The sequence below is a fragment of the Lactuca saligna genome, chromosome 3 (genome assembly GCF_052625555.1).
Source record: "Lactuca saligna cultivar CGN05327 chromosome 3, ASM5262555v1, whole genome shotgun sequence".
NCBI lineage: Eukaryota > Viridiplantae > Streptophyta > Magnoliopsida > Asterales > Asteraceae > Lactuca > Lactuca saligna.
In genome coordinates this window covers 52,024,127-52,096,215 of record NC_136419.1, presented here as the reverse complement: position 1 = coordinate 52,096,215, position 72,089 = coordinate 52,024,127, and the positions used below count along the sequence as shown (strand labels likewise).

Genomic DNA, 72,089 nt, shown 5'->3' with positions numbered 1-72,089 from the left:
TATAAGGGATAGAACTTATGAAAAGGTCCGATTGGGATTCAAATCACCTTTCAAGATTCGTACTTGCGAAAGTGTGTCATGGATCAGGAGGCGGTAGTATCGTTGGATGGCATTCAAGTCGGTGAGCACCTGGATTTTGTTGAGAGGCCAGTATCCATTCTGGAGAGAAGGGCGAAGGTTCTGCGGGGCAAGGAGGTATCTTTGGTGAGGGTAAAATAGGAGTACATAGAGGGTCCAAGTAGGCGTGGGATCCGTAGGCAGAGTGCGGAAGCATGATCCAAGGATGTTTACCGCAACAGACATCGAGGACGAAGTCTAGTTCAAGTGGGGGGAGAATTGTAATGCCCGATTCTCGAATACCAATTTATGGTCAATTCTCATGAATTCAAGATCTACTCGACGAGTTGGTTGCCTAACTTGTCAAGTAGCAGCGGGTTTAGGCCACGTGTTTAAGTGACCAACTCGCCGAGTTGGAAGAGTGACTCGACGAGTTGGAGCTGGAGGGTGAAACCCTAATTTATGGGGTTTGGTACCCTATTTAAGGGATCATTAGCCTCCCTTAGTCCCTTTGCAGCCTCTTGGGAGTCCAGAAACCCTAATTCGCGTGAGTGTGCTCCATTTGTATGTTTTAAAGCTTTTGAAGGTGTATCCTTGTAAGAAGAACTTGAAGAGCAAGTGACTAGGAGCAAAGGACATGTGGGGATCTGATATCTACCTCAGATGGCATCTCTTGGAAGGTATCAACTCGTTACCTTGACCTCATTTCATTCTAGATCTAATTGGTTAAAGTTTTAGGCTTTTATAGCACATTGTGAAGCTATTGTGGGTATGAGCTCAAATCTGAAGTTATAACTTCAGATCCGAACTCTCCTTAGTCTCTAAATCCATAAAGCTATTAGTTTAGGCAAGTATGAACCCCTCCTTAAGTGTAAAACCCCATTTTAAGCTTAGTTTTGGCATTTTTAGTCATTAGAGCCTTGCATGCACGTAAAGTTTTCAACTTTAGGTGATAAGCATACCTTAGGAAGTTGGAACTATAGTATAGAGCCTTAGGATGGCTTAAAAAGCATTTGTATGGATGAAGGACTGAAGGGACTCGGTGAGTCGCATGGTAGACTCAGCGAGTCACATGAAGATGGTCATGAACTCGACGAGTTGGATGAACAACTCGGCGAGTCTGATGAAGATTGCCTTAGGCTCGGCGAGTGGCATGGTGACTCGGCAAGTTGGCAAGTTATGCAAGGAACTCGGCGACTAGCTGAGGGTACTCGACGAGTTGAGGTCAACATGGACTGTTAACCTTGATAGTTGACTTTGACTTTGACCAAGGGTTGACCGTTTTGATTTTTGAGGATAATTAGTAAGTGGGTATTTAGGAATTGGATATTTGATGGTTATAGGTGTTGGAGTTTGGGGCAGTGTTTCGGGAGCATGATTTCGTGGTTCAGTCTTGCATTGCAACGTGAGTTATCCTCATTATATCAATAGGGTTTAAGGCACCAAGGCCGACCCTTTCTCAGATTGTATACTTATATTTGTTTGATATACTTATTGATCTGTTAGATCGACATCCTGGTAAATTAGGATGGTATTATGTTAGTGACCTGGTTTAGGTCGATATCGTGGTTAGGATTGTTGCTATGCTTTGTGATCTATTAGATCGGTTTGACTATTATATATATGTCTGCTAGTGTTATATGATATCTATGTGTACATGATTGTCCTGGTTATAGGATGATGCTATGTTAGTGACTGGTTAGGTCTGTATCTCGGTTATTGGGATGTTGCAATGATTAGTGATTTGTTAGACTGGTTTGACTATTACATGATATAAGTTAGAGTATGATACTCATGTGCACGTGTTTGCTTGATTTGGGGTTGGGTTGATGCGGTCTTGCTTTGTGCTGTAGGCCAACATACCCGATGAGCGGTCCGGATAGGCTGTAGGCCCTACGATGCGTTCCAGTCACGCCGAAGGCTCGGGAGTGATCAAGATAGGTTGTAGTCCCTGCGAGGCGGTCTAATCAGGCTGAAGGCTCATTATGCATGTTGTTCTGTATTTGTTGATATGGTATGATTATGATTATGGTTATATGAGGTTGGTATTTTGGGGGTAACTCACTAAGCTTTCGGGCTTACAATTTCAGTTTATTGTTTCAGGTTCAGCAGATGGCTGCGGGTAGGCGAAGGCATGACCGTACACTTCCTCGATTGACGATTATGATTTCTGGGAACTTTGATGTATAAACTATTTTGAAAACAAATTGTAATAATTGAATGGTTTCAAATGATTTAAGAAGTTTTACATTGGCTGGAATTTTATGGGTGTTACACTATGTTCTTGTTTCTCCCCACCACAATTTCATCTTATTCCAGTAGTTTGAAATGGGACAAACACCTCTTCTAATTTCTCTATTCTTTTATCTGGTGGTTTTAAGTGATTATCGGAGTGCAGATCGGTTGTGGTGGTTTTGATGGGTTTTTATGGTGAATCTCACTTTTTAACGGTATAGGTAGTGAAGGAGTCAGTTTCCATCACTGAAGGTTCATAGATGATAACAACACCTGATCCATGCATATGGATAGGGGTGAGCGTGTATCGATTGATGGATTCGACTGTTGTGTGTGTCCAGGTGTTCTAGGTTATACAAAATCCATCGATTCCTTCTAGATCGCTATTTTACATATTAGTCGCCATGTGGATGCATCCATATGCACTGAAAATTAGTGTCTCAAACGTCTACTGATTCAAATACCATCAGGGAAGATTCAGGGACAATTTAGGGTTTGTAATTTTTGTTTCAAACAATGGGAGCAAGGTGGCTTAGACACCTCATTTAAACATGGTATCAAGGTCACCATCATGGATTTCAATACTTCACCTTCCAAATCATTCTTGAATCAGTCCTCGTCAATATTTAGTGATGGAATCAAATTTAAACGATGAATTCATTGTTGATAACTCATTTTTTGATGATCTACAATTAGATGATGTTGGCATCGATTCCAGGTTATACAAACTCTATGGTGAAAAGGGGTTGGCGACCCCTTGGGGGAAGATGGTTATGGTAAAAAAAGGTCAATGAAAATGGTCACAAATATAAGAATTGGAGTCAAACGGAGAGAAAGGAATCAAATGGTGTCCAAAAATGAAATTTAAATATTTTAATAATTAAAAATAATCAGAAACTTGAAAAATATATTAAAAAAAAGGCAATCTAGTCATTTTACACTGTTAGGGACTAAGCGGACACCTTCTTAAGATTTAAGAGACGATTCGAATTAGTTTTAGAAAATATGGACTAACCGCACAATTTGACACCTGAGCGGGGAATTGTGTAACTTACTAAAAAAATAAAAATAAAGAATAGTTGGCTAGTCCGTGATTTCCCACAAGAGGATGAACAAGACTCTTTTGGGATGATATCCGGTGTAACGAAGTAAATGTCTATAAACATGATATCGTGATTGAACAATTTGGTCTCCTATTATGGTAAATTGTAAAAGGTCATGCAAGTAGACTTGGTCCTACTTTGACCATGATTCAGTATGTAACTGTGGGCCAAAGTAAATGATAATAAAATGTGGGATGACCTGTCAGGTGATGCAGTAAATAGTCAATATTTTATTTAAAAGTTTATTAAAGTAAAGATTTTTTTTATCAAATGTTTGATAATGTTTTGTTTCTAAATTCATGTAACTCACTAGACAATTTTGTCTTACATATGTTTATTTAAATTTTTAGGTTAAAGTACAAAGACTTTAAAGATTATGACCTTTAGCATCGAACTTTTGAAGAATAGAAGTTGGATATACTTTTTGTCATTTATATATTTAATGTTTTAATACGGTTTTGTTGTTATCAGTTGTAATACCCATCTCGTTATCTTTTAGAAACAAAGATAAATCGTTTTGTTTTTTTTATGGGACCATGTTTTGATAAATTGTTACTATATATATCATAAACACTTTAAAAACAATAGCATTTAACAGTTTTAAAAAATAAGGTGTTTTAGTAAAATATCAACCCACACATTGAATAAGAATGTATACACACCGTTTTTGCGCAACTAACCATATGTTACTGCATAAATTTGGAATATGATACACAATTTAAACATACATATCCCTTGTTTGTCACTTGTGTTAGATATTAAGTAAAAAATCAATGAAAATAAACAAATAAGATACAAATCGGAAATAATATTTTTTGTTAGTTAAAATCAAATCAGTAAAAAGGACTTGAAATTGTAGACTACAAAGCAAATTACAGATATTGAAGCTTGCTCTAAGCGTATCATAAGACATAAATTTCCTTGGCACATGTCCGTATACTCGATAGAACAATATATATTTAAGATAAATTTGAATCTTACAAATCAAATATATTTTTCCATGGAGAACAGGAAAAAAACGAGGAACAAAAACCATATTTTTGTGTCGTATACAAGCCTAAAATTTGTCAAAGCAATGATATTATGGGCTATTTCTGATAGTTAAAACTCGTGAAAATCGAATTTTTAACTGTCAACAATTAATTTCGATTTTCTAAAATTAGTTAATTAAAGATTTAATTTTCTAACTAGATTAAAATTATTATTTAATCAAGAAAACCCCAAACGTCATTTCATAAGGTTAATTTCAATTTTCACATTTAGTTATATAAAGTTTAACTATGTGATTAAATTAAAAATCAAGAAAAGCCCACCAAGAGCCCATATCTTTACCCTTAAAATATTCTCTTAATCATCGCATTAAACACTAGCCCAACACCATAAGTACTAGCCCAACACCACAAATCCAATCCAAATACTGATTACTTATTGAGGTATTAGTTTGTTCATCATCCTATGTAGGACAATTAACAATGCCCCTTCATGTATCTTACTAAATATCAATTATCAAGTTTCAACAACTTGTATAAGATAGTTGTTTCCAAGATTTATAATATCGATGTTTCCTTTATGTGGCAGTCTTTAAAAATACTATTGTACATTGAACTAAACAAGTGGAAATTTTTTATCTTATAAGTTAAATTAGTTTCTATCATTTGAATAAAATGGTGGATACTAAGAATATGTTTTTAGTAATTTAATTTCTATCATACGAACAAAATGATAGATACTAAGATTACATTTTTATATATCTTTTGTAAAACGTTTTATATACCCACTTAGAAATTAGAAATTAGAACACAAGGTTCTTAAAACATTCGAACTAGTCTCAAAACCGATTATAATAGCTCTTTAGATTTTATAACCATTCTTGGTACTCATAAGACTAGGTCCCAATAGCAATTACATGTTCTTAGAATTTTGAACTAATTTTAATCTAATTAAAAAAAAACAGTCCTTTAAATGCTTAGAGGGTTATTTAGAAGTTATAAAGAATATGTCATGAGTTTGTCCTTTAAATGCCTAGAGCAAACATCCCTACATTATGGGAGTTGTGGAAACAAGAAGGCTTATAAAGTAACATTAACATCATTTTAGTGTTTTCTATCCAAAAAGAACAAATAAGATAAATAAAGCACACTCATTGAAAATCAAAAACGTCAAAATACAACTAGTAGTACCTGATAGGTATTAGTTCCAAAATACAATGAGTTCCGTAAAACTTGATATCCAGGTTTTAACAATACATTTTTTTTGAATACTAGAATAAAGTACCAAAGGTAACAAAACCAAATTTCATGGGACCAATAATGGTTCTTTGATATTCTGAAATTCACAACCTATTGTGGAACTGCTAGGAATTGATTTGAGTAGAAGTTGGTCTATTTTTAAAGTTCGGTTACAATTTTATTTTTAGATTTGAAAACAAACTTCAAGATTTTTTTTAGTTTGTCTAAATATTCTCTTGATTCATAGGAAACAACTCTTGAGTTTTTTTGTTTTTTTTTTTTTTTTTTGTTTTTTTTTTTTTTTTTTTTTTGTTGATGAGATGTGCTTTAAATTTGGATTTTAAACATCATATATTTAGGAGAAAAGCGAGGCCTACTTAAATAAGTAATGAGCTTTCAACAACGTTAACAACACTACGAAAAAGTAAACTATGATTGCCCACTGATCTGAAGGGAAGTGGCAAGGGATTTCAAAGAAGAAGAAAGAAGAGAAAGTTAGTACACAGAGTCTTCTTCTGCCTAATTGATCTAAAGTCGGGTGGTGGCAAACAAAGATAGGGGAAGGAAAGGCGGCAAACAAAGATAGGGGAAGGAAAAGCACTCAATTGCTCTATTCATGCTTTTTTATATTTTGGAGTACACTTGAGGTCACTCCCCTATTTCCAAAGGAGAAGAAGGATGGGAATGAATGGCAAGACTGGAGTAGTCTCTTCATTAATCGGAAGAAGGTTAGTTTGCCGGTTAAAAAAAACATCATACATTTGATGGAAGTTGGTAATGAAGAAACACAACTTTTAGCCTTTTATCTAAGACCAAAGAAGTTGGTTGAATAAAATATTTGTTATCGAAAATCTAGAACTTTATAATTTAGTTAGAGGGAGCCCGATAGTATGGATGAATAGAAACTAAACCGAAATCCAAAAAAACCGAAATAACCGCATAAATGAAACCGAATAACGGAAACCAAAACAAAAACCGATGGTGTGGTTTATAATTTTGAAAAACCGAAAAATTGCGGTGCGGTTCGGTTTTATGTTGAATAATCACACCAAATTAACCGAAATAATCGCATAATTTAATATATTATTTAAATGTTTATAATAATTATATTTAATTAATAAAAATAAATTAGCTGAGAAATTGAAGTAAGGCACAACTTTCATTTGATGAAGCGGGACCCCAAAAAAATTGAATCGACTCTCACTCATTCGTCTTTTCATTTGATTGTTTTTGACTTAGTTGTATCTTTCATTTGCGTTTCAACATGGCTACTAATGAAGGTGTAATTGATGTCGATGATCAATAAGATGGTGGAGTTGAAGTTCATGACTTTGAAGAAGAAAATAATGAAAACTCTAGGTTACAATCCATTATTTGGAGACATTTTCCATATGTAAAAGGAGCTAAAAAAACACAATGCATATATTGTAAAAGGGTTTTAGCTTGTGGCAATAGAAATAATGGTATTTCTTCGTTACTCGGTCATCTACTTAATTCTTATAAGACAAGCCTCTTTTATGAATGTAAAAAAGTTGATTTAAAGCAACAAACTTTAAATATTAAGCGTTAGACATATTGTTAACTAGGTGTGAAACTCGTATATTATACGGGTTGATTAAAACAAAATGTTAAATAGAAACGATTAAATGAGAATTTATTTGAATTTGAAATTTGAAATAAATAAAAATTATGAGAAAAAAAACATACAAAAAATAAATAAATTAAAATTATTGCTTAGTTATCAGACCCGTATACTAAATATGTTAATTATAACAAAATGTTAAACACAAATGTTTAAACTGTGAATTTATTTGAAATTGAAATTAAAATTTGAAATTAATATCATTATGGTAGGTTGAATTTATGGAAACTAATTAATAATATATTAGAAATGAAAAATGAAATAAATGACAAGTGGAAAATAAATATATCTCTAAATTATAACAAAATGACATGTGGCAAATTGAATGAGAGAAGGACATGTGGCAAATTTGAATGAAATGAATTAAATATAACATAATAAAATGCAATTTGAAAAATAAAAATGAACCAAAATTATGATTTATTTACTATGAAAATCTAGAAATAAATGAAAGTCGACTAAAATTTTTGTTTTGAACATGAAAAACAACACCTTTTTAATCGAAAAACTGACAACCTCATTTTGTGGTTAAAAACCGAAACCGCACCAAAATAACTGCAAACCGTAAAACTGAACCGAATCAAAACCACAATTTTCGGTTTTTAAGTTTAAAAAACCGCAATTCGCGGTTGCGATGACAGTTTTATACAAAAACCGTACCAAACGGCACAATGCTCACCCCTACCCGATATGTATAACTTTCAATAATTATACTTTTATAAGTCTCATGATTGAGAGTTATACATCTAACGACTCGACTCAACTTAAATCCCATTAAACTGTTTTAAATGTAAATGTCTATTTACATGATTGGGTCCATTTTTATAACATTTTTTTTTCTTTTAGAAATCACAACAACCTTGCTTATTTTCAACAACACATATATCTATCAATATTTCTACCACATAATTCTGTTCTGGCACAACGTACGATAGTACATCAATAACAAAAGTGATATGATACATTAACCAATTTGATATTTCTAGCATCATTAATGAGAACAATTATGTATACGTGTGGGTATGTGTATGATGTTTAATTGATGTCATGATGGTGTCGACTTTGGACCAGCAATAATTGAAAATCGAGTGCAGTATCAGTGATGTAGTAGATAGTATCATATATACTAACAAAAGTAGGACATATAGAACCAATAGAGTGGTAGTACTACTATGATCATTGATTGGGGAAATAGACGTAACCATTTTGTTTATTGAGCTCAAACAGAGGACCATTTATATTTTTACTCAACATTCACCTTTGTGGTCCTAACTTTGTTAAATTGAACTGTTTTTTACCACCAATAAGACTTTTAAATACAACCTATAGCTACTGTCAGTTTGATATATGTGATTTGGTAGACCATAAATGGCTATTAGTTATCTAGAATTCTTTCCATTTCAATAAAATATATAGAATGATTTTGTAATATCCCGATATCTATTTTCCAAAAACCAAAAGAAATATCAATATCCCCAATATTATGTCACATTTTCAATAGATTATGTGAGTGTATTCTATACAAGAGGGGTTGGTGTGGTAGACTAATAATTGTGGCTTTTATGTTGTTTAGACATCGTTAGGCAAAATTAGTTGTATGATTTTGAAAAACTATTTTAAACTAAGCTCGTATTTCAAAATAAAGTTTTTTAATTTATAATTTGAGTTTTTAAAAAAATAAAAATATTTTTTTTTTAAAAAAACTTGATGCCAACCATCCCATTAGACAGTTAGACACTTATGTGCTGTTTGTTTTTTGAAAAAAAAATCTCTTCAGATCTTTTATTGCTGCGCGGCGCAGCACATACGCAACACTTTTCATCCTGTAATTGTTTGTTTTTCATAAGTCGTGGGATTAAAAAACATTTGCGCGTGTTTTTCTTGGTGCAATATTTGTTTTTGCTTTTTCCTATCTCTTCCAACCTCTTCTTCTTCTTTTTTATTGCTAAAATATTAATTATATATTGCTGAAATCTTAGTTCGCATTTTTTTTGTTTATTCTTGTTGATTTTTTTTCTTTTTTTTATTGAATAATAATAATTTGTTAATGAAATATTATTATTTTATGCTAAAATATCATTATTTTTTTGTTAAAATATAATTATTTTTTGCTGAAATATAAAAAAATCTTGCCGAAATGTCATACATTATTATATTTTCGGTATTAAAAAACTATTTTTGGATTATAAAATCATTTTATTTTAATTTTTTAATATATTCAGCAGCATGCAGATGTTAATAAAACAAACACGTTTTTTATTACAGTCTATAGCCGTTTGTTCTACCTCTTCTACTGCAAAGAGTTACTGAGGTGGTTTGCATACTTTATAGATTTTTACTTAAAAAAAAAGCTTAGACATTATGGTTTCAGTCTTTAGAAGTTGAACACTATGTTTAAAACAAATTAAAGCTGTATAACATAGATATGCATTTGTATTTTGGCTTTTAGGTTTTGTGGGTTATTCTTATAGTTCGTTAATTATGAAATCTGTTTTGAATTAACCCAACATGTCAACAAGTTTTTACTTTTTATGTAACTTTTTTTTTAAACAAACCGTATATTAAAAACAAGACTCTAAGGAATTAGAGCAAAAACCAATTACACGTTATTTAAGGGATGTTGAAGACAACTAAGTAGTTGTTTGATTATATTTATTAAGTCAAATTTGATTGAGTATGCATCTAATTAAAACTTATTGTTTGATTTTGTTTTTGATTGACTATGCTGAATAATAAAAACAATCATATTACATTTTTATTCTATCTTGTGTTGGATAAAATGTATATGTATGATAAAATATCTAAATGAAATTACTGAATAAAAAAAAATACAAATATTCTCAAATTCAAACATAAATGAATTACAATCCATATACAAACATACTCAAATTCAAATTTAACATAATTCAATTAAAAACCAAATACAAACATTCTTAAATTCAAACATAAATCAATTGTTTGAAAGTAGTTGATTAGCAATCTGGTCATGCAAAGTACACATATATTGAATGCTTTTGAATCACATTCTATGCCTCGTGTGTTTTGTGCCTCACTCTCTCCATCTTGCACGTAAGGAATAACCACATTGTTCTCTAATAAGTCATCTTTAATATTGTATTTTCTTATAAAATCATGTACTGCAAAACAAACAATGACAATGTCTATTTGCACAATAGAAAGGATAATGAGCAGTTTGTTTTAAGATTGAGAATCTCACATTCAATACACCATAAGCACGCTTAATAACATTTTTAAGTTATGCATGAACATGATTGAATCTTTATTCATTAGTTAACGCTCGTCATTGAAAATCGGCTAAGCATTACCTAGTATTGCGGTAGGGAGTCATAAATCCATAATAACGTCACAAAATAGTAATATTTTTTTTTCATTTAAAAGACATTCAAATATTCATTAATTGTTCGGAGCCCATACAAATCATAATATTAAATCATCAGAGTACAAAAATATTTCAAATGTAGAAACCATGAGGGGTGGATGATGTGTCATCAAGCCGGGCCATTTCCTTTGGAAATGGATGTACCTGAAACCATAAACATAAATTGTAAGCATAACGCTTAGTGTGTTCCCCAAGTACCAAATACCACACATGAAACAAGATAAATGCTATGGGCCAAATCATAGTCTTTACGTTCAGTGCCAAGGGCCAAATCTTGGTCTTGCATACAAATGACAGGGGTCAGATCCTGGTCTTTCATACAAATGTCAGGGGCCATATCATGGTCGTCCATATAATCATCACAATGCATCCAAAATTCTAGACAACAAACAATGGGCCGAATTTAGTGCCTTCGACCCATGAATATAATGAGGAAGCTCACCTTAACTACCGAAAAACCTAGATAAACGCTTGGACTGCTGGATTGGAGAGATACCTCGTGCTAACTAAACAATAGATTCCAAATTTGTAATTGAGACATAACCCAAAACTAAAAACCTACAATACCTGCCTAATCTCCAATGTAAAAAAGGGCCAAGTTAGTATTTTAAGCCCAATGATTAAGGCCCAAAAATCACCCCAAGCTGGACTGGGCCGTATGCTCAGCGTACCAACTGGTATGCATAACGTAATCGGCCGAAGTGGGAGGATCGCGATTGGGATGTAGTATGTGCGGTGTACAAGGAGTTATGCCCGACGTACACACCCATCATGCAAACTCCTGCAAAATGTATTAATTCCTTAAGAACCTACGACCAAACTTAGATCAGAACCCATTAAGACCCTGGTGCGTGCAAATAGCTACAACTAATTTTACCTACTATCCTACTAGCTATTTGACCCAGGGCAGTGTACCCTTTCACATATAGTATAGCACAAAAGTCAGGTATCGATCTCAGGGAACAAAATTAATTATTTAACCTACTTACTATTAAGTTAACCTAAAATTCTAACAAAAGTAAAAGAGTTTTTATCTAATTTTGCAAGTTAGACAAACTTAAATTCTCAAATACAATTCAATCAAATATTAAATCCACTTCTTTTAGTTTGAATCCACTTTCCCTCAATGGTTAGGTATTGATTATGGATAATTCTTGTTGGTTACCAATTAAAATATTATTAGCAATTTAAGTCCAAATTTACTAATGTAGAATTAATTCATGTAGAGCTATACATGGTCATACATAATTTAACACAAAATCAATTATTAAATAGGATTGGAGTTATGTAAGATTGAATTAACAAACACACTTGTGGTCATAATATATGTTCTCCAGCACAACCAAATTTAATACTTTAATTACTTACCTAAGATTGGTTCGATCTTAGCTCTAATAATCTAATGGTCACTAAATTACTAGGTAATCAAATTCATGCAGATTAATGGTCACTTAACTACACAGAATACAAATTAAATCAATCTAGTATCAAGTTAAGCATGCTAGGTATACACAATCAAACACAAGCCAATAACCAACTAGAAGAATCCATACTAATTTAACCAAACCATGAGTTCCATCTTCATATAGCTAACAGAAGCAGCTAGATTTAGCTACTCATAACAATAATCAAGTAAGTAGACTTCATAATTGAAAGCATAGTAATATACCAAATTAAAACTAAATATGATCTTCTTCTTCTTCCTTAGTGTTATTACCAAGTTTCTAGCTTCTATTCCTCTGAAAAAACAACTTCTAGACTCTTAATTCTCTCCATCCAACCTCTCAAAATTGTGAGAATCAAGGATATATATATATATATATATATATATATATATATATATATATATATATATATTCCGAATTGACACTCCTCACGTCGTGACCTCGATAGTAATCTATATCCAACACGGATTCTTGCTTCCGGATGTTTATCTTCTTAAATCACCATGCTCATGTCGTGAGAACGTTTTTTTAGCTGAAATCTTTATCTTTTAAGCTTTTAACCTCTAAAGTTTCAATCCTTGTCGCTTTCAGTCCTTATCCTTCAAGATGACTTCTTTTGGCTGCAAAATATAATTTAATCTTACAAACCATTTATCTATGCAAATAACCAAAATATTAATCAAAATGTATTCAAATATTGCCTAAAAATATGTATAAATATGGCAATATCAAATAACCCACACTTATCTTTTGAGTGCCCTCAAGAAAAACTAATTATTTTTAAATTCAAACCTTCATCACTAGCATCACATAAGACAATTCATTTTGAACTCAGTCATTATATCAAGACCGCAATGCGCATATTTGTGTCTAAATATCCTAATAACTTCCCAATCCTAAATACTCACAATCCTTATGAACCTGCACCCCTTAGCTTATATGATACTCATTTTTGCAACCCTCCGAATCAATCCTCAGAAATCTTTCTTAACCTCAAGGTATTTTTGGTTAAGCTACCTAAGCATACATAATCTAGAAATTACAACTTTAGATACCACAATGGAGCTATTGGAATTCTTCACTTCTTTAAATATTTGGTCTTTGATTTCTTTGAATTCACCACCTTTTTGTTTGATTTTTGGTTTCTTCAACTTTTGATTCTTCGGAATTGTGATCTTTTGATCTTTATACTTTGGTAGCTCCAAAATTCTTCAACTTTTTAGTAACTTCTCTCTCTCTCTCTCTCTCTCTCTCTAATTTCTCACTTTTTCACTCAAATCTTACATGCTTAAGCAAGAGAGCTTAATTTCAACCCTTATTGGTTAAAGGTATTAGTCTAAGTCCAATAAACTATCAGATCACCTTTCATAAGCTATCCTTGATAGATTTCAGGTTTAGGCTGCAAAACGTATTATGCCATATAAACTATCAGATCACCTTTCATAACTCATGACTTTTCACTAGGAATGGGAAGTCACAAATATAGTAAAACATGTATCGGCTCAATTAAACATTTGAGCTCTCATTGGATCATCCCACACAACACTAGCAACATAAGTTCAAATTGTTACTAGATTCAAAAATTTTAGATTATTATTTCAAATTATTTCTAAATTTTCTAAATTTTAAATTTTAAATTTTAAATTTTTTCTAGCAATTTACTTTTTCGACCCCCAACCCCACAATTATTACATACAATGCCCTCATTATATGCATGAAATAATATTAAAACAATAAAAAAGGATAAAAAGGAACAGACTCCCTTAGGGTAGTAGTGGCGAGATCAAATTATGAACAACGCGGATAACTCAAACTTCTTGAAGTTGGACTTCTTCAAATATGGAAATTGGTTCTTCAATAAATGAGATATGTAAATGTGCCGAGAAAAAATTTGAATCCGAGAATTGACTCTTCAATAAACGTGGTGTAGAAAAATCTTTAAAGTATAATAGGGCAATGTGGGAAAGCATACACCACACTGCATGGTCGAGAAAATGAGTCATTAACAACTTCATGATATTTCCAATATGGGCAATAGTGAACCATGAAAGAAATATGCAAAAAAAGGTCTTCTATATCATTGAAAATATGGACTCACGACGTGAGGTTTAGTGATAACCACGTGGAGTCACATGAAATCAAACTCTGAAAATCGTTGATAACGGGCTCACGATGTGAGAGATAAATGCTCACATCGTGAGAACTGGGTGCACATAATGTAGTTTTGCCAATTCATCTTTAAATAAGTGCAATGCAAACTTGTGTCTTAATAGATTAAGACCCTTCTTAACTCTATATTACGTGAATCTTCTCTAACTCGCTTCTCTCTTGATTAACCCCACACATATCTAAGATTGTGGGTTTTGACTCTTGACTCTAAATATTCGGCTAAACGTGTATACGCACTCATATCTCTAATGCTCCTTAGTCGCGTTTTTCTCTCACAAATTTCTGAAAATAAACAACCAAGGGAAGTGGAAAAGAAACATAACAATCTTAAAGTTTTAGTACATAATCCGACAAACCAAAATAAAACAAACACATCAAAATAAATAAACAAGACACAAACTCAAATAAAACTAAAAAGGATAAAAACTAATCATCATTCTCCTCTTCATTTGCCTCACTCAATCCTGCTCCATCTCCACCATGGCTCCGATAGTCACTCCATGTAGGACATATTGGATAATGATTTCCCAAATGAGGTGGTTGCTCAATATTTAAGTGTCGGACCATGTTTTCCATTGGGCCTCCAATCCAATTGACACTAAAATATAATAGGTCAAAATAACTAGCCATAACATCTCCTCCAAAAGTAGCACCTCCCATGGGTGCATTATGATGCACTGGTTGTCCTCTCTCGTCACGCACCCTAACATTCCTCATCCCTCGCATTCGTGGCTGCTGTTCGGGTTAAGCATGTGACTCCATATGATCATCAATAAGAATACTCCAGTGTGAACCCATGTTGATTACAACATGCATTGACTCCAAATACCCCATAGAAAGGCCGTCTCCCGGGTTACGTGTTAAAGTCCTAATCAGTTGGGGTGTAATAAGACCATAAGATCTCACCAAGCGAGTAATAAAGTGCCCGCCATTGATTGGGCTACTAGCTTGGGAAATAGCCGCCTTGCTACCCAAATAACTAGCTAAATGATATTGGATGTTGCAAAAGACTCCCGGTGTAATAATACTCCACAAGAAAAATAAGTTCAAACTTGTAACCTTATCTCCATGTCTCTTGTGGTTGATGGAAAAAGTAATCAACCGATGAAAAATTCGATGAATCAGGGATCGAATATGACTCTCCTGCAAAACACTTGAATGAAACACTCTGTTAGCAATTGAGGCCCAAAAATCATACCCAGATACACCCGGAAAATATTCTGGAACAATGGATCTCACGAAAACTTTGAAGGTTGGTGACCGTGTCTTATGTTCCTCATATATCCCCATTCGCCATGCAAAGTCAGTGAGGCTATACTCCCACCATTCGCCACCAAGGCGAAAAACCACAGCACACGTGTAAGAAGGAGCAACCGTGACATCTTCAAACGGAATTGAGGCAAAAAACTCCACACAAAGTTCTTGGAAAACCGGCTCAATAATTGCAAATAATTTCTCCCACCTGTTATTGTTGGAATAGTGTCTAAGGCTGCAACTATATTAGACAAGTACTTGACCCGGTTGTGCATGGTCCTTTTGGGTTGCCTTCACCAAAGCAACTTGACTGGAGAAATAAATAGAGAAAGAGGTTATTATGATTTATTAATATATTATAAGAATAATATATTAAAGGAGAAATCATATTTGTTTAATTAATATTGGTCAATAATTAATTAGGAATTAATTTTGTGATCAAGTGTAATTAGTTAAACTAGAGGGGCTGAGTTGTAATTATGTGATAGTTGCAAAATAGGGCAATGGTTATCCTTGTTAAAGGATGGACGAATTCAAGGATAAGGATATCCTTAAAATCGTCCAAGGTCCAAGAGATAAGGGTTTTCAAGGCTTATCTTATGGTTGCTTGGTGGGCAAGTAACTGGATAAGGATAAGGACTGAAACCCTAATCTCAACCCTATATAAAGACCCCTAAGGCCTTAGAATTTCATGCACTTGATCCCTAGAGCATCTAAGGATGATTTCTACCTCCTCCCTTCTCTCTCTATAGCCTCTCCAATTGCTTGTGGTGTTTGTGAGCCATTAGAGGCACTACACTTGTGGTGCTTGCTTTCAAGACTAAGGGTTTGAAGATTTAAGTTGTTATTGCAATATAACAACAAGAGGGATGTGATCTAACCTTATATATGAATTTCGAAAATAGCATGCTACATTAGGGTTTTATCCATGTGATCATAATGTTGTGTATCTAATAGTGAAAACATAGATCCAAATTAGGGTTGCATGCACACATAGGATTGTTTATATAAGACCCATCAGTGGTATCGGAGCCTTTGGTTAACTTGTTTTCAATTACTATTATTCAATTGTATGGACTCGACAAATTAGGGTTTATAGCCATTGAACCCTAGGAGGCCATAAATTTCGAGATTAGGGTTTGCTAACCCTAACTTGCGAAAATCTTGAAAGGGTTTTTGGAATCCTTTCCTTTTAATCCAAGATTTCGAAATCTAGGGTTTACAAACCCTTAGATTTCGAGATTTGCCTCCTTCCCAAGATAAGATCTTAAATTTTAGAGATTTGGATAATCCCATATCTTGTAATTATCTTTTAATGGTTAAATATAGTAATTAAAGATTTTGAATTATCCCATCCCATTATTTTCGAAATTTAGAGGGATAAAAGGGATTAGGATAAGTTAATTGTTTAAATGGTAATTATCCTCATGATTTAGATAATCCCTTATGATTTAATAATTTAAATTAATAGTTTAATTTGTGATAATTATTAAATCAAGAGTTTTAATATTTAAAATTTTAATTTAAATGGTATTAAATTTCGAAAATTTTAAATTAGAGATTAAAAACCTAGTATTTTTGAAATGTTTAAAATACACCCTATACTATTATATTATTACAAGTTTAATAAATATATGTATAATTAATATGCTAGTCTTACCGTTAGTAGGCATCATTCACGAAGCCGATCCATAAGGTGGGTATAAGGTTGTTGCCTATAAAATGGCGCTTAATGGGTGTACACTCACACCCACCGCTTGCTTGATCGGTGGAGGGTCGTTAGCCGAACGGGTAGGATAGGGCAACCTCATCCTCTCATTAAAAGTATAATATGAAATACAAAGTAACTACATGTTTTTCAAAAATTTCCCAATCCTAGTTACTTTAGGAAAAGTGAATTGATGCAATCCCATGAAATTACACTTTTCACCTTGCTAAGAAGTTAGTGGAGCGTGTGTGGTTTACCGGCACACTAATTGGTTCTAAGCAAAGGTGACAAAGGGTGATTAATTGTTTATCATAGTTCGATGGAGCGTGTGTGGTTTACCGGCACATCGAATAGGTGATTGTTACAATGAAGGCACCATGTGAATTTGCATGGTAATTCACACCCACTTTGTGATCCTCGGTATGCCAGTCACAAACGAGAGGGGCCTATCGAGATTTAAACATGCCATTGAAAGGTTTCAAGGAATCTTATCCAAACCTTGGAATTCTCAATGCATTTAGAACTTAAAGTTATGTTTTCATGATGGAGAATTAGTGAATCGTCATTCACTTACCTTCAAATTGTTTGCATGTTGGATTACGGCATCCCTTTTCTAATGTGTAAATATTGTTGTTGGATCCTAGCCCTAATTTTTCTTATTGGGTGATAATTAGGGATTCATATTCTAATCTATCTTTGTCCTTTCTAATTGTAGATGTTGAACGCGAACAACGCTGCTGCTAGTTCATTCACATTGATGAGCCTTTGTCAAAAGGTGACTTTCGATGGGACGAAATTTAGCGAATGGATAAGATACATTCGCACAATTGCTCGCTACGAGGACAAGGAGTATGTCCTCGATGAGAAGCTCGAGAAAATCAACCCTGAAATCGCTACTCTGGCTGAAATGACCGCTTTTGAAACTCACGAGCATGATGCAACGAAGGTACATTACATCATGATTGCCATTATGAACTCCGAATTCCAAAAGTCCTATGAGGACATGTACAAGATGCACCAAGACTTGTTGGAGAGATACCACCAAAACGCGAGACAAGAGCGTTATGAGATTTTCACTAACATGATTTCCACTAAGATGGTTCATGGAGAGTCTCTTACCGTGCACCTGCAAAAGATGCAAAGGTATGTCGACCGTCTTCGCAAGTTGAATGTTGACTTTGGGGAAGACTTGGCAATCGACATGGTGCTTCACTCTTTGCCTCCAAGTTACAATGAATTTAGGATGACCTACCACATGAACAAAGAAGAGGTCACCCTAAGCAAGCTCCAAGGTCTCTTGAGGGTCGCTGAAAGCAACTTCAAGGACAAGTCTGTTGCACCAACTCCCAATCCACCCGCTGCTCCTGTTTTGGCTATTGGACAAGGAAAAGGAAAGAAGAGGAAGGCTTCGTCTAAGAACCATCGCAAGGTTAAGCCCCGAGATGGTGCCTCTTCTAGTGGGAACAAAGTTGATCCTGCTAAACTCTGCCCTAACCCAAAGGAGGCAGAGTGCCACCACTGCCACAAGATAGGACACTGGAAGAGAAGCTGCCCAGAGTACCTGCAAGCCATCAAGGAAGGAAAGATCAAGCCGTCTTTCGCAGGTATATACACAACTAAATCTAACGATTCGTCTCATGATATTTCTTGGGTTCTTGATACCGGTTGTGGTTACCACATTTGTTCTAATGTGTAGGGACTAAGAAGAAATAGAGACGTGGAGTATGGAAGAATAAATATAATCATGGGGAACAGAAGATCGTCGCATGTGACCAAGATTGGAGTGTATTCTTTAGTGCTTTGGAATGGTTTATCTTTAGATTTGAACAATTGTTGCTATTCACCAGAAATGGCTAGAAACATCATTTCATTTCATGGTTTGTTTAGACAAGGTTTTAGATTTTCTTTTAATAATGAGAATGGTTCTATTTTGGCTTATCTAAATGGTTTCTTTTATTTTGAAGCGATACCGTGTAATGGAATTTATGAAACTGTTATGATTATAGATAACTTAAGAAATGATGTTTTATGCATGGATTCTTCCAATAGTATGGATAAAGCATCCTTGTGGCATTGTCATGTTGGACATGTCAATAAGAAACGCATAGGCCAACTCCAAGAGGATGGAGTGTTGGAGTCATTCGACCTTAGGGAAGATGACACATTCGAGTCTTGCTTACTTGGAAAGATGACCAAGTCACCCTTCGCTGATACTTGCGAAAGGGGTGGGGGTCTATTGGACCTCATACATACCGATGTATGTGGACCGTTTAGATCAACCACGAAGGATGGAAACCGCTTCTACGTGACTTTTACCGATGACTATAGTAGATATGGGTATATCTATTTAATCAAGCAAAAGTCAGAAACATTTGAAAAGTTCAAAGAGTTCAAGAATGAAGTGGAGAATCAATTGGGCAGGAAAATCAAGATGCTTCGATCCGATCGAGGAGGAGAGTACTCAAGTCTTGAATTCCATGATTATCTCAAGGAGTGTGGAATAGTTTCAAAATTGACGCCACCTAGGACACCACAGCTGAATGGTGTGGCAGAAAGGCGTAATCGAACCTTGTTAGACATGGTTCACTCTATGATGAGTCGTGCTTCATTATCTATCTCTTTTTGGGGGTATGCCTTAGAGACTGCCACCCATATCCTTAACCGAGTCCCTACTAAGAAGGTTGCCAAAACACCTCACAAGATGTGGACAGGGAAAGCTCCCTCGTTAGCACATATCAAGGTTTGGGGTTGTGAGGCTTTCGTAAGACGAGATACTCACGACAAACTCGAACCTCGTAGTGAGCGATGTATTTTCATCGTCTACCCGCAGAAATCCTTTGGATATCTCTTCTATAGACCGAAGGACAATGTTGTCTTTGTTGCAAGGAGAGGAGTTTTCCGAGAGCGAGAAGTCATAGGCCAAGGAGACAGTGGGAGGCAAATCGAGCTTGAAGAGATTCAAGAGTCGATAGATGAAGGAACCTCTACCGCTGGCACTCAACCCGAGGAGGAAACTCCGGTTGAACCGATTGACGTATCATTACCTCTTAGACGTTCCGAAAGAGTTAGAGTTCAACCCCAGTTGTATGGTTTTCATATTACTACCGATGGGGACACGTATATTAGTGATAGTACACTAATAAACCTTGATGAACCTAATATCTATAAGGAATCCATGGCAGGCTCGGAGTCTGCAAAATGGAAAGAGGCAATGGATAGCGAGATCCAATCCATGTATGATAACCAAGTTTGGAATTTGGTTGATAATGTGCCCGGACGTAAGACCGTTGGGTGCAAATGGATCTACAAGAAGAAGACCGACGTGGATGGGAAAGTACACACGTATAAGGCGCGATTGGTTGCAAAGGGCTTTACTCAAACTCCCGGAGTTGACTATGATGAGACCTTCTCACCAGTTGCGAAGATAAAGTCTATTAGAGTGATGCTAGCTATTGCCGCATTTCATGATTATGAGATTTGGCAAATGGATGTCAAGACCGCTTTCCTAAACGGGAAGTTGGCTGAGGATGTTGACATGGCTCAGCCGGAGGGGTTTGTGGATCCGAAGCATCCGAATATAGTGTGTAAGCTTGAGAAGTCCATTTATGGACTTAAGCAAGCATCTCGCAGATGGAATCTATGCTTCGATGAGAAAGTCAAAGAGTTTGGATTTGTACGAAGCGAAGATGAATCGTGTGTATATGTCAAAGCCAGTGGGAGTATAGTAAGCTTCCTCGTTCTATATGTCGATGACATATTACTCATAGGAAACGACGTCCCGAATCTGCAGGAAGTTAAATCCTGGCTCGGGAAGTGCTTCGCTATGAAGGACCTCGGAGAGGCTTCCTATATTTTGGGAATAAGGATAGTAAGAGAAAGAAGTAAGAGACTAATAGGACTTAGTCAGAACACTTACTTAGAGAAGGTACTAAAACGTTTTAGTATGGAAAACTCAAAGAAGGGAGAATTATCGATACAAAGTAATGCCAAGTTGAGTAAGAATCAAAGTCCGAGTACCGAAGCTGAGATAGCTGAAATGAGCCGAGTTCCATACGCTTCCGCAGTTGGCTCAATCATGTATGCTATGACTTGTACTCGCCCTGATGTAGCCTTTGCTTTGAGCATGGTTAGTAGATATCAAGGGAACCCTGGCAGAGCCCATTGGATTACGGTGAAAAATATCCTTAAGTGCCTTCGGAGGACAAAGGAATGGTTTTTAGTCCTCGGAGGGAGTGATGACTTGAAGGTGCGAGGGTATAGTGACGCCAACTTTCAAACCGATAGGGACAACTACCGTTCGCAGTCAGGCTGGGTCTTTACCCTGAATGGAGGAGCAGTAACTTGGAAGAGTTCCAAGCAGGAAACCGTAGCTGATTCAACGTGCGAATCAGAGTACATTGCAGCGAGCGAAGCGTCGAAGGAGCCAATATGGTTGAAGAACTTCATCGGTGACATTGGAGTTGTACCTGCCATAAAGGAGCCCATGGAGATTTTCTATGATAATGAATTAGCGGTTGCCTTGACCATGGAACTGAGGGATCATGGTAGATCTCGACATATCGACAGAAAATATCACTTCATCAGACATCGTGTAGAAGAAGAACAACTCGTAGTGAAGAGGATATCATCAGAAGATAACCCAGCAGATCCGCTTACGAAGGGACTGAGTAGGGTTAAGCACTTGCAGCGTGCTAGGAGTATTGAGCTGAAGGATGATATTAGCATAGATGAGATATTAGTAGAAACGTGTAATAGATAAATGTAATTAACATTTGATGATTAAATAAAGGAGTTTTATTTATGAGTAATGTTACTGTCTTATGTTAATTGTTTAACTATTGTTTCACTTTGCATGTTTTGACTTCCAGAATAATTGAGTTTATTAAGAATAATCGAATTATTCAAATTGTTCACAATCGTTCATATGTCGGAAGTAGATATGAATGAAGATTGTCATGAATTTGTGTGTAGATTGTCTAAATGGTATTAGACATAGCAAAAGATTGCTGCAACGTTCATGAGTGCTTATGAACTTGTTTTGAGCATTGGAACAAACCCACGCTTGCTGGAATCACCTTATGGAATATAATATAAAAGGTGATCGCAAGATGATAATATCATATAGTCTTAAAACCTAGATATATGGTTTGTTATTTGTTAATTGATTGTACATTGATAATGCGAAAACGCATCAGTAACTCGGTGTTATAAAACGCATTGTTGTGTATAGTTGATTAATGAATAAGTAAATGCATATAAGTCAAAGTTTATCTGTTACTTTTATCCTAAGAAGGAAAAAGCGATATCTCGGCCGCTCGATGATTTGATTTGACTTATGTGCCGGGCCCGGTCAGAACTGAATTGATGTGTTCGATTAAGTTCTATGTCAAATAAATCGGAGATTGAGAAACCAAATGCTAGACTAATTATTCCATAAAATTGTCAGCATGATATCTAACAGAGGACTGTACGATCCCTTATCTAAAGGACAAGATTGATTAGATCAGAGTTTAGCAACGTCTTTGAGAGCTACAATTGCAAACCGGATTGTACTTGTACATATAGTTACTAGACTTATCCAAGTGGGTAACTGTTGGAATAGTGTCTAAGGCTGCAACTATATTAGGCAAGTACTTGACCTGGTTGTGCATGATCCTTTTGGGTTGCCTTCACCAAAGCAACTTGACTGGAGAAATAAATAGAGAAAGAGGTTATTATGATTTATTAATATGTTATAAGAATAATATATTAAAGGAGAACTCATATTTGTTTAATTAATATTGGTCAATAATTATTAGGAATTAATTTTGTGATCAAGTGTAATTAATTAAACTAGAGGGGCTGAGTTGTAATTATGTGATAGTTGCAAAATAGGGCAATGGTTATCCTTGTTAAAGGATGGACGAATTCAAGGATAAGGATATCCTTAAAATCATCCAAGGTCCAAGAGATAAGGGTTTTCAAGGCTTATGTTGTGGTTGCTTGGTGGGCAAGTAACTGGATAAGGATAAGGAGTGAAACCCTAATCCCAACCCTATATAAAGACCCCTAAGGCCTTAGAATTTTGTGCACTTGATCCCTAGAGCATCTAAGGACGATTTCTACATCCTCCCTTCTCTCTCTATAGCCTCTCCAATTGCTTGTGGTGTTTGTGAGCCATTAGAGGCACTACACTTGTGGTGCTTGCTTTCAAGACTAAGGGTTTGAAGATTTAAGTTGTTATTGCAATATAACCACAAGAGGTATGTGATCTAACCTTATATATGAATTTCGAAAATAGCATGCTACATTAGGGTTTTATCCATGCGATCATAATGTTGTGTATCTAATAGTGAAAACATAGATCCAAATTAGGGTTGCATGCACACATAGGATTGTTTGTATAAAACCCATCAGTTATAGGTGAAAGCAAAACCATCCACGGATAAAGTCTTCGTAAAAACCAAAGACATCCTTTCCATTAACCCAACTTCCCCCAACCGCACCCAATCAATCCTTGGGGATATGGCAAATTCTCTATTGTGAATCCATCCCAACTTGTTGGTGAAATTAGTGACCGCATTTGTAGGCATATCAATGAGAATTCGATACAATGGTTGGCGGGTAGATACATGTCCTTGAAATTGCTCATTGGACCTTCTTGAAGCCATTTTCTATAAAAACAAATAAACAAGAAACAACCAACAATATATAAAAAATGGTAGATCAGCAAAACCAAAAGGTAGAAAACCCAGGACTCACGTCGTGAGCCTAAAGCTCATGTTGTGAGTTCGTAATCGACAGTTCAATCGGACATATAAGGAAGTTGTAGCACCCGCAGATTCGGGTTAGTCAATTTAGAGACAATAAGCGTCATTTTTTTTTGATATAAGATCATTTAGAATAAATAATCTTGACCAAGTTATAGTACATGTCACATGGGTTCCGTACATATAAAGAGCGCTGAAAATCCGAGTTGTAACAAAGAATTTTTGACCCGTCGAAGTTTTATAGCAAACCAGCACGACATTGGGAATCGTAAAAAGTGAAATTAAGATAAAATTCTTTCTAGCCTTAGCAATCTAAACAAAAGTCGTAGTATATGTTAAACCAAGAGTGTGCGTAAAAAGAACGTCCAAATCTGACTTCGTATGAGGAAGTTATAATTTTTCTAAGATTTAGCATAGAAGTGCACAACCCGAAATTCAAATTTTAGATCGGTCGATTTTTAACCAAAACAATCTAAACGAGAATTTAAGATCTCGTTAATAGGAGATCAACGATAAAAAGACAACCAAAAATGGAGCTCATATGCGAAAGATATGGACGAAACTTAGTCCCTACTCTTCAAGCGCGTCAAATTCGATACAAATTTGTAAATTCGAGATAAAATGAGAATTAGCAGATGGACTCTAAATGAAAGTTGTAATACTCATAAATACTAACACATGGATATAAAGAACGTACATAATAGAGCTTGCATGTTAAAGGTATGGACGAAACTTGGTCCCTACTCTTCGAGCACGATAAATTCGATACAATTTTGTAATTATGAGATAGAATGAGGAGTAGCTGACGGCATCTAAATGAAAGTTGTAGTACTCGTAAATACCAATGTGTGGATATAAATATTGTCAAAAATGGAGTTCGTATGAACGGGTTATAATTTTTAATAGCACATTTACGTATTAAAATAAAGCATAAATCATATATATGTCTACACACACACACACACACATATATATATATATATATATCATTAGAAAGGTATCGATGGTGCTTTCATTATAAGACTAATGTTGATTGCTTTCGACATTAGTTTAGTACAAATATCATTAAATCTATTTAAAATAGTATTATAAAGGGGTGTTTAGTCATTTAAGTAAATATAGAGGGTGATTTTAAAAAATTCAATTACTATAAATAAGAGCCTCTAGGCTCTCATATTTCTTGCACCATTCTCTTGATTCAAGAGTCTTTCTCTTATTATCTAGCGAGCATTTCGGTCCCTCGTGATTCGACTTCTTTTTGTGTAGTTTTTAGTATCGTAAGGTAAGCGCTGAAGCGTTGCAATAATCTTTCTTAGAAAGATTCAGCAACAAAGTTTTGCCCCTGTAGAGCCCGACTCCTAGCTAAGTAAGTTATGTTACCCTACTTTAATTATAGCTTATAATATCGTTATTATGAACCAATAAATAAAATTTATCAGTGATTCAAAGTCGTTATACTGATTGAACTACTTACAGGAGAGGTGTTTATAATGGTCACATTGGGTTTGGTTGTTGGATTTCAGAAAAGCTATATGCCGAAATGGTCCTGCCTCCCAACTGTCCTACCTAGCTAATCCTTACTTGATAGATCATGAAGTTGACTTTGAGTTAATGACAAATCTAGACTAATAATTAGTTGCAATAAATATCAAACTAAAATCTAGTGGTAATAATACTAGGTTTCGTCGAAAGAAATAATATTGTTAAGAAGCGAAGCACTGCTCGAATTTCGAGTCATCACTGCTCGAATTGGGTTAATTGTTTGATGATTAAACATAATAATTATATTATTGTGGGTTGAAAACCCTATGTACTCACCAGGTTTTCCAATCTGACCCACTCAGTTTATTTGTATCACAGGTGTCGATATGAAATTACATTACACTGAGAGATTAAGGAGTTATAAATCACTAGTGATAATGAATGTAAGTTCTTTTTATGCTTATGTTTCTGTATTGACGATGACATCCCAATGTTTTAAGATGAATAAAACACATTTCTTTGGAGATGCTTTGATAACGTATTTATCATGTTTTTCTAGGAACAAATTCTGCAACTCTTTTCTTTAAAAGGTTACTCCACATTTAAAATTAGCATAAATGAAATTTTTAAAATGAACGTAAATTTGGGGATATCACAAAAGTGAAATCAGACTCTAATCATTGTTGGGGTTTACTAACAAGTCGATTCTAAACATATATAGGTAACACGCATTAGAGAAATCACATATTTAGGGCATAAATTTCGTCATTCAAACACAGTATAAACCCTAACCCCTAAATCACATGAATCGGTCAAACTAAGGCACTAAAAGTAGGAATTGTTAACCTTAAAATGCATATTACGTAAGCAAGAAAGTAGATTGGTGGAAGATATGGCTGAAATCGAGTGTGGGGGACCAGAGAATTTGAGTTTCGTTCGTGGGTAAAGAATAAGAAATAATCAAATGTTCTTTTGTATTTTAAATCTGTGATCCCAAATTTGAAATGCTCACGTTGTGAGCTTTAGGCCTTACATCGTGAATATGGTCTGGGCTGAAAATTATGGGACTTTTCAAAGTACCATGAAGTGGGCTTTTGGGCCACGAGGTGTTGTCGAGATTTTACATATAAAAGGTCCATTTTACAATAAAATTTTTAATTTGTTTTATCACTTAATTTTTAAGGACCTTAGACTTGATTTTCACCATTTTCTAAAGTACTTAAGATGATTAGATGATTAATTATCCTTAAAATCAACTAAAATGCAAAAACTAGACTAAATGCAAAAACAAAAAGAAATTGCAAACCAATCCCGGGTTGCCTCCCGAGAAGCGCTTCTTTTTGTTGGAGTCATGAGTCAGACTTTGTGCCACCTCACGTTAAATTTGTCGCAGTATCCATCACCAATTGCATATTTTGCTCCTTCTACTGTCTTTTGTAAGCTTGAACTCGTCTAATATAGGCCTTCTTAGAATTTTCTTTTTTAACCCTTACATCAATCTCTTCAAGATTTCTCTTAATCCCCTTATTTTCCACAAGTTTATCTTTTTCTTTATTTTTTAGCTCCACAAGCACCATCTTCTTATCCACAATTGAACTCCTCAAGTTAGTAGTAACCTCTTCCTCATCACTGGATACCAATTCTTCACTTTCCTCGCTTACCCAAGATGTTGGAGTTTTATAAGCAATTACTTGAAAAACAAGTGGAACGGATGCTCTTGGTTTGGTGTGTTTAACTTGTTGATTTGACTTAAGTTCTTCTTCCATTAACTTCTCCAACTCTTCAGGCTCATCTTCTTCATCAATGTTGAAGACTTCACCTTGAACATCATTGCCTTGAAAACCATCTTCTACTCCAAAAGTAGCTTCATCATCTCCAACTCTCAAAGTAAGTTTGGACTTGCGAATGTCAACCAAGGATCTAGTAGTATTTTGTAAAGGGCAACCAAGAATAATCGGGATATTGACATCTTCCTTCATATCTAAAACGACAAAGTCAATTGGAAAAACAAATTTCCCATTTTTTTACCAAAATATATTCTACAATGACCCTTGGATGTGTCACTGAACGATTGGCCATGTGAAGTGTCATTCTTGTAGCCTTTAGATCTGGAAGATTTAGCTTTTGATAGAACGAGTAAGGCATTAGATTTATGCTAGCTCCAGATTCAGCTAAAGTATAAGTCTTCAAATTATTCCCAAACTTACATGGAAGAGTGAGGCGTCCATGATCTCCTATCTTCTTTGGTAACTCTCCTGTAATCACCTTAGAACTCTTATCACTAAGAATTACCTTGGAATTCCTTTCTAATTGCTGGCGAGTGTTGATTAAATCTTGTAAAAACTTGGCATATTCCGGAGCTTTAGATAATGAATCAATGAAAGGAGTATTTATTGGAATACCCTTCACTTGTTGCATAAACTTCAAATTCTCTTGCTCCAATGGGTGGATATTAGCTCGTGATGGAAATGATAAAGGAGGATGATAAGTAGGAACAATATCCAAATCTTTCTGATCAGACCGAGCGAATGTTGTGAGCCTTGAAGGCTTACATTGTGAGTTCGATGTTTCAACAACTTTATTTTCTTTGAGTTTGGACTTCTTTGGATTTGGCCCGGTATGATGTGGATCGACTTCAAGTGCTTCAAGGAAGTCAGAGAAGGTATCCTCTTTGGTTTCTATTACCATTACATGCGATTGAAGATTTTTCTCAGGAATTTTTTGGAGATAAGTTTTCTTGTACAAAAGTAGTTAGTTGACCTAGTTGGACTTCTACATTTTGGATTGATGCTTGGTGATTTCTTAGAAAGGCTTGTTGTTCCTTCATGATATTTTGATGTTCCCTTATCACTGCATCTATCTTATCATGTCTTTTCTCGGAAGCCTCCATAAATCTATGTAACATAGACTCAAGATCAACCTTCTTTTCAGGAGGTGATTGTTCTTTTTGGTAGAAGCCTCGGCCAGTCTACCTATATTTATCTTCTTTCAGCTTCTTATATTCATCATATGGTAACCAATCCCTTTTTGGTTTCCTCCAATTTTCATCATACTTATCTCCACTTGAGTAGCAAACTTGTACCTTTTTATTTCCATTTTCATCAAAGTGGGAATCTTTTGTTAAGTGCGAGGCATTACATCTTTCACATCCAACTCTAATAGCATGAATTGATTGATCCATCTTGGTCATTCTTCTGTCCATGGTGTCAAGGATAGCTAGTACAACAACCATGTCTTTAGAATTTCCTTCGCACGTTCCTTTAACTCCACAATGTCTTGGATTATGGTACTCACAAGAATGCTTTGTCAACTCTTCAATTAACTCCTTAACTTCAGTCATTTTTTTCTTCGTAAGTGGTCATTGAGAATCAAGGAGTTGCCTTGGCATGACATTCACCTCATCATAAAAGATAGACACTTCTTGTTGTATGTTAAGGTCATTTTGAGGGCAGTTTCTTAGTAACCCATTATAACGCTCCTATGCCTCATAAAACAACTCATTCGCATGTTGCTAAAAGTTGGCTATTGCCTTCTTGAGTTTAGATATCTTTGATGGTGGGCAAAATTATTCTAGGAACTACTCACGCATCTGTGCCCAAGTAGTATTTGCACCGGGTGGAAGTTCTTTCAACCAATCATTGACAACTCCCTTAAAAGTAACGGGAAGCATCCTTAACAAAACTGTCTCTCTAGGAACATTTGGGACATTGAAATAATCTGCAATGTCATTGACCTCATCTAAATGCTTATAAGCATCCTCATGATCCTTCCCAAAAAATGGTACATCCTTAAGTGCAGTAAGAAGGTGTCTTTTCAACTCGAATGTTGCAGCAGCGGGAATTGCGGGTTGCACTAAACCAGGACCAACATCATCTCATATTCGCTTCTTGTATGCTCCCATGGACATATCAGCAATGTCTGCCATCTCGTTCTTTGGCTCATCCTCAAAATCGCTTTCTTCAAACTCGAGTTCAGTCTCGTATCCGCTATCTTTTGGATTTGGATTTTGTTCAAAGCTTTATATTTTGCTCTCTTCCTTCTTTTGACTATTAGAATCATCCACATTCTTTCCTTTCTTCTTTCCAAAAACCGATTTAAGGTCCTTGAAAGGTGAGTTCTTTGGCGGGTTATCTTCTTCTACGTTTTTATCCGTCTTTTTGTGAAGGGCTACTCTAGATCTTCAAGCGGTGGTACCAAAGGTGTGTTGGAATCTCTAGTCATGTACTACTACAATAAAAACAAAAATAACAACGTAAATCTGAACAAAAGCTAAATAAAAATCACCAACTGACTGGACTCACATCGTGAGCTTAAGGCCCACATCGTGAGTTCACCATTGAAACAAAAACTAATGCAAAAACTTAACTTTTTGCAACTTTTACCCCACAAAAAGGATCGGTTAACCTAAAGAAGATAAATCAACAATCAAATAAGTTGTTCCCCAACAATGGTGCCAAAAACTTGATGCTTGCAAATAGCTACACCAAATTTTACCCACTATCCTACTAGCTATTTAACCCAGGGCAGTGTACCATTTTGCAAATAGTATAGCACAAAAGTTGGGTATCGATCTTAGGGAACGAAATTAATTATTTAACCTACTTACTATTAAGTTAACCTAAAATTTTAACAAAATTAAAAGGGTTTTTATCTAAATTTTCAAGTTTAGACAAACTTAAATTCTCAAACACAATTCAATCAAATATTAAAAACACTTCTATTAGTTTAAATCCACTTTCCCTTAATGGTTAGGTATTGATTATAGATTATTCTTGTTGGTTACCAATTAAAATATTATTAGCAATTTAAGTCAAAATTTTCTAATGTAGAATTAATTCATGTAGAGCTATGCATGGTTATACATAATTTAACACATAATCAATTAATAATTAGGATTGGAGCTATGTAAGATTGAATTAACAAACACACTTGTGGTTAATATATATGTTCTCCAGCACAGCCAAATTCAATACTTTAATTACTTATCTAAGATTCGTTCGATCTTAGCTCTAATAATCTAATGGTCACTAAATTACTAGGTAATCAAATTAATGCAGATTAATGGTCACTAAACTACACATAATATGAATTAAAGCAATCTAGTATCAAGTTAAGCATGCTAGGTATACACAATCCAACACAAGTCAATAACCAACTAGAAGAATCCATACTAATATAACCAAACCATGAGTTCCAACTTAATTTAGCTAATAGAAGCTGCTAGATTTAGCTACTCATAACAACAATCAATCAAGTAGACTTCATAATTGAAAGCATAGTAATGTACCAAATTAAAGCTAAATGTGATCTTCTTCTTCTTCTTCCTTAGTGTTATTATCAAGTTTCTGGATTCTATTCCTCTGAAAAAACGACTTTCATACTCTTAATTCTCTCCAGCCAACCTCTCAAAATCGTGAGGAACAAGGATATATATTTTTCCTAATTGACTCTCCTCACGTCGTGAGCAAGGTATCTCACATCGTGTGCTTGATAGTAATTCGTATCCAACACGGATTCTTGATTCCAAATGTTTATCTTCTTGAATCACCATGCTCATATTGCGAGCCTTCACACCTCATGTCGTGAGAACGTTTTTTTAACTGGAGTCTTTATCTTTTAAGCCTCTAACCTCCAAAGTTCCAATCCTTGTCGCTTTTAGTCCTTATTCCTCAAGAATACTTCTTCTGGCTGCACAACATAATTTAATCTTATAAGTACCATTTACCTATGCAAATAACCAAAATATTAATCCAAATGTATTCAAATATTGCATAAAATATGTATAAATATGGCAATATCAGACCCCTAAGTCCATAAAGTTGCAAACTTGATGCCTTTGCATGGCTATAAGAAGCCCTACACTAAAAACTAGCTTACTTAACCCTTTTCTACACCCTAACTCTTGGATGGGGATAAATTAAGGTCCAAGGTTGCATCTTTATGAATTGAAATACCTTAGAATGTCTGAAAGGATACCTTGAACGTGTAGGAGTACCTCATCCTCACTAAGCCCTAGGATTTGGGACAAAAAGGAAGAAAATCAAGGCTTAACTTAGATCTAAAGAAACATAAGCGAAGTTTGGAGCTTTATACCTCAAAATGGCGCACAAATAAGAGGAGATGTTGGATCCATAGTCTTGAGAGTAAAGCTTACTCCTTGAAGGTCCTTCTTCACAACCAAGGAAGCACACAATCACTCCAAAAATCTCAAAATGCTAAAAATAAACTAGGGTTTGCAAAGAGGGTTGATCTTGGGATGGAGGCTGATAAAGGGAAAGGTCTTTGGGCTATAATGGTGTTTAAATAGTGCACAAACCCTAATTATTAGGGTTTTTGTCTGAACGACATACACACGACGTGCCAGGGTATGTACAACATACTGGCACAAGACATAGTACGTTCAGCGTACTAAGTTGTACGCCCTGCGTACTCGAGAAACACCAAAAAGTAATGGTTTTGACATTGGGGACCCTTCTTGCAACAAATCAAAACTTAAGGGCCAATAGCAAACTTGAAAAAATAGATGTTACAACTCTCCCCCACTTGAACTAGACTATTCCCTCTAAGTTTGCAATCACGAACAAATCAGGGTAGTGCTCTCGCATCTCCGCCTCAGGTTCTTAGGTCTATTCAGAACCCTTCTGATTTTTCCACTTGACCTTGACCAATGACACTTCCTTGTTATGCAAAACCTTGATCTTTGGGTCTAATATCTACACCAGCCTCTCCACATAATTCAAGCGATCATCGACCTGAATATCATTAAGAGGAAAAATTGTGGACTCATCGGCTTCACACTTCCAAAGCTGCAACACATGGAAGGTGTTTTGAATCTAAATGAGCTCATAAGGAAAATCCAGTCGGTATGCTACCTTGCCTACTTAGGCTGAAATCCTGAAAGGTCCGATAAATGTAGGGTCCAGCTTGCGCCACTTCTGAAAGTAGATAACACCTTTCAAAGGTGACACCTTCAGGAGCACCAAGTCTCCTACCTGAAACTCAAAGTCTGGACGCCATCGATTGTCATTACTCTTCTGCCAGATTTGCGCGACTTGTAATCTGTCGTGTACCTGTTGAGTCAACTTTGTAGTCTTGATTACAACTTCTGTACTCGCCATGACTCGGTGCCCAACCTCCCCCAGCAAACCTGGGTCCTGCACCTTCTTCAATACAACATCTCAAATGGTGGTCGGTTAATACTAGCATGATAACTATTGTTATAACATAACTTTTCCAGTGGAAGGTAAGTGTCCTAATTTCCTCCAAAATCCAACACACAATCCCGGAGCATATCCTCGAGCGTCTAAATCGTTGGCTTGCTCTGGCCATCAGTCTGAGGATGGTATTTTGTACTAAAATGCAACTGACTAACCAAATCCTCATGGAACTTCCTCTAAAACCTGGAGGTGAAAAGAACATCCCGGTCTGAGACCACCAAAAACTAGCACCCCGTGCTGAACTACCACCTCCCAAACATAAATATCATTAGCTAACTTATCTGTGGATATGCTCTCAGCAATCGGTATGAAATGCACACTCTTGGTTAATATGTCCATAACGACCCATATAGAATCAACACCACGTGCCGTCCTTGGCAATTTTGTGTTAAAATCCATGGTGATCTCCTTCCACTTCCACATACGAATGGGTAAGGGCTGCATCTTGTCATGGGATCTTAGATGCTCGGCCTTGACTTTCTTGGAAGTCAAGAATCACTCAATAAACCAAGCTATCTTCCTCTTTATACAGGCCACCAATAACTCAACCCCAAATCCGTGTACATCTTTGTGGCCCCTGGATGGATAGAAAAATTTGGCTTATGAACCTCTAGAATCGTCTGCCTTATCCCACCTGATGCCGGGACCCAAACTCTACCACACTGAGTTAACAATCCTTGGATGTCCCTGACAAACAAGGTAATTTGTCCCCTGATCTGCTCAGCATTCCAATTCTCCTTTTTCAAACCCTCAACTTGAGCTTCCTTGATCAAATCCCACAAAGGCGAGGTGACAACCATCCTCAATCAAACATATATGATAGAATAAATCATCGCCTTACAGCTCAAAGCTTCAACCACCACCTTTACCTTCCCAGGATGGTACGTGATCTCGTAATTGTAATCCTTTACCACATCCAACCATCTCCATTGCCACATATTTAGATTTGGTTGGTCCATCAAATACCTCAAACTCTTGTGGTCGGTGTATATAGAACACTAGACCCCACACAGATAGTGCCCCCAAATCTCAAGGGAAAAACCACGACCCTCAAATTCCATATCATGTGTGGGGTAGTTCGCCTCATGAGGCTTCAACTGACTCGAAGCGTAAGCAATCATGCGACCCCTCTTCATAAGAACATGTCCCAAACCCGAAATAGAGGTGTTGTAGTAAACCACAAAATCATCAATACCATCAGGGAGCACGATAACCGGTTCCTCACACAATCTCCGCCTCAGAGTCTTAAAGCCAACTACTAATCAGGTCCCCATCAAAAGGTCACATTCTTCTTTGTCAAACGGGTCAAAAGCACAACAATCTTTGAGAAATCGTAGACAACTCTTCGATAATACCCTGCAAGACCTAAGAAACTCCGAATCTTAGATGCAGTCCTAGGAACCCCCCAACACATCACATCCCTGATCTTGGCCGGGTCAACCACGATTCCCTTCTAGTTGCTGATGTTCCTTAGAAACTGCACCTCGCACAACTAAAACTCGCATTTGGTGAATTTGGCATAAAGCCTCAGCCTCCTTAGGGTCTCCAACACCTCTCACAAATGTTGCTCATGCTACTCCTCGGTCTTGGAGTAGACCAGGATATCATCAATGAATATAATCACAGTCTGATCCAATATCGGCCTGCAGACCCGGTTCATGAGGTCTAGGAACATTGATCGTGCATTTGTGAGCCCAAATGGCATCACCATGAACTCGTAATGACCATAACGAGTCCTGAAGGTTGTTTTCTGCACATCCTCATCTATGACCCTTATCTGATGGTACCATGATCGTAAATTGATCTTAGAATACTAAGAGAAACCCTGAAGCTGATTAAACAAGTTGTTAATCCTCGGATGTGGGTAACGGTTCTTCACCATTAACTTATTCAAATCCCAATAGTCAGTTCACATCCTGTGTGAACCGTCTTTCTGATGGGTTTTGAGCACTATAACATCCCTAAGGTGTACATACAACCCTAATGCTTTGGATCTAAGTTTTCTCTAATTATACATGAAATTTTCATTTTCCAAATCATGAAGCCTAACTAGCATACAACATTGATATTTGAAACATAAAACGAGTTAGATGATTACCTATTTGTTGTAGCTTGTAGAACTTGGCCTTACAAGAGCTTCACTATTTATTTTGTTTTTTTGGCCTGGACATAGCATGACATTGGAAGTGCCACAATGTGGCACTCGATTGATGAAAAACACGCATCCATGATTGGCCACGACATGACTTTATGTTTACCATGGTATGGAAGCCATTTTGGGCCTAAAACCCTAATTTCGGGATTGGTGTCATATTTAAGGGCATTAACTCTTAGGGTTGCCTTATTTAGTAGCCTTCACTCTCTAAGATCAAATCCCATCAAAACCCTAACCTCCATTTGTGTTTTAAGTACTTGAACACCATCCTTGTAAATGTTGAAGGAATAAAGAGTTGTTTGTGTTTCTTAAGAGTGTGTTTTCAACTTAGATCCATCATCTTCATCTCATTTTTGACTTATTCGAGGTATAAAGTCTCTACCTTGCTCATTATTTATCTAGATCTAGTTCTAGGTCATTATATGAGCTTTTGGTCCCAAATCTCTTATTGTTGGAGTTTGATTGAACTCCAGAACCCTTGAGTGCATTTGTTAGCTTCTGGACCTTGGGGTTGGTTGGAAAGTTAGTTTCCATGGCTTATTGAGTGAGTCCATGCCTAGGTGTTGTCATTAAATACTTAGAATTTGAGATCTTGTCTTAATATGATATATTACTGGATAAAGTTAGAAACTTTACCCATCAGGACCTTGAGGGGAACCAGATCAGAGCTATAGAGCTGCTGGGATTAAGTATAACAGCTTAATCCATGAAGCTATTGGTGCCTAGAGCCCACGACGTGGTGATCAGTTGCTACGATGTGGCGACTGGTGCTTTTGCTACCACTTCGTTTGGACGTTTCCACGATGTGACCAATGGTGGCCACGCCATGGAAATTGATAGATTGCCGACTGTTTTGTATTGGAGCGCCCACGACGTAGCATATGGGTGGCCACGACGTGGATACTGAAAGATCTTGTATGCCCAAGAGTCATTATAGAATGATATTGCTAATAATATATGATCCTATAGGGTCACGACTTATAGCAAGTTCCCGTGAATTGATTATTTATTTGTATAATTTGATTATTAATAAATATATTAACATTTGTATTTAATTGGAAAATTATTATTTCATGGAAATAATATTTTACTACTTGGAAATATATTATTTACGAAATAATATTTATTGGAGAAATAACAACTTATGAAATATATTATAAAGTATGATTATTTATAAGTTATATTTATATCTTAATAAACTAGTTAGATTATATATATATATATATATATATATATATATATATATATATATATATATATATATATATATCTTTAACCATGATAGTGTTAGGATAGCTTTTAAATTGTTTAATTAATATCCCATACTTGTAAAATATAGTCTCTTACTTTAATTTTCATCATCGATGTAAGAGAAGCCCATGCTTTTACTTTATGTATTCTCTCACCTTTTATCTTTATGAGTTAAGGCATAAATGAGAGGGATGAGAGAGCTTTGTTACCACTACTAAAATTCATATTTGGTGCTTTTTGGAGCACAAAACCTAGAGAATCTTGTTTTCTTTGTGGTTGCCGCATTTTCAAGTTAAAGCTCCTATCTTCTCCTCCAATCTTGCATTTTAATGTTAGATAAATTCCCTTTGTTGCTTCAGTTTTGAACATATATTTAATATACTTCAAAGGCTTATGAACAACAAATTACAAGTGTATACTAGCATATCTTGATAGTTTTACTCTTGCTTTGGTGGATACTTCTATAGAGCTTAATTTAAAGCTTAATGCCACACTTCATCAGCTTCCAACCTCCCATGAGGATCAAAGTCTTCAAAGGTTGTCATTCTTTCTATTCTATGGTTGTTTTAATCTTTCTAACTCTTGCAAGATGATCATTTATGGGGATAAAACTAGTTTTATTTTATTCAAATCTTAAGTCTTCCATTGCATGTTCATGTTTTTGAAACAATTTTTTAATAAAAACTCAACAATTGGTATAAAAGCCATTTACTCAAGTTTAGTTAGATTTTTTGTTAAGTTGATGTAATCTTTTGTTTTTGGAAAACGTGGATGTTTTTTTCTTTGCAAGAAAAATCCATACGTATTTTCTATGACAACTTTAAAACGTTTATAATTGTTATTTTTTGACTAAAAGTTTATATGCATATTTTTAGTCATAAAAGTTGTCTTAGAAAAATAAAGAGTTGTTTTATATAATTTTGTGTATATAAATGTATATGATGTGCATAAACTAGCCATGAACCTTTTGTGTTGTTGAATGTGTTGATTTATTTAAAATGGTTGTAATTATTTATTTAATCACATGGTATGTAATAGTTAAATAGATAGTTTTCATTTGTTAATTTCTGTAAGTAATAGATTAGTTTTTAGAAATAATTTATTTTTATTAAAAATGTAACAAAAATAAAGATGGTGGCCATTTTGAAGTTTAAAAGTTTATAAACTTGATTTTATTAAAGTTTGTCAAACTTTATGAAAGGGATAATGACTTGAATGGGTAACGAACTTTCGACTTTTGTCACATTTTGTCACTAAACTTTTTTTTGTTATCCATTTGCCATTGAACTATTAAAACTGTTCACATTACCCTTATGACCGGCTGTTGCCGGTCACAAGGGTAAAATGTGAACAGTTTCAATAGTTCAATGGCAAATAGATAACGAAAAAAAGTTTAGTGACTAAATATGAACAAAATCGAAAGTTCGTTTCCCTCTAAAAAGTTCAGTGACTAAATGTGAACAAACTTCTTCTTGTATTATGTTTTAGCAATTTATTTATTTTTGTTAAATTGTAACAACATTTGTTGATGAAGAAATCTATGAAATAAAAAATAAATAAAAAATAAATAAAAACCCTCAAAATATATTTTAAAAAAAAAACAAAAAACCAAAACCGAAATACAAAACCAATGGTTTGACATTTTCCAAAATAAAAAATCAAAATTTCCATTCTGATTTTGGTTTTACAAAAAAATGAACCATTCTCACTGATGTGAATTATGACCATTGGTTTGACATGCGAAATTTGTGACATCCCATGAATATGTAGTTACAACATCGTCTGAACTCGTAATTCATAGTAAGGGGTTAGAGTATCATCGCATGAATACGTAGTTACAACATCGCCTGAACTCGTAATTCATCACCTACAGGTTATGGGCCTGCTGGTGTTTCCACTGGGTTGTCTAGAATAGTCCATGGTCGCCATCTATACTCTGGTAGATGACTACATCGTCACATTGCTGGTTAAGGTTATGGTATCTCCTTTCATCCTACATCACATATTCATCATCATCTATATACCTAATTATCATCACCTTTCTATCATCACATATCTCTCATCATTTTATTTCATCACACACCAACTATTTCATCTACCCATGTTTCATCCGCAACATATTTGTAGATATAAAATAAATTGACCGTTTAAATCTTTTAAAATGTGTATAAAATCGTTCATCCAACATAAACAACAAGTATTCAAATAATATGCACACATAGCACGTAATTTATATAAAATACTTCATATCTATGTGTAAGATGAAAGTAACTATATATACCATAAAAATCCCATAAATGCTTCCTAACTTCGAACCCCAAGGTTTACTCTACTAAAGCTTCAAATTCTCGGCTCTCTGAACCTATAAAGGTCCAGATCTATCACACCAAAAAGCTCAAGATAGCTCTTCCTCTCACTCTACACACTCAAGCTCGCTAGGGTTCTCACTTATGGGAAAGGTAGTCGCAATTAAAGGCCATAAGTGCCTTTAAATATGGCTCGGGCCCAAAGATTTAGGGTTTCTGCCAACAACGCAGACTCGTCGAGTCGCCTCACTGACTTGTCGAGTCCATTCATTAATCCGAGTCATCAGTTGCGACCTTACTCGACGAGTTGAGGCGTCAACTCGTCGAGTCTCTCTTCTTAACTCAAAAGAAAAATACTTAAATTATGATACCTGGAAATCCGGATGTTGCAATTTGTTTTTTTATCTCATAGATTTTTTCATCAACAAATGTTGCTACAATTAAACAAAAATAAATAATTTTGCTAAAACATAATACAATAGGAAGTTTGTTCACATTTAGTCATTGAACTTTTTAGAGGGAAACGAACTTTCGATTTTGTTCACATTTAGTCACTAAACTTTTTTTCGCTATCTATTTGCCACTAAACTATTGAAACTGTTCACATTTTACCCTTATGACCGGTAACAGTCGGTCATAAGGGTAAAATGTGAACATTTTCAATAGTTCAATGGAAAATAGATAACGAAAAAAAGTTTAGTGACTAAATGTGACAAAAGTTGAAAGTTCGATACCCTTTCAAGTCATTATCCCTTTATGAAATTACTTTATAAACTTGCTACAAAGTGTTGAAGCAAATAGGAGCACATGAAGATTACACAAGATGAATGTCCCTTACGTCCCTTTAGGAATTGACTTAATATTTTTTTTGATGGCTCACAAAAATATTACTACTTTATGGCTTGGTTTATGCACATATGTTATAACTGTTATGCATACTTGTATTGTTTTATTTTTATGTTATTATTATGTTATGGTTGATAAATTAGTTTTTTAAATGCAAAATAATATTTGAACATAAATAAACATTACAAATAAGTTTGGTTTTATTGAAATTTATGTCTTAACATAGGACAGTAAAAAAAGTTTTAAAAATAAAACAAACTTTATCGATAAAACTAGTAAATGGTAAAAATTTGGGATTAAAAATGTATAAGTTTAAAATAGAGATTTGCAAACTTATCAAACTCCAAATCTTATTTTGTAAATGGAAGTTTTATTAAAAGGTTTACAAATTTTTTAAAATGCTCAAACATCGACTTCTTACTAGCTATTAAATTTGATCGCATCAATTTTATATAACCGGATTTTATAAAAGAACATTGTTAAAATGTGATTTTTTTTTCATAAAATAAGATTTTTAAAGTATACCATGGTTTGTTGGATGCATGCAATTACCATGATATAATATGTTTTTTAAACTAGAATTATAAAAACATCAAAGACACCTTACAAACCTCAAATCTATGCAATTTTTTTTGAAGCACACTCGCACATCTCTTGTATGCACTAGTGGGATAAAGGTCACATAACCGCTTAGAGTTATATTGTAACAACCCGAAAACCAGATTAAAAATTTTCATTTTTAAAATAGGAATTTCATTCATAAATCGTTTAAAGAAATCCATTACATCAAGTCATGACAAAAGATCAAATTATCCATAACAATAAATGCAGAAAATGTTGGAGAGTGAATGTTGCGCCATGAAGACGGGCCCTTCCCCTTAGTCGAAAGTAACACATACCAATCATATAAATGGGCCCAACCCTGGAGTTCATTTCCATCCCAACACAAATATGGGCCCCCGCCCTAGGGCCTCTCGCTAGGGTATATTTCAACCCAACATATCACAATAGGCCCCAGCCTTGGGTATATTTCAACCCAACATATCATATTGGTCCCCCGCCCTAGGGTGTTTTTCAACCCAACCACAACATTTAACGTAAAAAAACTAACATTTTGCATAAATAGATAATGGGCCGGCCTTGGTGCCTTCGACTCGTAATACTGAGAAGAGACTCACCTCGGTCTGCTGAAAACAATAGCTGCTCAGCTGCAATCCAAAATCTCACACTATACAAATCTACAAATTACTCTAATTAGGATTATGAAACAACCCAGCCAAGGGTCCAAAATCTTAAGTCCAAATTCCTCCAATATGGCCTAAAAGCCTTTCTTCCTAAATGGGCCTAACATTCAAGGTCCAAAACAATAATAGGCCATAAGGACCAATAGGCCTAAACATGCCGCCTATGGTCCAAAACAAGTACAAAGGCCCAATAACTCTTAATGGGTCTAAGCCCAAGGCTGAATAAGGCCCAAATAGCTCAAAAGCCCAAACTCCATTGGGGAGTGTACGCCCAACGTACCTTATCAGTGTGCTTAGCATACTGGACCCTTTGGCTATACGTGGAGCATACAAATCAGTACGCCCGACGTACAATTTGGTTTTGCACAAACCATTAAGTACTTAATTCATGTAGTCATTACACCCAAATCCAAATCTGGGTCATATTAGAGGTCCTTGGGCATAAAGTTGGCAACTTTATGCCTTTGCATGCCATGTGGGAACCCAACACTTCATTTTATCCATTAAGACTCTCTTTAAGACATTAAACGCATACATGGAGCCATAACAACTATCAAGTTAGTATTTTTATGCTTTTAACCAGACAAAGGGACCTAGATCTAACATCCTTAATCCCTGGAGTTGCTCAAACTCACAAAAGAGGATGCATGGACCAAAAAATGAGCTCATAACTAGCCCTAACTCATTCTACCAAAAGGAATAAGCAAGGTCTGCAATTTTAACTTCTAAGAGCTCCCCAAGATTAAGTAGATGCAGGATCTATAAGCTCACCCATATTCAAGACTTGACCAGAACCTTCTCCTTCTTGCAAACCTGGCCACCAAAACACTTTTAAGCTCAAGGATCACACTCTTTGCTAAACTAGGGTTTGGGGATGATAAGAGGCAATGGAGGGTGTTTTGTTGGATTAGTGTCTAAGTCCATAACTGTTTTGGTATGTACTTGACCCGATTATGAGCATGGTCCTTTTGGGTTGCCTTCACCATAGCAATATGTAGGATGATTTAAGGAGAGAAAGGTTTAAATATGATTTATTAATATATTATGAGAATAATATATTAAAGGAGAAATCATATTGTTTAATTAATATTGGTCAAGAATTAATTAAGAATTAATTTTGTGGTTAAAAGAGATTAATTAAACTTAGGGGACTGAAGTTGTAATTATAAGATAATTATAATTGGGCTATGGATCACCTAATAATATATAGGTTGAACGAATTCTATGGGAAGCCCATTAGAAATCGTCCAAGGGATATGTTTAAGGAGTCCATGGGCTGCTTAGGGCCTAAGCAGTCAGATTAGGGTTTCCTAGTTGTAAACCCTAATAGCCTACATGTATAAAAGGGACCCTTAAGCCCCAAAAACAAGAACAACACTTCCATTAGGGTTTCCAGCCGTTTTTGGTGCCTCTTTTTCTTCTCCTCTTCATCCAAGTTGCATATGGTGTTTGTGACTCCATTAGAGGTACTACACTTGTGGTACTTGCTTTCAAGAGCTAAGGAAATTCAAGGAACTAGTTGTTATTGCTATATAACAACAAAAGGTATGTATTCTAGCTTTATATATGAATTTCGAAAATTATAGTAGCATGCCAGGTTTCTTTTTGTGTTCATAAAGTTGTATAACTAATAGTGAAAACATAGATCCAATACTAGGGTTGCATGCACACATAGGATTGTTTGTATAAGACCCAACAGTGGTATCAGAGCCATTGGTTTTTGTTTTCAATTAGCTTTTATTCAAATTTGTGAACTTGACAAATTAGGGTTTATGGCTAATAAACCCTAAAGGCTAGGTAATTTTCGCAATCCGGGTTGCAAAACCCTAGATGGCTATTTTTGCTAGGGTTTCCCAAATCCTTTCCTTAGCCTCCAAGATTTTGAAATCTAGGGTTATCCAACCCTTGGATTTCGAAATTACCTCCTTCCCCAAGGTTAGATCCTAATTGTTAAATATGGTAATTAAAGATCTTGAATTATCCCATCCCTTATTTTCGAGATTTAGAGAGGGATTCAAGGGATTAGGATATCTTAGATGTATAATTGGTAATTATCCTCATGATCTAGATAATCCCTTGTGATTTAATAATTTAAATTAATTGTTTAATTTATGGTAATTATTAAATCAAGAGTTTTAATATTTAAAATTTTAATTTAAATGTCTTAAATTCGAAAATTTTAAGTGAGATTAAAACCTAATTGTTTTGAAGAGTTTCAAAACTTGCCCTCAAGTTTTGGAATTTAAATTGTTGATTAAAAGTTAATTTTGAAAGTCTAAATTCCAAAACCCTGATTTTGAAAAGTTCAAATTAAACCCTTATGGTTTTATTAAATTAATTAAGTGTATAATTAAAAGAGATTTAATAAATCCATAATGATTTTGGTTAGTTAAAAGTATAATTTAAACCACCTAGTATTTTAAAAGTGTAAAATACACCCTTATACTATATATAACATTAAAAGTTTAATATTATATATGTATAACTAAAAAGTCAGTCTTACCGTTAGTAGGCCTCATTCACGAAACTATTCTATAAGGGGTGTTTAAGGAAATTGCCTATAAAATGGCGATTGAATGGGTATCCACTCTTACCCACCGCACTCTTGACTAGTGGAGGGTCGTTAGCCGAACGGGTAGGATAGGACACAAACCTTCCATTATAAGTATAATGAAGTACAGAGTAACTAAATGCTTTTTCAAATTCCCAAATCATAGTTACTTTAGGCAAAATGTGAAATTGTATGCTAACCCATGGAATTACACTTCGTACCCTTGTCAAACGTTAGTGGAGCGTGTGTGGTTAACCGGCACACTAATTTGGGGATGACATTGGTGGTAAAGGGTGGCTCGATGCTTATCATAGATCAATGGAGCGTGTGTGGCTGACCGGCACATTGATTAGGTGATACTAGCATTGGGTGCACCACGTGATTCGTATGGTTATTTACACCTTGTTTGTGATCCTCGGCATCCCAGTCACAAATAGTAGGGCATAATCGAGATTAAACATGCCATTGAAGAGTTCAATGAGTCTCAAAAGATCTAGGAGTTTCAATTCATTTAAAACTTGAACTTCTTTTTCGTTTTTCATGGTGGAAATTGGTAAATCGTCATTTACCTACCTTCAAATATTCTGCAACTAGATTACGGCATCCCTCTTCTAGGTTGTAGAGTATTGTGTTGGATCCTAGCTTGATGTTTCATTTGGGTGTTGCATCAAGAATTCTAATCAACTTAACTTGAATTTTCTCCCGTTTTGTAGATGTCTGAATCTTACAATGGTCTTCCCAAATCCTTTGGAACAAGCTTTCCAAATGAAGATGACGTTTCGAGATACGATCAAGGAAATGAGAGTCATGCTTCACTTCCTCCACCTCCTCCAATTATTCTCCCTGACCCACAAGTTCAAAGGCTTGAAAAGTTCAAGCTCACTCAAGCCCTTTTGGCAAGTAAACACGAAGATGGGAAACCTGTGTGTGCGCACGTCTTAGAGATGAAGTCATACATTGATAGGTTAAACATGTTGGGTGTCGAGATTTCAAGTGAGTTGGCTGTTGACTGGGTTCTTCAGTCACTTCCTGAATCATATAGTGAGTTCGTTAGAGAGTACTATATGATGGACCACGATGTGACCCTAATTGATCTCACCTATTTGCTTATAGCTGCTGAATCAGCAATGATTTAGCGTGCTGGTCAAGCAAATTTGTCTAGTGAATCAAACTCCCAAACTTCAATGGACACTGGCAACATTGGAAGTCCAGAAAGAACTAAGTCTGTGATTGTCCGATGTGTTGTGCCAAAGGAGTCTATTTGCTTTTATTGCCAAGAGAAGGGGCATTGGAGACGAAGCTGCCCTAATTACCTGAGAGATCTAAGAGATGGGAGAGTCAAGACGTATGGCTCTGCTTCAGGTAAAATCCATTAACTAACTCTTTTAAGTTCCTATTCTAGATTCTTAATACATGATGTGATAATATTACATTTTGATGTTTTGTAGGATCGAAGAAAAGAGAGGAAGCTTGAGAAAAGAAGTGAGCTGAATCTGATCATGAAGAAATGGATTTCGATCGCATTACTTGAAGAATGGATTCTTGAGCTACAACTTGGAGTTAGAATAGATTGTTAACATAGTTTTTCAGTTGAATTGCATTGTAAGGACAAGTTTTTTCCGCAATAAAATAAATTTTGATTTTGTCTTATTTATTTATCCTTACAATGAAATATATGAAAAACTGATGTTCATGTACTTCTATTATTAGCAAAATGGATTTGATTCTTAATTATGGAAATGTCAAAAGTGTACCAAATAGGGAGACTTTCTCATCGCCCAAGTTTCAATTGGACAGAAACTTGGAATCATGCAATGTGTATTGTATGATGAATGGAAAACTTTCACATTTGGGAAACTTAGACTAATTCTTTGGCAAAGTGTCAGTTGAAGGACTAGGAGATCAAGTACACTAGGTTGTGCGTTGATCAAGTCCACCACAAGAGTGACAAAGATATTCGTCATGATTTACTAAAGTTTAGTAAATGTGATTATACTTATAAGATTAAGTGTAATTCTGAGATTGATTGAAAGAGTTTCAATGAATAGTAGAACGAATAAAGAAGAATCGAGTAGGCAGAAAGATAAAAGTTTCTCTTTTCTAGGAAGAAGGGAGAGTACCTTTTATTGTGTTTTATGATAAGTCTTAAAGATTAAGAACCATGTATCAATAGATCCTCTAAGTGAGTCTTAGTGCAATTGCATGTCTAAGAAGAGGAATCAAGTATTGTAGAAATGGTTAAATCAAGAAGTCAATCACACTTCGTTCCAATATCAAGTCTTAAAGTCAAGATTGTGACATTGAGTGAAAAGTTTTAAGTAGGTTTATAACACTCATCAAATATGGAACTTGGAAAAGTTTTCTTATTCTTGTACATTTGAGATTGGTAAGTTGTGATGTCTTGGATAAGACAAAGACCAACTAGGACCAACTTGTGAAGTGTTCTTGTCTTGATAATAACTGCACTGACTCTTGAATATTTGATTGTCAAGAAATGTTTCTTGACAAAGAGAATCATATATGTCAAGAGGTCAGTGGGAGTTTTAATGTTTTGAAAAAGTTTCAAGAACAAATCAAATAAACCTTATCGATCATCACTAGCGCACGAGTTGAGGTTTACAACCTATCGTGTTGACATTATTTTGATTCTGTGCCAATCCAATCGAGTTAATTATGCATGTGAGTTCTATGAATTCTCATTTGAATGCATAAAAATCAAGGACCTTGATCAATGAAAGTACATTGATAAGAAAGGGTGAGTTGCTTAACTACTTGGAAGACGTGGTGGGCAGCTGTGCTACCATAAGGCAAGAAATCAAGATTAAGAAAGGTCAGTCCATATGAGTTTGAATTTGTCATAAACTTTGGTTTTAACAAATTCACATGGATAGGAACAAATACACCATTTAAATCTAAGTGTCATAAGATTTCCTCCTTCATGAAAATGATTGTGAGGAAATGCTTTCACTGAGAAAGATTTTAAGAAGATAGTGATTGTAAAATTGCATTCTCGAATTCGATCATGGTTACGGTATCCCTTTCCATAATTTGAATTGTGAGGTTTGGCAATTAGTCTTAATTGTTAAGACACACATATGAACTATCTAAGGCAAATGTGTATAAGTTCAAGAAGCCTTGATAAAAGATTATCAAAGCACTAAGTATTAGAAACATGGACTTAAGAAATTCAATAGTTATTGTCTTTCTGAAAGTTAAGATGTTTATGAATACATGTCGAAGCTAGTGGGAGCATAAGTGTTATGTTTTATAGTAATCATCATGATAGTGGGAGCATAAAAGTTATGATTGTATGATTATTATGGAAAGTATTGCAAGTTAGCAATATTAATTATAGAAAAACAAAGATTCAATTTGCAAAGTTGCATGGGTTGAAAAGTTGTTTTGCTATAATTAAGGGAGAGAATATTATACTCCGTTTCAAAATCTAAAGCTTAGATTAAGAAATTTTAATATTTTCAGTCAAAGGATACATTGTGTGTTCTTAAAACGATTATGATTACGGCATCCCTCTTCATAGTTCGAATTATGAGAACATGACACATAAAATATTATGGAAAAAGATTGGTAAAGTATCATATCTTTATGTAAGACATTATGCATCGTGTCCCATACGCTTCGGGTATAGGATCGATTGCAAATGCTATAGTATTTTACCATTCTAAAATTTTCCAAATGTCTAACGAATTTAGAGGGAAAAAAAAGGGACTAGAATTGGTTTTGACTAAAATAATTAAACAACTATCAAAGGACAATCCAAAGTTCGACGACGATTGGTCGCTTGTGAGTAGTTGGAAGTATAGTATTGAAAAAATATGGAAATGTTTCCATATTGGATGGACCATATCGACATCATTACAAATAGAAAAGATTCTATTAAGAATGGGTTGTCATGAGGAAAATATGGAAGCGTGTTCATATTAGGAAGTAAATATTGAAAATATTTGTCTAGATTAGAAACTTTTATGCAAAAGGATGTTCAAAGGAATGTACTTTGAGTGAGAGACATCATATCTAAGGAATTGTCTTGTAACAATCTCCGATAGAAGACTTTGTAATATCATTGGCAATAGTGCAGTGACATTATGAAGGGATCGTTGCATAAAGTGTTAAGATCTAGCATATTCTATAAGTAACGAGAATTTGATATTCTTACACTTATGAAAATGGATTTGGAGTTGTGAAATGAGAATGATTGGAAATGTGTTCAATTGATCTATTTCACAAAGCATGGACCATAGGAAACACGGTGTGCATGCTTAGAGCATGGGACAATTGTTGTTGTAATTCAAGCAATGAGTTGATTATCCGAAACATTAAATGATAAATAATGAGTAATCAATATGGTGGATAAATAGAAGGGTTTTATTTACTCTCACAAGTTTGGGGCCATATAGGATTAAGTATTGTTGTTATGTTTCAATTTGCATGTTTTGACTTCCAGAATAACTAGGTTATTCAAACATCCACAGTTGGTCATACGTTGGGAGTAGGTATGAATAAAGACTGTCATGAATCTGTATGTAGATTGTCTGAAGTGTTTAGACATGGCACAAGTTTGCTGCAGAGTTCGTGAGTGCTTTGATAAGATTAAAGTATTGGATTAAACCCACGCTCACTTGGATCACTTCACGGTTTTATCACGAGTGATTAGTGAGATGATAATATTGTATATTCTTGAAACCGAGACGTGTGAGTTGTTATTTGTTGGTCAGTTACACATTGATAATAAGTAAACGCACCAGTAACTTGGTGTTATAAAACTTATTGTTGTGTGTGATTCGATCAGTAAATGCAAGCGAGCATTTGAGTCGAAGTTTATCCATTCCTTTTACCCAAAGTGGGATAAAAGCGATATATGTGGGCCTCTCGATGATTTAGTGATGACACCTAAGCGATTGGCCAAGTCGGGACTAAGTTGATGTGTTCAATTGTAGTCTGTTATCAGTCGTCATGAATCGGAAGTCGGGAAATAGTATAGAGAGAATGATTCAAATTCATGTCGTTTGTCTATACGATTCTTGAGAATGGAGGAATATATAATCCCTTATCTAGAGGACACGCTATCTGATAAGATCAGAGTTGATAGCGGCTTTTGAAAGCTACGATTGCTGATCAGGTTCTGAAGTCATACGGAAAATAGTTATTAGACTTATCCAAGTGGGAGACTGTTGGATTAGTGTCTAAGTCCATAACTGTTTTGGTATGTACTTGACCCGATTATGAGCATGGTCCTTTTGGGTTGCCTTCACCATAGCAATATGTAGGATGATTTAAGGAGAGAAAGGTTTAAATATGATTTATTAATATATTATGAGAATAATATATTAAAGGAGAAATCATATTGTTTAATTAATATTGGTCAAGAATTAATTAAGAATTAATTTTGTGGTTAAAAGAGATTAATTAAACTTAGGGGACTGAAGTTGTAATTATAAGATAATTATAATTGGGCTATGGATCACCTAATAATATATAGGTTGAACGAATTCTATGGGAAGCCCATTAGAAATCATCCAAGGGATATGTTTAAGGAGTCCATGGGCTGCTTAGGGCCTAAGCAGTCAGATTAGGGTTTCCTAGTTGTAAACCCTAATAGCCTACATGTATAAAAGGGACCCTTAAGCCCCAAAAACGAGAACAACACTTCCATTAGGGTTTCCAGCCGTTTTTGGTGCCTCTTTTTCTTCTCCTCTTCATCCAAGTTGCATATGGTGTTTGTGACTCCATTAGAGGTACTACACTTGTGGTACTTGCTTTCAAGAGCTAAGGAAATTCAAGGAACTAGTTGTTATTGCTATATAACAACAAAAGGTATGTATTCTAGCTTTATATATGAATTTCGAAAATTATAGTAGCATGCCAGGTTTCTTTTTGTGTTCATAAAGTTGTATAACTAATAGTGAAAACATAGATCCAATACTAGGGTTGCATGCACACATAGGATTGTTTGTATAAGACCCAACATGTTTGGGGTAAGGTTCAAATAGAATAAGAGTGTTTAAATAGGGTACTTGCCCTAAAATTAGGATTTTGGTCTTAAGCAACGTATCCCCTGCATACTGCTTGGTACGTCCCGCATACGTGGTGCATGCCCACGTCTATTTCTCCCTAGTACGCTAAGTGTACACATATGTATGTCTAACGTCCGTAGGGGCCCTCCATGAAAAAGAAATTTATTCCAAGGGTAGAAAGGGTAATTACCTGCATTCCGACTGTTACATATATTTTGATGGCCAGGGTGTTTTCGTGATTTCTATAACCAAGTTATTGACCGATTACCCAAGTTTTTCAAATTAGATGATTTGATCAGAAATCTTTTGTGATAAAGGTCACCTAAGCAAGAGAGTTGCAAGGCATATATAGGATGAAACATGTCTAATTAAATTTGTTATTAGTGATCAGATAAATCTAGGAATTATATAGTAAGATATAATTTATAATCGATATCTACCGGGTTGAATTCAAATGGATGGGATAAAGGATACCTAACCATTTATTTGTTTTGCAACTTAGATCCTAGACTTTATGAAAAACCTATTCTCCATTCTTTCTTAAATTACATCATATTTCTGTAAGATCCAAACTTTCATACTTCACAATATTGTTACTCTAAAGGATGCTATATACATATTTATAAAACGATAATCTACATTGATAGTTTATTTATATAGAATTGATACAAACCGACTATTAAGGTTTTTACAAAGTTTTGCACATATTTCATACTTTCCTAGGAATAATACAAAAGTTATAATAATACTTATTCTACATCTTCTACCAGTACAAAACTATACTGGATGTTTATCACCTGCAATAGTTTTAAACATTGAGAGGGATAAGCGGGTGACTCTTAGTGAGTTCAATAATAGTTACAATATAACATTATGCCATATACATATCAATATGACAGAAGCATAGAGGGACAAGGAACAAAATAAGAAAATGAGTATCATATGACAGTCTTTCCATATCAACGAATAATCAGATTCAAAGATTTGAATTCAACGAGACATAACAATTTCAACACTTGATATACATCAATAAGACTTCAGCCCAAGTGGCATAGAAAATATGATTTAAGAATATCATTTCACTATAATACACAAGATTTTAGCCATGTCTTTGTATTCTATTATGCCAAAGTGATGCTTATGATATACACTTCATGGCCAAATGCTACATACCAGTACATAAGTGATGCTTATGTCATACACTTCATGGACTAAGGTATAGCTCATTATCATAATAACATGGGAAAGCACATTGAACATATAGCACATAATATATGATTGTCCCTATATTTAAACTCATTGGGGATTAAATAATAATTTGGGAAGCACTTCGACTCTAAATATGACTTTCTGTGATGAAACCGGGGATTTTAGTTGAAAACCGGCCTTACTCGGGCAGAGTTTCGACTTGAAAATATAATTTTATCGGGAACTTTAGAGTGTTGGGACTTGCTTCGGGTGTCGGGTATGATACGAGGTCTTCGGGGGGTTTTAGAGGGGCTTGATTCTCGGAGTACGCTGGGCGTATGCTGTGTGGCAGTTGCTTGGTTCTTGGGCTTGGAGGTGGATAATACGTGGCTCGCGTGTGAAGACTGGCGAGGTGGCTGATCCGAGACCCTGCAAGTGCGAAATACGCTGGGTGTACCCTTTGGATAATCCTTGGATTTTTGATTTATTTTTATTTAAAAACTTCAAAAATTCATATCTTTTGCATACGAGCTCTGTTTTTGATGTTCTTTATATCCACGCATAGGTGAGATTATAATCTACAACTTTCCTTTAGACTCCATTGGCTAATTTTGATTTGATTTTTAATAGTATATTTTTAACGGGCCGGGACAGGAAAAGTTCGTTAAAAAATTCATAACTTCTTCATCTGACGTCCTGTTTCTTTTGTCTTTTTACCGTTGAACTACAATCGACGAGATCTTCGATTTTCATTTAGATCGTTTTGGATAAAACTCACTCGATCTTTATTTCGAGTTTTTAGTTGTCTACTGCTATTTTGAAACTTAGACAAATCATAACTTCCTCATATAAAGTCAGATTTGGACTTTCTTTTTATGAAAGTTCTCGGTTTAATAAATACTACAAATTTCATTTAGATCATATAGGCTAAAAAGTAGTTTTTCAAAAACTCACTTTTTACGTCATTTGGCTTCGTGTCGGTTATGCCGCGAAACTTTAAATAGTTATACTTTCTTCATTATAGGTTTTCGCCTAAATGTTTCTAATGAGCTTCTCTACAACATGCAATAATAAAATTTTACTTATTTCAAATTTTATATTTTCGTTAAATTTCAAAATTAGATTGGAATCTGATAAGACTTCCAATATTTTCCGAGTGATTCTAAACATAGTTTTACTTTATTTCTAGTAAAAACTATATGTTAGAACTCAAAGCTCAAAATCATATAATATTTTTATAATATTATTTATTACAAAAACACGATTTCAAATCGTGCATGTTACAAATACCTCCTCCTTTTGAGGATTTCGTCCCCGAAATTACATCGATTAAAATAAATGGGGATATTTCACTTTTGTGTCATTCTTATTTTCCCAGGTATAATTTGGGCCTCTATGGTGTTTCCACTTGATAAACACCAAATCCACTTCTTTATTACGTAATTTAATCGTTCTTTCGTTTATGATCTCTTCAGGTTCTTCTACATATGTTAACTTATTATCTAGTTTTACCTCGGATAATGAAACCTCTTCATCATATATGCTTAAACACTTACGCATATAACTCACATGAAACACATAATGAATACCTGCCAAATCTTCTGGTAATTCCAAGCGGTATGCTTGTTTACCAATCCTCTGGGTGATTTTGAAAGGTCCAACAAATTTGGGACTCAACTTTCCTTTCTTCCCAAATCGCATAAGGCCTTTCCATGGGGATACCTTTAGCATTACGAAATCACCCCACTAGAATTCTATCGGTCTTTTCCTCTTTTCTGCATGGGACTTCTATCGATCCTGTGCCGCTTTCATTATTTCTCATACGATTTGAATCTTGTCGGTGGTGTCTTGAATCATTTTAGAGCCTCCAAAGATTTTATGTCATATATCACACCAACATAATGGCGTACGACATTTACGACCATATAATGCTTCATATGGTGGCATCTTTATCGAAGCGTGGTAACTGTTATTATATGAACATTCGACAAGAGGTAAGTACTTGTCCCACTTACCACTGAACTCCAAGACGCATGCACGAAGCATATCTTCGATTGTTCTCTGCGTCTGACCATCTGTCTGGGGATGATAAGTTGTGCTGAGAGCAACTTGAGATCCTAATTCACGTTGCATACTCGCCCAAAAGTGAGAAGTGAAGCGAGTATCACAATAAAAAATGATCTTTAATGGCACACCATGTCTCGCAACAATTTCATTCAAGTATACTTGTGCGTATTTCTCCATTGGATCCGTTTCATGCATTGCGAGAAAATGTGCACTCTTAGTTAGGTGGTCGACGGTTACCCAAATGCTATCATGTTGTTTAGCAGTCTTTGTCAATATGGTAATAAAATCCATGGATAATTCTTCCCATTTCCATACAGGAACACTAAGAACTTTTGGGGTTCCGTAAGGCTTTTGGTGCTCTGCTTTGACTTGTAAACATACTAAACATTCCTGCACATATCTTTCAATGTCTCTCTTTAATCCAGGACACCAATAATCAGCTCTTACATCACAGTACATTTTACTTGTACATGATGTATTGACAGTTTAGACTTGTGGGCTTCATCTAAAATCTTCTGTCTTAGTCTGCCGATATTTGGAATACATAGCCGATTCTTAAATACTTTCAATCCTCGTGGATTATCAAGTAAAACATCAATATAATGTATCATCCCTTTTTTCTTCACATTTTCTGGTTTTAAGGCCTCTACTTGTCATTTCTCTAGTTCATCAAGAATAGTTAACTTTACTGTAGTGTGAGTAATAGTATAACACATACTATTACGATAAACTTTCCTGCTAAGTGCATCGACAACTAGATTGGCTTTTCCAGGATGATACAGGATTCCACAGTCATAATCTTTTATCAGTTCCATGGCTCATTGTTGTCTCATATTCAAATTTTGCTGACTGAATATGTACTTGAGACTTTTGTGGTTGGTAAACAATTGGCATTTTGTACCAAAAAGATAATGTCTCCAAAGTTTTAGGGTAAATACCACTGCAGCGAGTTCGAGATCATGGATGGGATAATTATTTTCATACTCTTTCAGTTATCTTGAGGCATTGGCTATCACTTTACCATGCTGCATCAACACACAACTGAGTCTCAATCTTGAAGCATCGCTATACACGCAGAAATCATCATCACCTTCTGGAAGTGATAAGATTGGAGCATGAGTCAAAATATCTTTAGATTTGAGAAAGTTATTTCTTGAGCTTCACCCCATTCGAACTTTACTTCCTTATGTGTAAGAATGGTGAGAGGTACAACTAAACGAGAAAAGTCTTTTATGAACCTTCGGTAAAAACCTGTGAGACCCAAGAAATTGTGAATTTCGGAAGCATTACAAGGCGCTTCCCAATTCTGAATGGCTTCGGTTTTTGTAGGATCTGCGATTGGCTATGTCGTGGCATTATGTTTACCATAACATGGCACCCGTTTTGTACTAAAACCCCCCATTTCGGGATTGGTGCGCTATTTAAGGTCACTAACACCAGAGTCGCCTCATTTGGTAGTCTCCACCCTCTGAGATCGAACCCCATCCACACCTTAACCTCCATTTGTATTTTGAGTGCTTGAACTCCATCCTTATGCAGGTTGAAGGAAGAAGGAGCTCTTGGTGTTGCTTGAGAGCGTGGTTTCAGCTTAGATCCATCATTTTCATGTCATTTCTAACTCATTGGAGGTATAAGTCTTTAGCTTGGTTATTATTTCTCTAGTTCTAGTTCTAGGTCATTTTATGAGCTTTTGGTCTCAAATCTTCTTGTTCTTGGTGTTTGAATGAACTCCAGAACCCTTGAGTGGATTTGTTAGGTTTTGGACCTTGGGACTAATTGGAAAGTTGGCTTGCATGGCTTATTGAGTGAGTCAATGCATTGTAGTTGTAATTAAGGACTTTAAATTTGAGATCTTGTCTTAATAGGATCTCTTAATGGATAGAATTGGAAACTTTATCAATCAATACCTTAAGGGGAACTAGATATGAGATTTAGAGTTGTTGGGATTGAGTATGACAACTTAATCCATCAAGCTGTTCATGCCCAACGCCCATGACGCGACAACTAATTTCCACGACATGGTGACTGGTGTTTATGTGACCACTTTGTTTAGGCATTGCCACGATATGACCAATGGTGGCCATGACATGGGAATCGATTGATTGCTGACTGTTTTGTCTTGGAGTGGCACGACGTGGCATATGGGTGTCCACATCAAGGAGACCTGTCAAGTTGACTTTGACCGTTGACTTTTTTTTACCATGGTTGACTTTTAGTCAATTAGGTGGTTATGGATTGTAGACTGAGTGGGTACTTTCTTATTGTTGAATAGTTGTTCATAGTAACGATTTCCTTCATATAAGAGTTGTTGTGGTTTAGCTTCTACCTACAATGTAAGTCTTTTCACTTTACTCGTGGGTCGAAGGCACCACTGTTGGCCCACTGAATTTTGTATGTATGATGTTTCTGTTTATGTGACTATTGTTGGTATGATTGTATGTTGTATAGATGGAGCCAATCTGGGCTTGGAGTCACTACAAAATCGAGGTGGATACATACCCAATGGAGCCGATATGGCTCGAAGTCATTATGGAATCAGGGTTGATATAGACCTGGGGTTTTTATGGAACTAATACATCTATGTGTTGTTATATATATGTTTAATGTGGTCTTTTGGGGGAACTCACTAAGCTTCATGCTTACAAATATTGATTTATTGTGTTTCGGGTAATTCAGATGATTGTAGGAAAGAGAATTGTAACATCCCAAAATTTAAACGAACTAAAAACTTTCAAAACAACCCTTTGACTCATAAAATTGTTTACAAAATTAGTGTTCTTCAAAACATTATTTAAAAATTAGTGCCACCCAAGATCAATGGCCGGAAAATCGGGATGTGTACGGTCACACCTTTACCTTGCCACGATTCTTTAAAACACCTGAAACCATAAACCAAAAATTGTAAGCACAAAGATTAGTGAGTTCCCACGAAGTACCAACACACAAACGAATAACATATACAAATAATAGCATGCATATAGAGCCTTCAGCCTGTATGGACTGCCTCACCAGACCTTCAGCCTTTCTAGACCACTCACGGAACCCTCAGCATGTCTGGACCGCTACACCAGGCCTTCAGTCTGTCTGAACCGTTGTCCGGGCCTTTTCCTTGACTTGTATGTCCCACTAGCCTACAGCCTATCCCGGCTGCCCTGGGTCTGTTGGCCCTCAACACAAAGCAAGATCGCTTCAACCCAACCATACACACAAACCATGTCGACATATACATAATATAAGCATACATATAGCATACCAATATAAATATCCCTGGGTTTGTTGACTCGCAGCACAAACCAGTATAGTCCTAACCCAACCACACAAAACATCAACACATGCGATTGGTAAACATATAGCCAAAACAGATAACATATAGATCTAACATATCAATAAGCATATCATCATCCTATCTACCAGAATATAGATCTAACAGATCAGCACAATACTTAATCATACAATAAACCAAGATAACAATCCAAAGGCGAAGAATTGGTGCCTTCAACCCGTAAATACAGTGATGAGAACTCACCTCAATCCACTGATACGCAAATGACTGCTTGCACCATTGAATCGGATAACCTTGCTCCAACTAACAACAAATAAATTCCAATATATAATTATTCCATAATCCATTAACCGAGGTCTAAATTCATGAGTCCCGGATCCTAGGGTAAAAGACCATTTTACCCTTTCCTTAATGGGCCTAACTAAAACTTGGCCCGAGGCCCAAACCAAACCTAAGGCCCATTCAAAGTCTTGAGGCCCAACCAGAGCCCAAACAGTTAATTCAGAGCCCAAAGAAACAACCCAACCTAAACAAATCCCATTCCAAAAGAGTCCATGTTCAAAAAGCCCAAAAACCCACTAACTAGACCAACGCGCGACGTTCATCGGCTAAACGCACGACATTCTCAACAACTTCCAACTTCTTAATCCAATGGCTTAATCCCTTAAGCCTAAATGTCCAAAATCTCATAATAGCTTAATATAAGCGACTTAATCCATAAAGTTGAAAGCTTTAAGCCTTTGCATGGTTTATGAAGCCCAACACCAAAGATGAACTCCAAAGGTCAAAATCACCCCTAAATGTGTTAAAAGCTTCTTAATACTTTAAGACCTCTATCCAAACTTCCATATCTGATTCAAAGCAACTTCTTAAGTCATAAAATTCCTAACTTAACATGACTTAATGGGACCTAAATCAAAACCCTAAGTCCCAAGCTTCACCAAAAGACTACCAAATCATGCATGTAAGGTTTATACTCATCAAGATCTAAACTTTATGACTCCATAACCCCAACAAGGACCAAATATGAAGCTTAAAGGCTCTAGAGTAACTTCTACTTACAAGAGCCACCATAAAAGGACCAAAACCATAACTAAAACCAACTAGCTAGATCTACATGAAAGAGTTGTCAAGGTTGAGACTTTATACCCCCAAAAGTTAGATCTAGGTGAGCAAAGCCTATATCCAAAAGGTCTAAGTCAAGCATTGACTCTTCAAGAAGTTCCTTCTTTCTCTTCACGCACCAAAACACACAAAAATCACCATAAAGCTGAAGAAATACACAAATGGGGGATAGGGTTTCGTTCTTAGGGTCATAGAGGATGGAGGTTGAATAAACTGAGGGTTGGAGGTGAGTTAAGGTCTTTAAATATGTTCCAAGACCCTAAATTAGGGTTTTAATCTGGCCTGATGAGCATAGGGTATTCCCTTGAAGAACGCATGGCATTCCCGAATGCTCCCGCATCCAAATCCTGTGTACGCCATGCGTAGCACTCTTATACCCCATGCGTACCCGGTTTGGTCTAAACCCTTCTAACTTCAAATGATCATAAATTTTTCATCCCTTATCCATTTTCGACGTTATTTATATCCATGGAACAGTAACAAGAAGCCTTACACTTCAATAAACTTTATTTAATCTAAAACAAACCGAAATTAAATCAAAAACTCATAAAGGCCCGAACCAACGCCTTTCTCGATACCCTTGGACTCTAAAGTACACACCGAACCCTTTCATCACATAACCAACATCTCCCACATCCAAGTGGGCCTAAAGCTTCCTTCCCCAAGGACCTAAGTCTTATAATAACTGATGATCGGGCCACGGTCCTGAATAATGAAGTGATTTGAAACCTAGCATTACACGAGAGCTTAATTGTACACATCCACTTGTAGTTTATGTGATTCTGCATGTTTGGTACTATGATAATTTTAGATGATTGCATTTCGATATTCGGGGGGGGGGGGGGGGGGTAGGCGAAGGGTCCTTTTTGTAGTCGTTAAATCGGGAAGATGAGGGCTATTTCAATCAAAATTGGATAACGATAATAATATCTTTTTAGATAACATGAGATAAGTTGTATTCGTAAGAAGAGATCACTAGAGTGATAGAGTGTCTTGTATTTCTTTTCCGTGTGTTCCGTTTTGTTTGATGTTATGATTATTGTATATGATTCATACCATAGTGTCTAGCACTGGTAGTGGGTGTGTTTCGATAGCCAGTAATGATACTTGATATCATGATCGCTGACAAGTCTCCTTACGATTGAGCGGTATATGAACGTCGTATGTAAGTTGATATTAGTGAAATCGTCGAGTTGGTGACCCCACTCAACCCCTAATACTAGACACGGAATAGGGGTCAGGATGGAACTATTCGTTTCAAGACTTTAGTATTTTAATTTTAATTATCCCCGATGTATGGACAAGGTCATCACAACTTACTGGTAATGATCCTAAGGTTTTATATGAATGTCTTTGGTTTGATTTGTATGAGATAGAGTATTTTAACTACTTTTTAGAAAGATGGTTATTTTAGCAAGCATACCAAATTCATTACAAACATATAGTACTTAAACGTTTGTCGTTGGGAACATTACAAAAGTCTTAACATGGTTCCCTTGCTGCTCCTGTTGGTGTGTTCATCACACTCCTCCTGCTCCTTCGTCATTCTTCTCAGTTGGACATTCTCTCTTGAAGTGTCCCGTTTCACCGCATAAGTAGCATACTGGGTCTACCTTGGTGCAGGTGATTGAAGGGAGGTGCTGGGTCGGGGCCTTACAGAAACAGACGGTATGCCCTTTCCTGTTGCAGTTTTTACAGTGCATCTCCCGGCAAGCCCCATAGTGATGAAAGCCACATTTGTTGCACTTTGGGAGTGATCCCCCATATGGTCTGGCCGGCGTTTGGGTGGCAGATCCCATGGCTAGTGTCGAGGCATGTGTCGTGACTGCTGTTGTAACGTTAGGGGTGGCCATAGGTTGTTGTCTTTTAGTGGATCCTTGAGATTGGTGGCGCTCTTTCATGTTCCAAAACTTTCTCTTCTTGTTCGTAGGTTTGTGGCCTGAGGTATTTTCGTTAGTAGACACCTATTGGTGTTCCTGATTGTTACCACAATCGGTATTGTCAGTACCGCTTCCATTTCTGCTGGCGTTGTTAGCATTGAACTGCTCCATGACGGCTGCCACGGCTGCTGTGACTGCAACCTGAAAAGTAGCAGAATCTATTTGCAGGGTTGGCACCATGCTAGTTGGTTGATTTCCCTTTGGTGAGGACATAGCTCTGTTCCACGATGAAAAATGACTTCGTTAGTGGGGGTAATTATCTCAAATGCATTCTTACGATTTATATTCATATACGTACATTTAGGCACATTGATGTACTATTCTTAGTGTTTCTGCTAACGTTCCTGAGACGGATTTATGGTAGGGGGTAGAAGTAGGTTTCATACGGGCGTTAAGCTTTACTCATCTTAGAATAATATTTGTCCAAACACACTTGGTTGAGGAGTTTTGATGGGACCCGGTGTATCAGAGCCTGAACGATCACACTCCATAAGTCTATGAAGAAGGAACTTCTCAACAAAATGTTTAAGGGTGAGATGATAATGAGTTTGTAGAATGGCTATACGTTGTGAGTTTTCTAACTAAGTTTATCTCATATCGATTTGTAACGTAATTCGGTTGTTGAGGGTGTTCTGAAAACAATTTATAACGATATTCTTTGTATGGTAAACTCATGTATTTTAGTAGTTCTGTATTCAAGTGAAACCTTTTACTTGACCCAATCTAGGTCCTTATCATGAACTATTGATGTATGCTTAGTTATATAATTAAGGCTAAATATACCTTCGAGTCTGTTAGGTACATCCTAAGCCCATCTTTCCAATATGACTTTAGTAATCATGGTTTTAGTGAAAATCTTGACCTCGATGCAGGTCTACCCCACATTTGTGCATGGATGGGTTTTGATAGTAACTAGATTTCTCGATTAGTATGACCACTTAATTTGTAGTGTCGTGCTTTTACCCATAATAGAGTAGCACCAACGCATACTTATGAGGCTAATTTACCAGGTCTAGTGAGCGGTATGAACTCTACTCACGACGATCCATCCCTTGTGATGCCTGAGGCTAGGTCGATACATTTTTTAGCTTTGCCAACCGATGCTTGGCTGCAATCATCCTTTGTCTACCCTGTCGCTCTCTTTCCCCTTCACGAGCGGCGATAAGGTCCTAAAAAGAGAGTTGGCCTCAGGAATAGTAGTCTAATTCTGAGTCACGGATACGAGAGACGGTAGGGTCCGTAGTAGTGCGCAGTTTTCTGAAGTCGGATTGTAGTCTTCCTGTTTTTAATCCCCGATGTTCGCGATCCACCGGGTCTTCGCCGGGAGAGCTCTGTCCGCCGTTCCTCCGTGGTTGAGGTCACAGTCCCCTCTTCGGTCTCCACATGGTGGTTGTTGTCATTGTTGTCGACATTCAACCCTCGATCACGATTGCCTAACAGGGCACAGGTTCGATATAGTCGAAATGGTTCGTGTTTCAGCCAGTGCTTGCAACGGGGTTTCATGGTCTCGCTCAGATTTTTCACGAGTGTGCTCAAGGAGATTGGTGCGGATTGTATGTATTCCTGCATTTGCATCAACCTCTGCGATACTATGGAGAGTTGTTCTACCCTGAATTTCGTTTCGGGCAACTCTACGGACCAGGATTGGAAAAATTCTATCTGCTGAGCTTCCTTCGTTTATGTTGTAGAAGCTTCGGTCTCCATTAAACAGCATAGGTTGGTCTTGTTCTTCGCTCCAGGTTTCCAAGCACTCTACCCAAGGAGGCGTCGGGCCTTGAAAAGCCAGTCGAGGGTTGGGATTTGGAACAAGAGTCATCAGGGTTAGGTTCTCCACTTTAGGTTCTGGGTCAGAACCATCAGCAAAGCCTTAAGGTTGGTGACCATCCACAGGGATTGGGTAATCATTCTCTGGCTCCTCTCTGAGCCATTCGGTATTGTTGTGGTTAGCGTAGTACGGGTCGTCGTGGGGATGGAATCCTAGCCATGATATCTTCGCGAGAAATGGGAATATAAGAAATAACTAAGTAGACGTACTAATTAGATAATTATATGATGATCTTTATCAGGTACTTCAGCACATTGTTTAGTGCATACTAGTCATATGTATTTGGGACATGATAGACCTTCGAATAAGCGACCCTAACTCTAAATCCCCAATCCAATAAGAACAGGAAGTAAAGTAAAGATCCACAGATTTTATGTCTATGACGTTCTGGATACATATAATTTTAATGTATCCACTAAGCAATTATTGACCTATTGATAAAAAAAATCTGTTTAGTTCTCAGATAAGTAATTATAATAACACCAAATACCCCTATGGTATTTCATTGTGGTAGTGTTGGTAAGTTTTTAGACTTGTTGCCACATCACAACCATTCTTGGGCATATGCTAATCACTCCTTGGACCAGCATAGTTGATCAGGCTATGCCACTCCCAAGACTAACCATACATCCCCAAGTTTACCTGTGATATCCAACAATCATTACTTTTGTCTTGTTCTAGAAGGATGCTGACCTTAGTATGTATGTATGCATGTATACTTTTTAATAAGAAACTATTTATTTCTAAAAGTATAGTTGTTTTGAAACTATTAAATCAGAGAACTTAGTCCCAATGCATTTATAGTTTGTATATCTTATGTGGTTCGATATACTGAGTTCACTATAAACAATGCTCTGATACCAATCTGTCACACCCCCAAACCAAGGATGGCGGAAACGTCCGGGGGTGGAGGACTTCATTAAGAGTATCACAACAACGAGTATAATAGTGCTCAAAATAAATACAACCATCACAAATATAATTGAAAACGTTACATCGAAGTATATGTTTACATGATTCACATCCATTACATTATGATAAAAAAAATGAACTGTTTGACGAATTATCGTCCCATCCTCAAAACGTTGTTGATTTCCTATTTCACTGAATTCCTGAGAATACAAGTGGTTTTGAAAAAGTGTCAACACAAAGGTTGGTGAGTTCATAAGAGATTTCGTTAGAGAAGTAAACCGTTTTCCTTGTAAAAGCGTTAGAATACGTATCCAGAAAATCCGATATTTTCTTTATAAAAGTTATGTGGTCCTAATACTAGGACCGAAAACGAACAAGTATTTGTCATACTTAAAGATATAAATGTGGTTTCAAATGATGTGTAGTCCTAATTACCAAAAACCGAAAGTGTACAGTAATTTATGTACTTATTGAGATAAAAAGCGATTTTTAAATCGACATAAAACCCATTTAGGTTTTATAAAAACTCTCGTAAACTTTATGTATTGTTATATCCCTATGTGAGTCGCTATAATCATACTATGACTGAATGAACCTGCCACGACGTTTCTCAGGTGTCGCAAAACTGAAATGACATTTGTCACCCGTAGACCTGCAGGTCCCACTGTAGCTAGCAGCAAGGTGTGGGGTGTCAAACCCAATATAGATCTATACACAACTATCACGTTCTCTCTCCAGGAGACTCTGATTATAACTACCACGAATTATATCCCGCACTCAGACGTACGGGAAGAGAGTGTCTCACAATTTAGGTTAACAAGTTTACGTGTAGTGTACGTGAGTGTAAAACCTTTCTGTATGAATGTACACTTTTTGTATGAGTTTGTTATGTGATGTATCTGTTAGGTGCATTTCATGTACCCATTTTGTAGCTTTATTTCATAAAAGTACATTGCATATAGGCTTAAAATCATGCATTTTGCATGTTTTTCGGGATTTTTCATGAAGCAATTTCATTCAAATATTTTTGTGATATTTCAGGGACTTTTGGAGGTAGGATATTGTTGGAGGAGGTAAATAAAAGTTGCGGACAAAATTTCAGGACTTGCGGAGCACTGAGGAGCAAGATATCAAAGAAATGAAGATTTTGGCTTTACAGAGATTTACACGGCCGTGTAAATTCAAGCCTTGCGTTTACGCGGGCCGTGTAAACGTAGATTTCTGCACAGTATATTTTTGCGTTTACGCGGGCCGTGTAAATGACAGTGTTAATTTACGCGGGCCGTGTAAACGTAAATGCGGGTTTTAAAGCAGTTTTTCACCATTTTTAAAGGGGGGAACCGACTTTTTACTTTGGGGGTCGACTTTTGGAGTAGAGAAGGCGAATTTCTTGAGGATTTTGAAGTTGATTAACACTTGGGAACATTTGATTTCATTTTGTAAGAACTTTAATTTCATTTTCTAGATTTGTGATCTTGTTCTAGCCATGAGTGGCTAGAACCCTAAATTCTCCAACTTTATGTCTTGACATTTGGATGTGATTTCAATCATATAACTTGATGTTTGCTTTCAATTTTCTATCTAGTGAATTTGATTTTTGTCTCAATCGAATGTTTGATTCTAATTGTGATTCTTATTGGCCATTTGAATTAGGGTTAGATCATTCAAGTTATCTAATTGCAAAATCCATAATTGTTTTGTAAATTGGACTAGGTAACAAGCACTAATCTGATTTCTATTGAATGAAATTAGTGTAAATCTATTCACACATTCTTATGCTCCCGAGCTTATGAGGAGTATTGATTATTGTTGGGAACATTCACATAAAGTTTAATGCAATCTTTCAACCTAATTCTAAGAGCTTGTTTAGATTAGATTGGTAAGGTTAGGATTAATCAAAGAGCTTGTTTTGGTTAATTATTGTGGTGAATGGGAAGTGTTAGAGCTTGTTAACACTTTCAAGTACCAACTTAGATATAATTAAACAAATATTTTGTCATCCATGGAATCACATTGCTAATTTGTCTTGCATAGAGTTGGAGTTCTCACAAATTCTGAATTTGTTTCATTTAATTGATCATTTACTTAGTGCTTTATTCTTTTGTTTAAATCATTGCATACCAACCCCCCATTTATGTGACCATTATTGTACCTTCCGCAAAAAGGTATAAGCACTTGTCCCGTGTCTCTGTGGATCGATCCTGCTTACCTTGTATTACATTTTTAGTGCAAAGTAACAGTGTTTTGGAGTCATTTTGTACCCCTTCATTTGTTGGGTTTGACACACTCAACAAATTGGCGTCGTTGCCGGGGACACGGTGTTACTAATTGTTTATTCCAAGCATTTTGTGAGTAGGTGCTTTAAAAAAAAGTCAGGTAGAAGATAAGTTTTCAATTGAAGGAAGTGATGAGAAGGTTAATGTGTTGTAAAGGCCCACCTACTTAGAACAAAGCACATTCAGGGGCCAAGTCGAGCCAACGACTTAAAACAAGGGCAGCTAACCGGGAGGCAACCCGGGGGGTTTTTTTTCCTTTATTTTAAAACTTTTTAGTCTTTGGTAAATTTCAAGTTTTTGTTAATGTCCCAAATGGTTTTAAACTTATTTTTTATGCCTAGAAAATGAATCTCCGGCTCCAAAAATACTTCACGGATAGCTTGGGGAGGATGAAGAGGAGGTTCACACCACAATTGTGAGGCACCAAGAACGATTTGGTAAATTCTTTCCATATATTCAATCGTTCATATTTTACTTAAAATTCAATTTGTGTGCATTTGTGACTATTTTGGACCCATTCCCAAATCAGCTACCATCCTCCACCATCTGACTCTCAATAGGCCGATTATACCTCTCTCCAAGCATCGAGGACGATGCTTATTTTAAGCTTGGGGAGGGGCATCCATCCAAACATTATCCCGTTGCATGTAGGTTGCATGTAAATTTTGTACATATTGCATTGCATTGCATTATTTTTCTTTGTCATTTTTTAGAAAAAATTTCAAAAACCAAAAAGATTTTCTTTCTACTCTATTTTTATTATACTTTTTGCATTTTGCATCTAAATTTTTGCATTTTCATTTAACTTGAAAAAAAAAAGTAAAAGTAAAATTTTTTGATCCAATTCCAAGCAACCAAATCTTCTCAAAACAGTTGAGATGGTAAGTGAGTTGTGTGCCTTGAGATTTTACTTGCTATTTTTATTAAAAAAAATCTAAAAGCAAGTTAATCACACGAGCACATCTCCCAAAGCTACTTGTGCAAAGCAGAAAATGAGAAGATTGTCAACACTGAAGCATAACAGCAGGTATGAGTCGATTCTTTGGGACATATGACCGGTCTTTTGAGTAGTAATGCTCAATTGAACTTAAAATGCCAAATTCAAAAGTTCATAAAACGAATGCAAAATCTCAATGTCCCGCCTTCCAGTGCTCTTAAAAGTCCTTTCTACTCATTCCCTTTTATATACCCTGCTTGAGGACATAACTTTTAACTATACTTACGGGTTTTTGCATGTTAACATTTAATCCCTCGAAAAATGTCCAGAAGTCCCTCACGGTAATAGACCATGAGATGTCCCACAATATAAAAGTCAAGGACAGAAATATAAAGAAATTGGCCAAATAAATAAGTTAATAGGAGTGTTATGTGTTAACTTAATTATTTGTAATTGTGTGATCTTAAAAAAAAATAATAATAAAAAAAAAAAACTGTTATTAAGTTAATCTGTGACCTTTGGGATTTGAACAAGTAAGCTCTGAGGGGTGTTATACACCTAATCGCCTAAAGCTAAATTGTTTGGGACTGATTGAGTTGAAAATTCGTTACACGGGTTCCATAGAAAGTCATGAACTTAATAATTGCAAATAAAGCTAATATGTTGCCTTTGAGGTTCGAGCAAAGTAAACCCGAGGGATCTCTTTAAATCTAGCACACTAAGGTCATTTGATTTGGATGTGTTGGTTGAAAGCCTGTTACACGGATTTCAAAGAAAGTCATGAGCTTTATTTGTAAAAAAAATGTAATTAGAAAGTTTGTACATAGTTGTGTTTATAGTTTAATTAGATGTTGTGTTTAGGAAAAATACTTGGCTGTCAAAAGATTCCCTTGGACTTGGATTTGAATTTATGACATTGGACTGAATGTTAATTACTTCGACTGGTGTAAGTGGTTTGAAGTTTGTAACCAATCTGGATAAATATTAGGGAATTTTTAGAAAATATTTTTCAGAAAAAGATTGTTGTTAACCAACAAATAGCTGGAATCGGACATTGTTATATTTTATGAAACAAAGATGGTTGAGCATGTTTTGTCACATATAATTTCACGAGAGTAAGACCATAATTTGTTCCAAGAATTGACTTGATGATATCGAAAAGGAATAAGTGTTGTGATCTTTGATTCTGTTGAGTTGTAGTAGGGAGTGGCTAAAATCTTGTCTCTATTATTATATAATATTTTGAGATTAAAGCCAAGTTAACTCAAGGCATGACAGGTATATTCTCAACTATGGTACAAAACAGGGTTAATTGGGTTGGATATATTTTTTCATGTTTGTTTTGATTTCTTGCATCAAGTTTAAAAAAAAAAAAAAAAAAGTTTAACTTTGATTTTCTTTTCTTCTCTTTTATTTTATTTTCTCCGGTTTGAATTTTCTTGTTCTTTCTTGAGGACAAGAAAGGTTTAAGCTTGGGGAGATTTGTTAGGTGCATTTCATGTACCCATTTTGTAGCTTTATTTCATAAAAGTACATTGCATATAGGCTTAAACTCATGCATTTTGCATGTTTTTCGGGATTTTTCATGATGCAATTTCATTCAAATATTTTTGTGATATTTCAGGGACTTTTGGAGGTAGGATATTGTTGGAGGAGGTAAATAAAAGTTGCGGACAAAATTTCAGGACTTGCGGAGCACCGAGGAGCAAGATATCAAAGAAATGAAGATTTTGGCTTTACAGAGATTTACACGGCCGTGTAAATTCAAGCCTTGCGTTTACGCGGGCCGTGTAAATGTAGATTTCTGCACAGTATATTTTTGCGTTTACGCGGGCCGTGTAAATGACAGTGTTAATTTACGCGGGACGTGTAAACGTAAATGCGGGTTTTAAAGCAGTTTTTCACCATTTTTAAAGGGGGGAACCGACTTTTTACTTTGGGGGTCGACTTTTGGAGTAGAGAAGGCGAATTTCTTGAGGATTTTGAAGTTGATTAACACTTGGGAACATTTGATTTCATTTTGTAAGAACTTTAATTTCATTTTCTAGATTTGTGATCTTGTTCTAGCCATGAGTGGCTAGAACCCTAAATTCTCCAACTTTATGTCTTGACATTTGGATGTGATTTCAATCATATGACTTGATGTTTGCTTTCAATTTTCTATCTAGTGAATTTGATTTTTGTCTCAATCGAATGTTTGATTCTAATTGTGATTCTTATTGGCCATTTGAATTAGGGTTAGATCATTCAAGTTATCTAATTGCAAAATCCATAATTGTTTTGTAAATTGGACTAGGTAACAAGCACTAATCTGATTTCTATTGAATGAAATTAGTGTAAATCTATTCACACATTCTTATGCTCCCGAGCTTATGAGGAGTATTGATTATTGTTGGGAACATTCACATAGAGTTTAATGCAATCTTTCAACCTAATTCTAAGAGCTTGTTTAGATTAGATTGGTAAGGTTAGGATTAATCAAAGAGCTTGTTTTGGTTAATTATTGTGGTGAATGGGAAGTGTTAGAGCTTGTTAACACTTTCAAGTACCAACTTAGATAGAATTAAACAAATATCTTGTCATCCATGGAATCACATTGCTAATTTATCTTGCATAGAGTTGGAGTTCTCACAAATTCTGAATTTGTTTCATTTAATTGATCATTTACTTAGTGCTTTATTCTTTTGTTTAAATCATTGCATACCAACCCCCCATTTATCTGACCATTATTGTACCTTCCGCAAAAAGGTATAAACATTTGTTCCGTGTCTCTGTGGATCGACCCTACTTACCTTGTATTACATTTCTAGTACAAAGTAGTAGTGTTTAAGGAGTTATTTTACCCCTTCATTTGTTGGGTTTGACACGCTTAACAGTATCATAAACTATACCTATTATAGTTTATCCAAAACGTTTGTAATATATAAGAATTCTTTTATGAAAATGCGTTAGTGTTATGAATCCATTAAGCTATGCTTATTACAGCTTAATATTCGTATTCTAAATGGATAAATAATCTTATCATGAATGACTAAGTTTCATTTTATGATGAAAAACTAACAAAGAAACACATTCGATATTTAGAACTTATTGTTATTCACTTTGCTCAACATAATACAAAGTGTTATGAAATTTATATGCTGTTAACTAACTTTAACCTTTCTGCGCTGTTTTGGAAAAGTCATAGAAAAATCATACGAAGCCAGCAACTGAATCCGTAAATTATGAGAGTTCCCAAAATGTGTCTAGTTTACTCATAATTTTTATCATGATTTTTAATAACCTACAACTTGGGTGAAAAAGTCCATAATCACAGACTGGTCCAGATTGGTGTTTGAAATGATAGGAAGTTTTGTAAAAATCACCATAAATTATAGAAAAATCGTATGGAGATGTGCAAGTAGTCATTTTAAAACTAATAACTTGAAATATTTTCACCTTCTACAGTTTTGAAAACCAAAATGTTTAAGTTGCCCAAAACAGTCCGTGAATGGAGTTGAACTTTTCTAATGAAGGCTGTTAGAAAAGTTTAGTTATGTTCTTGGTGTTTTAACTTGTATTCCCCCTCTAAAAACTTGAGAAAACATTAAAATGTAGGGGAATGAACTCACCTTGAGTGATTTCAGAAGATGGATGATGGATAAGAGAAGTTTTCAACTCAAGAACACTTGAAGAATCACTTGAAGATTCGAAGATCTAACAAGAATATGATGATGTTTGTGTAAGCAACTTATGATTTTGAGTAGGAGGATGTGTAATAATCAGAAGAGAGATGATGATACTTACTAAATGAAGGAGAAAAGTCTTGGAGTATGCCTTGAATCTCGAATTTTTAGAGAGAGGAAGTGAGAGAGAAGATATGTTTGATCTTTGGTGGAAGAATGAGAAAATGAGAGAAGTGTGAGGAGAGAGCAGACTTTTCTAGCCTTTGACCAATTGCGAGGTTGGAAAATGGTGGGAAAAGTTCAATGATGTGACTAGGTAAAGGCTGATGGTGAATAGTGACATGGAGTGGGTATGGGAGTGGTTGCTTGAGTCATAAGGTAAAGCAAAGTCAACACTCCACCTTAATTATTCATCACTAGATTTTATTATTTAAATAAGGATTTTCATGAGAATATGATTTAATGATGAATATTTAGTGTCTTTTATATAAAAATATAATTTCTGGAGAAAATCCTGCGTTAAAATCACGAAAAACGGGCTCAAAATGCTAAACATATCAAAAATGGGTGAAAAGCGTCAAAAATCCGAAGTCTGGCCGAGGTTCGGTCCTCTGGTGCAAAGAACCGAGACTAGAAGGGGGGAAACGAGAGGAGAGAAGAAGAACCGAGAGAGGGAAGGGAAGAACCGAGAGAGGGAAAGGAACCGAGAGGCAGGGAGAAGACCGAGAGGCGGAGAAGAGAAGGGACCGAGAGGCGAGAGAGGACCGAAAATGGCTGAGAAGGCGGAACCGAGAGTGAGGTTTGGCCCAAGAGACCTCGCCCCATCCTAGTTCCGGCCCGAGAGGCTTCCAGGTCTCGGTTTCGGTCTCGGCTACATGGGGTTTCGGCTGCTCAGGGCTTCGGCTCCTTAGGGTTTCGGCTCCATGAGAGGTTTCGGTTTCCATGAGAGGTTTCGGTTCCTTAAGAGGAGTTTCGGCTCCTTAAGTCCGTTTTTCTCGTTTTTACCCCGTTTTAAGCCGTTTTTGACCCGGTTAAGGGTCGGAATGGCCCGAAAGACTATAAAAAGTTTAAGGAACTTTTGAGAGAGATTTGGGAGATATTTCACGTTCTTGGAGAGATTGCACATACTTAGAGAGATTTGGGAGAGATTTCACATTCTTGGAGAGAGTCCCATACAAAGAGAGTTTTGGGAGAGATTTCACATTCTTGGAGAGATTTCTCATACAAAGAGAGATTTGGGAGAGATTCTAAATAGAGAGAGATAGAGTGAAAACGATTGAGAGAGGTTTCGTGTGTGGCATTTGTGAGTGTCCGACTTCGCAATGCAAGGTTTGTAAACCATGTTAAGCCTTGTTTAAGGATCTTACACACTCCCGATGAGTATGCAACATTGTTTTATCGGTTTGGCTCGCCACTTACCACAGTTTTAGGTTAAGGAGATCTAGATGTTCGCACTTTTTGATTTATGATCTCTAGTTAGAATAGCGAGTTGTTTAGTATTTACCTAACATAAACTCTAGTACCCACGTGCTAAATGAGTCGAACGGTTTGACTTGTTGACTTTGGTTGACTTTGACTTGACCGGAAATTGACGGTTGTCACAAGACTCTTCTCCTTCAAGATTTCTTCAACAAGCACCTCCTCAAGCTCCAAATGCACTCCAAACTTCCACAATCACGCTTTCTAGGGTTTCTGGATTTCAAGGGAGATCAAAGAGGCTGGGGAGAGGGTATAATGTCCTTTAAATAGGGCTCATCCCCCGGATTTAGGGTTTTCTCCACTCAGCACCTACTCGCCGAGTCCATCTTTAGACTCGCCGAGTAGGCCACTTGACACGCGACCAAAGTTGCGACCCTACTCGCCGAGTCCATCCATGGACTCGCTGAGTTGCCCTTCAAATTTACACTTTTTGCCCTTCAACTCTACTCTTGATATTCTGGGATGTTACAATTCTCCCCCACTTAAATTAGGCTTCGTCCTCGAAGTCTGCGATAACTCGACTCTAGAAATTCTCTCGCATTACAACTCCTGGCGTTAACCCAACCAAAATCCTCAAGGCAAAACCATGGAAACCATAAACTCACTTTCTCCTTGCTCGCGGTGTCCTGACCACCGTCACAAGTCGGCCATCGGCTTTACCCTCTGATAACCACACATAACAGCTGAGTACCACTCATGATACAACACTGCTCCAAATCACAACCATTAATCGACCCAAATGAGCTATAAATAACTATGCACCACCCGATTCCCGATTCGAGTCCAACTCTATCCATTCACTGCTGACAGAAAGACACACTCTTCAGGGAAACTCCCATGAGTTCTCCTCTTGCAATCGCATGCACATGTTGAACTAGCTCTAGCACCCTCGGTTTAGGAAACTCATCACACTAACGACCCTCAAAACATCCCTCAGGATGAACCACTGCTACACAATTCCTTCACCAAAAACAAGCTGGAAATCCAAAACTCCATACCTGCATCCCTTACGAGCCTCTTGACTTTACAACCTCGAAATTTCCTCCTGCGACCTCAGCAGACATCCCCACATGATGTCATCCCATACCGCCGCCGCACACGCGCTGCTTAATGACAACAATTGGACCACTCCAATCATAACCCTGCACTACTGCTTTCACTCCCGTGAATTTGCACTCGCCTTCGGAATTACATTCCTCCCTCTTTCCTTACCAAGGAAAAACACTTGACCGCCTTGTCACCACGACAAGTGCCACGGTGCTCACCCAACGCTACACCACCCGTTTATAGTATAACCACTATCCCATGCACCATACATACTCTGAATCCACTCGCGAAGACTCTCAAGTCCATGCACTACCTCCACTAATTGTGATCAATATCCGGGGCTAGACCTTGCAACGCTAACATATCGCGACATACTCAATCCATTACCTTGAACCGATCTAACGACACGTATAGAGTCTTCAGCATGACTGGACTGCCTTACCAAGCCTTCAGCCAAACTGTACCACTCTCATAATCTTCAGCAGACCTGGACTGCCCACCAGGGCCATCAGTCTAGCTGGACCGTTCACCGAGCCTTCGGCCTGACTGGTACGCTTATTGGCCTTCAGTCTATCCGGACCGCTCAACTAGCAATCAACATTTCAAGTTACCTCTCCGGGAAATCCTCCCATGCATACTGTTCTAGCCCCCTAGGGGTTCCGAACTCTATCTCCATCGTACATACTCGATCCCGGCCTGATCCCAGGCCCTATACAATCAAATACCCTTGGTCTGCATCTCACCCCGCACGCCTGCCACTTACTCATACCGGTCTATACTCTTGACTGACAGAACCACTGCTGAAACCCAAGCAGCCAAACATCCTACTATGCTCATCGATCTTTTGGAGAATTTTCCAATTCTCCCCCACTTAGGGCACTGACTAACAACCACTGATCGCCATCACCGACCTCCCTTAACAACCCTTCATGACACATACTCTTTCACGCGAACCGTTTCCCACTAACACGAACCACCTTCACCAATCGCATAACAATACAGATGATCCCGATACGAAAGATCTCGATTCCCCCACTAACCACTCCTCAGATTGCAACTGCCACCCGAAATCCAGACCAACACCCGATTCCCACGAACAACCCTCATGAAAGATAACCAACGAATTTCCAAACACTAAGTCCATAACCAAGCCATAACCCTCAAAACCAAAGAATACAATACCGAAATCCACGCAACAAGACTAGCAGATAAACAATACTCCACAATAATCATAAAATAATAAGACATTAAGAAGAACATACCCGCAGCCG

At 36.2% G+C, this 72,089-nt stretch overlaps 1 non-coding gene across 1 annotated transcript; it reads left to right on the top strand.

Annotated features, from left to right (window-relative positions):
* Positions 1 to 28,906: 28,906 nt before the first annotated feature.
* On the top strand, positions 28,907 to 29,013 carry LOC145038204 (small nucleolar RNA R71). Its single transcript, XR_013679266.1, has one exon. It is a non-coding gene; the product is annotated as a small nucleolar RNA R71 (small nucleolar RNA).
* Positions 29,014 to 72,089: the final 43,076 nt, after the last annotated feature.